Source organism: Mizuhopecten yessoensis, unplaced genomic scaffold (assembly GCF_002113885.1).
Source record: "Mizuhopecten yessoensis strain PY_sf001 unplaced genomic scaffold, ASM211388v2 scaffold7725, whole genome shotgun sequence".
Classification (NCBI taxonomy): Eukaryota; Metazoa; Mollusca; class Bivalvia; order Pectinida; family Pectinidae; genus Mizuhopecten; species Mizuhopecten yessoensis.
Genome location: NW_018407191.1, coordinates 1,145,969 through 1,218,057, shown reverse-complemented (window position 1 = coordinate 1,218,057; position 72,089 = coordinate 1,145,969). Strand labels below are relative to the sequence as shown.

At 35.0% G+C, this 72,089-nt stretch overlaps 5 protein-coding genes across 5 annotated transcripts; 2 read left to right on the top strand and 3 right to left on the bottom strand.

The window, feature by feature from the left end:
• Window positions 1-14,747: 14,747 nt before the first annotated feature.
• On the bottom strand, window positions 14,748-22,710 carry LOC110454254 (protein ABHD17B-like). The gene is made up of 2 exons (XM_021503679.1): window positions 21,865-22,710; window positions 14,748-17,101 (listed from the first exon to the last, which is right to left on the bottom strand). The coding sequence occupies exons 1-2, from the start codon at window positions 22,509-22,511 to the stop codon at window positions 16,882-16,884; spliced, it is 867 nt and encodes a 288-aa protein (XP_021359354.1). The 5' UTR covers window positions 22,512-22,710; the 3' UTR covers window positions 14,748-16,881.
• A 199-nt stretch (window positions 22,711-22,909) lies between these two features.
• LOC110454219 (uncharacterized protein C9orf85 homolog) lies at window positions 22,910-29,660 on the top strand. The gene is made up of 4 exons (XM_021503625.1): window positions 22,910-23,208; window positions 24,608-24,721; window positions 26,790-26,872; window positions 28,039-29,660. Exons 1-4 carry the CDS (start codon window positions 23,003-23,005, stop codon window positions 28,317-28,319), a joined length of 684 nt encoding a protein of 227 aa, XP_021359300.1. The 5' UTR covers window positions 22,910-23,002; the 3' UTR covers window positions 28,320-29,660.
• Window positions 29,661-32,775: 3,115 nt separating this feature from the next.
• Window positions 32,776-46,532, bottom strand: LOC110454232 (mitochondrial import inner membrane translocase subunit TIM44-like). The gene is made up of 15 exons (XM_021503640.1): window positions 46,424-46,532; window positions 45,888-45,977; window positions 44,661-44,747; window positions 44,398-44,475; window positions 42,463-42,534; window positions 41,336-41,497; window positions 40,277-40,337; window positions 39,785-39,851; window positions 39,027-39,112; window positions 38,557-38,649; window positions 37,956-38,080; window positions 36,131-36,181; window positions 35,524-35,613; window positions 34,763-34,873; window positions 32,776-34,215 (listed from the first exon to the last, which is right to left on the bottom strand). Exons 1-15 carry the CDS (start codon window positions 46,478-46,480, stop codon window positions 34,096-34,098), a joined length of 1,350 nt encoding a protein of 449 aa, XP_021359315.1. The 5' UTR covers window positions 46,481-46,532; the 3' UTR covers window positions 32,776-34,095.
• A 74-nt stretch (window positions 46,533-46,606) lies between these two features.
• LOC110454233 (methylmalonyl-CoA epimerase, mitochondrial-like) lies at window positions 46,607-55,536 on the top strand. The gene is made up of 6 exons (XM_021503641.1): window positions 46,607-46,818; window positions 49,304-49,354; window positions 51,533-51,640; window positions 52,330-52,389; window positions 53,431-53,517; window positions 54,734-55,536. Exons 1-6 carry the CDS (start codon window positions 46,774-46,776, stop codon window positions 54,884-54,886), a joined length of 504 nt encoding a protein of 167 aa, XP_021359316.1. The 5' UTR covers window positions 46,607-46,773; the 3' UTR covers window positions 54,887-55,536.
• Window positions 55,537-57,633: 2,097 nt separating this feature from the next.
• Window positions 57,634-61,712, bottom strand: LOC110454261 (heme-binding protein 2-like). Its single transcript, XM_021503687.1, has 5 exons — window positions 61,680-61,712; window positions 61,248-61,441; window positions 59,732-59,864; window positions 58,815-58,995; window positions 57,634-57,986 (listed from the first exon to the last, which is right to left on the bottom strand). The coding sequence occupies exons 2-5, from the start codon at window positions 61,425-61,427 to the stop codon at window positions 57,821-57,823; spliced, it is 660 nt and encodes a 219-aa protein (XP_021359362.1). The 5' UTR covers window positions 61,428-61,441; window positions 61,680-61,712; the 3' UTR covers window positions 57,634-57,820.
• Window positions 61,713-72,089: the final 10,377 nt, after the last annotated feature.

Here is a 72,089-nt window from a genome sequence, read left to right as displayed (position 1 = left end):
CAAATACCTTGTAAACTATTAAGATCGAAATATAAGAAGCAGATCGAGATACCACAAATACCTGGTAAACTATTAAGATCGAAATATAAGAAGCAGATCGAGATACCACAAGCACTTGGAAGAGGATTAAAATTAGAGAGTGCAAGTATATAACAGAAAAAGGCAAGTCGACATAAACGATTATAGTAATTGGACAAGCATATATATGTCGAAAACAGTTCAGGTTTTGGTTCTTAGATCCATTTGTTTGCAAAACGGAAACCTTTTTATTGAAAAAGAGACAAAGCATCTCATAGATGAGTCTGATCGAGATAGCACAATTCCTTCATAGATTTACTATAAAAGTATCACTGGCACTGCATAGATCGAGGTCGAGTAGAAATATATATTACAGAACTAAAAAAAGTTTCCGAGTTAAAGTTTTCTCAGGTCGAAATAAAACTAAAAACAATTGAAGTGACCTAGTGTCATTTAACATGAATATATATGATTCGAATAGTTGTTGTGACGCTATAAACACCATGACAGTTGTTGGAGACGACCCAGCTCTGTGATAACACATACATACGATATCATCAGCGCGTGTCATTCAGTAATTCCTCACACATGGCATGTAAATCTAGTGACAACTGAATAACCGGTCAGAGATAAATCTGTGTCACACTCGCCACCATTGTCTCTATAGACATATGAACCGGCGTTATCTCAAATTGCTCCACCCTATATGGGTAGAGTGCGTCTTAAATTAAAAGTCTACTCTCGTCCTAAAGAGTAAAATAAATTCTTGTACTGAAGAAGGAATACGTTTCGAATGATAATAATGAATTATTTATAGTATATTTCGTATTTTAGAAATTCCAGTGTATGTAAATAAGTTTGCTAGGGTAATGGAATCATGCTATTGAATTAAAGGATAATATATATATATATATATATATATATACCGAGGTTGGGTGGTACTATAGGTAATTTTATTAAAACGAACAGTTATGCAGGTCAATGCAGTGACTCTCACACTACACTAAAGTTATAATTTCATAATATTAAGCAGCTGTGTAGCAAGAGACCATGCACGTGCTCGGTCTAGTACTGGTAGTAGTGTCTCTGACATACTTAGTTCATATATAAACATTGTCTTATTGTAGAATTTGTCTAATCAAATACAGGTATACCGGATATAGAAACTGTCTCATCTAAAGCTGGTTCATACAGAAACTGTCTCATCTAATACTGGTTCACATAGAAACTGTCTCATCTAATGCTGGTTCATATAGAAACTGTCTCATCTAATGCTTCTTCATAAAGAAACTGTCTCATCTAATGCTGGTTCATATAAAAACTGTGTCATCTAATGCTGGTTCATATAGAAACTGTGTCATCTAAAGCTGGTTCATATAGAAACTGTCTCATCTAATGCTTCTTCATAAAGAAACTGCCTCATCTAAAGCTGGTTCATATAGAAACTGTCTCATCTAATGCTGGTTCATATAGAAACTGTGTCATCTAATGCTGGTTCATATAGAAACTGTGTCATCTAAAGCTGGTTCATATAGAAATTGTCTCATCTAAAGCTGGTTCATATAGAAATTGTCTCATCTAAAACTGGTTCATATAGAAACTGTCTCATCTAAAGCTGGTTCATATAGAAACTGTCTCATCTAATGCCGGTTCATACATAAACTGTCTCATCTAATGCTTGTTCATAAAGAAACTGTCTCAACTAATGCTTGTTCATAAAAAGTTTATATGGAAACTGTCTTATATAATGTTTGTTCATAAAGAAACTGCCTCATCTAATGTTGGTTAACATACATATAGTAACTGTAACATATAATGCTTGTTCACATACAAACCCGTCTGATATAATGCTGGTTCATATGGAATTTGTCTCATCTAATGCTGGTTCATACAGATATTGTCACATGCAATGCTATTTCATATAGAAACTGTCAAGTCCAATGCTGATTCATAAAGAAACTGTGTCATCTAATGTTGGTTCATATACAAATTGTCTCAATTAATGTTGGTTCATATAGAAACTGTCAAGTTCTAATGATGGTTCATATAGAACCTGTCTCATCTAATGCTGGTTCATACAGAAACTGTCTCATCTAATACTGGTTAATATAGAAACTGCCTCATCTAATGCTTGTTCAAATAGAACCTGTTTCATCTCATACTGGTTGATATACAAACTGTCACATCTAATACTGGTTCATAAAGAAACTGTCAAGTCTAATGCTGGTTCATATATAAATTCATAAAAAAAACTGTCTCATCTAATGCTGGTTCATATAGAAACTGTCTCATCTAATGCTGGTTCATACAGAAACTGTCTCATCTAATACTGGTACATATACAAACCGTCACATCTGATACTGGTTCATAAAGAAACTGTCACATCCAATACTGGTTCATAAAGAAACTGTCACATCTAAAACTGGTTCATAAAGAAACTGTCACATATAATACTGGTTCATAAAGAAACTGTCTCATCTAATACTGGTTCATATACATATCGTCACACCTAATACTGGTTCATATACAAACTGTTTCGTCTAATACTGGTTTCACATCTAATACTGGTTCATAGAGAACCTGTCTCATCTAATACTGGTTCATAAACAAACTGTCACATCTAAAACTGGTTCATAAAGAAACTGTCACATCCAATACTGGTTCATAAAGAAACTGTCAAGTCTAATGCTGGTTCATATATAAACAGTCTCATCTAATGATGGTTGATATATAAACTGTCAAGTCTAATGCTGGTTCATATTGAAACTGTCACATCTAATGCTGGATCAAATACAAACCTGTCGCATCGTATGGTTGTTCATATGGAATTTTTCTCATCTGATGCTGGTTCATACAGCTATTGCCAAATCAAAAGCTGGTTCATATATAAAATGTCTCATGTAATACTGGTTCATATACAAACTGTCAAATCTGATACTGGTTCATATACAAACAGTCACATATAATGTTTGTTCATAAAGAAACTGCCTCATCATATACAAACTGTCACATCTAATATCGGTTCATATATAAACTGTCAAGTCTAATACTGGTTCATATACAAACCGTCACATCTAATACTGGTTCATAAAGAAAGTGTCACATCTAATACTGGTTCATAAACAAACTGTCACATCTAAAACTGGTTCATAAAGAAACTGTCACATCCAATACTGGTTCATAAAGAAACTGTCAAGTCTAATGCTGGTTCATATTGAAACTGTCACATCTAATGCTGGATCAAATACAAACCTGTCGCATCGTATGGTTGTTCATATGGAATTTTTCTCATCTGATGCTGGTTCATACAGCTATTGCCAAATCAAAAGCTGGTTCATATATAAAATGTCTCATGTAATACTGGTTCATATACAAACTGTCAAATCTGATACTGGTTCATATACAAACAGTCACATCTAATACTGGTTTATATACAAACTGTCTCATCTTATACTGGTTAATAAAGAAACTGTCTCATCTAATGTTGGTTCATACTTAAACTGTCTCACCTAATGCTGGTTCATATAGTAACTGTCACATCTAATGCTGGTTTATATAGAAACTGTCAAATCTAATACTGGTTCATAAAGAAACTGCCTCATCTAATGTTGGTTTATAAAGAAACTGTCTCATCTAATATTGGTTCATATACAAACTGACTCATCTAAATCTCGTTTATATAGAAACTGTCTCATCTAATGTTTGTTCATATGGAAACTGTCTCATATAATGTTGGATCATATACAAACTGTCTCATCTAATATTGGTTCATATACAAACTGACTCATCTAAATCTCGTTTATATAGAAACTGTCTCATCTAATGTTTGTTCATATGGAAACTGTCTCATATAATGTTGGTTCATATACAAACTGTCTCATTTAATACTGGTTTATATAGTTACTGTCACATATAATGCTGGTTCATAAAGAAACTACCTCATCTAATGTTGGTTCATATACAAACTGTCTCATCTGATGCTGGTTCATACATAAACTGTCTCATCTAATGTTTGTTCATATGGAAACTGTCTCATCTAATGCTTGTTCATATATCGAAACTGTCTCATCTGATGCTTATTCATATGGAAACTGTCTTAGCTAATGCTTATTCATACAGAAACTGTCTCATCTAATACTGGTACATATACAAACTATCACATCTAATACTGGTTCATATACATATCGTCACACCTAATACTGGTTCATATACAAACTGTTTCGTCTAATACTGGTTTCACATCTAATACTGGTTCATAGAGAACCTGTCTCATCTAATACTGGTTCATAAAGTAACTGTCACATCTAATACTGGTTCATTAAGAAACTGTCACATCTAATACTGGTTCATAGAGAACCTGTCTCATCTAATACTGGTTCATAAAGTAACTGTCACATCTAATACTGGTTCATATGCAAACTGTCTCATCTGATACTGGTTCATAAAGAAACTGTCACGTCTAATACTGGTTCATAAAGAAACTGCCTCATCTAATGTTGGTTTATAAAGAAACTGTCTCATCTAATATTGGTTCATATACAAACTGACTCATCTAAATCTCGTTTATATAGAAACTGTCTCATCTAATGTTTGTTCATATGGAAACTGTCTCATCTAATGCTTGTTCATATATCGAAACTGTCTCATCTGATGCTTATTCATATGGAAACTGTCTTAGCTAATGCTTATTCATACAGAAACTGTCTCATCTAAATTTGGTTCATTTAGAATCTGTCTCCTCTAATACTGGTTCATGTCGAAACTGTCAAGTCTAATGCTGGTTCATATTGAAACTGTCACATCTAATGCTTGTTCAAATACAACCCTGTCACATGTTATGCTTGTTCATATGGAATTTTTCTCATCTGATGCTGGTTCATACAGCTATTGCCAAATCAAAAGCTGGTTCATATATAAACTGTCAAGTATAATGCTGGTTCATATTGAAACTGTCACATCTAATGCTGGATCAAATACAAACCTGTCGCATCGTATGGTTGTTCATATGGAATTTTTCTCATCTGATGCTGGTTCATACAGCTATTGCCAAATCAAAAGCTGGTTCATATATAAACTGTCAAGTATAATGCTGGTTCATATTGAAACTGTCACATCTAATTCTGGATCAAATACAAACCTGTCGCATCGTATGGTTGTTCATATGGAATTTTTCTCATCTGATGCTGGTTCATACAGCTATTGCCAAATCAAAAGCTGGTTCATATATAAACTGTCAAGTCTAATGCTGGTTCATATTGAAACTGTCTCATCTAATACTGGTTCATAAAGAAACTGTCACATATAATACTGGTTCATAAAGAAACTGTCACATCTAAAACTGGTTCATATACAAACTGTCACATCTAATGCTGGTTCATATTGAAACTGTCACATCTAATGCTTGTTCAAATACAAACCTGTCACATGTTATGCTTGTTCATATGGAATTTTTCTCATCTGATGCTGGTTCATATACAAACTGTCTCATGTAATACTGGTTCATATACAAACTGTTTCGTCTAATACTGGTTCATATACAAACCGTCTTATCAAATGTTTGTTCATAAAGAAAATGCCTCATCTAATGTTGGTTCATAAAGAAACTGTCTCATCTAATGTTGGTTCATATACAAACTGCCTCATCTAAATCTCGTTTATATAGTAACTGTCTCATCTAATGTTTGTTAGTACAGAATCTGTCACATATAATGCTGTTTCATATAGAAACTGTCTAATCTAATGCTGGTTCATACATAAACTGTCTCATCTAATGCTGGTTCATATAGAAACTGTCAAATCTGATGATGGTTTATATGGAAACTGTCTCATCTAATGTTTGTTCATATGGAAACTGTCTCATATAATGTTGGTTCATATACAAACTGTCTCATCTAATACTAGTTTATATACAAACTGTCTCATCTAATACTGGTTCATATACAAACTGTCTCCTATAATGTTGGTTTATATACTAACTGTCTCAAATAATGCTGGTTCATATATTAACTGTCACATATAATGCTGGTTCATATAGTAACTGTTCCATCTGATGCTGGTTCATTGATGGACTGTCACATCTAATGCTTGTTCATAAAGAAACTGTCTCATCTAATGCTGGTTCATAAAGAAACCGTCTCATCCAATTTTGGTTCATAAAGAAACTTTCCCATCTAATGCTGGTTCATATAGTAACTGTCACATATAATGCTGGTTAATGGATGAACTGTCTCATCTTATGTTGGTTCATATAGAAACTGTCTCATCTAATGTTGGTTCATAAAGAAACTGTCTAATCTAATGTTGGTTCATATTGAAACTGTCTTACCTAATACTGGTTCATATAGAAACTGTCTCATCTAATGTTGGTTCAAACTGAAACTGTCTCACCCAATGCTGGTTCATATAGAAACTGTCTTATCTAATGCTTGTTCATAACGAAACTGTCTCATCTGATGCTGATTCATATGGAAACTGTCTTAGCTAATGCTTGTTCATACAGAAACTGTCTCATCTAAATTTGGTTCATTTAGAATCTGTCTCCTCTAATACTGGTTCATGTCGAAACTGTCAAGTCTAATGCTGGTTCATATATAAACAGTCTCATCTAATGCTGGTTTATATACAAACTGTCTCATCTAATACTGGTTTATATACAAACTGTCTCATCTAATACTGGTTTATATACAAACTGTCTCATCTAATGCTGGTTTATATACAAACTGTCTCATCTAATACTGGTTTATATACAAACTGTCTCATCTAATGCTGGTTTATATACAAACTGTCTCATCTAATACTGGTTTATAAAGAAACTGTCTCATCTAATGTTGGTTCATATTTAAACTGTCTCACCTAATGCTGGTTCATATAGTAACTGTCACTTATAATGCTGGTTCATATAGAAACTGTATCATCTTATGATGGTTGGTATATAAACTGTGAAGTCTAATGCTGGTTCATATAGAAACTGTCTCATCTAAGTCTCGTTTATATAGTAACTGTCACATATAATGCTGGTTCATAAAGAAACTACCTCATCTAATGTTGGTTCATATACAAACTGTCTCATCTAATGCTGGTTCATATAGTAACTGTCACTTATAATGCTGGTTCATATAGAAACTGTATCATCTTATGATGGTTGGTATATAAACTGTGAAGTCTAATGCTGGTTCATATAGAAACTGTCTCATCTAATACTGGTTTATATAGTTACTGTCACATATAATGCTGGTTCATATACAAACCGTCTTATCAAATGTTTGTTCATAAAGAAACTGCCTCATCTAATGTTGGTTCATAAAGAAACTGTCTCATCTAATATTGGTTCATATACAAACTGACTCATCTAAATCTCGTTTATATAGAAACTGTCTCATCTAATGTTTGTTAGTACAGAATGGGTCACATATAATGCTGTTTCATATAGAAACTGTCTCATCTAATGCTGGTTCATACATAAACTGTCTCATCTAATGTTGGTTCATATACAAACTGTCTCATCTAATACTGGTTTATATAGTAACTGTCACATATGATGCTGGTTCATATACAAACAGTCACATATAATGTTTGTTCATAAAGAAACTGCCTCATCTAATGTTGGTTCATATACAAACTGTCACATCTAATACTGGTTCATATAGAAACAGTCACATATAACACTTGTTCACAACCAAACCCGTCTGATATAATGCTGGTTCATATGGAACTTGTCTCATCTAATGCTGGTTCATAAAGAAACTGTCTCATCTAATACTGGTTCATATACAAACTGTCTCATCTAATACTGGATCATATACAAACTGTCTCATCTAATACTGGTTCATATAGAAACTCTCACATCTAATACTGGTTCATATAGAAACTGTCACATCTAATACTGGTTCATATACAAACTGTCTCATCTAATACTGGATCATATACAAACTGTCACATCTAATACTGGTTCATAAAGAAACTGTCTCATCTAATGCTGGTTCATATACAAACTGTCTCATCTAATACTGGTTCATTAAGAAACTGTCTCATCTAATACTGGTTCATAGAGAAACTGTCTCATCTAATACTGGTTCATATACAAACTGTTACATCTAATACTGGTTCATGGATGAAATGTCACATCTAATGCTGGTTTATTAAGAAACTGTCACATCTAATGCTGGTTCCTACAGAAACTGTCTCATCTAATGCTGGTTAATGGTTTATATAAAAACCGTCTCATCTTATGCTGGTTCATATAGAAACTGTCAAGTTCCAATCCTGGTTCATTAAAAAAACTGTCAAGTCTAATGCTGGTTCATATACAAACTGTCTCATCTCATTCTGGTTTATATTGTAACTGTCACATCTAATGCTTGTCCATATGGAAACTGTCTCATCTAATGCTTGTTCATATTGAAAACGTCACATCTAATACTGGTTCATATATAACTGTGACATCTAATGCTAGTTCACATACAAACCTGTCTCATATAATACTGGTTCATTGAGAAACTGTCCAAGTCTAAGGCTGATTCATCAAGAAAACATAAAAGTGTGGCTAAATTCATCCCTTTTTATATGGAAATTACTGCTGAAACAATAATGCTTGATGGATGAACGGACTTACTGAAAATAGAATCACAAACTTTTTCTTAACGTGGATGGCAATGTAACTGTTACCGATACATCAAATCCTCCAGTGTTGTTAGCACCTCTATGATTTTATCTGTCACTTTTTGTTTGACAAAGAGTTTTCAGATATTTTCAAGTTCAAGAGACAATAGACTTTTTACTGATAGCAGAAAGATAAGGAGCCACACTGGCCAAGTGATTAAGGCGTCTGGCAATCTATGATTACGAGCCCTCCACCATCATCCTCGAATTACAGGGGCTACCGTAGGCGAGCGTAACCCCTGGAAATCGAGGATGTCCACCGTTGGGTTGTAGGTTCCAGGCCTACTTGGGGCAGTTGGTTTTCCTCCACTACAAAAATCAGACTCGTCCTTAAATGAGCATAGCTGTTAATAAGACGTAAAGCACAAATAAGAAAGAAAAGATAACAGAAAACAAACAGAGTAGACATGAAGTGAGTTTTCACTACAATTTTATTCGTTTGAAAAATATCAACACTGTTATGATAAATAAATCATTCTTATTTTATCTTCAGTAAACATACGAATATAAATAAGAATATAAAGAAAATCAAATTTATATTTTGAACCAAAACTTATACATCTTACACTGTTGACCTTGACAAGTTTTGTTCTTCAACAATCTACCAGCACTTGTCTCAACAGGATACGATCAAACCTGTTCTTACTGACACCTGAGTTGTGTGACATTCCTTACAATACTGAACTTCTCCTCATGACAACCTGAGTAGTCTGACATACTGTCTAAACTGATGCAATCATAGACCCTACATACATGGTAAGAACAGGTTTGATCATATCCAAGTATTTACAGCAGGTAAAAAACGGCCAAGTTTCTGTCTAGGTTCTTAGTATTAACACTAACAAAATAAAGGTCACCTACTTATCATTTCAAGTAAAACAATGCATATTCATGGACGCTTTGGCTTCTGTGCACTGAGGGACCTTGATTTTAGGACAACTTGATTCAGCAGAACCTTTGGTCTGGACAATTTAATTGATTTATGTTAAAGATGTAACAAATTTAACTCGACCATCTTTGGTGTCAAAAATAATTTCAGAATAACTAATTTCACAGTTCAATTAAGAAAGGCTGTCTTTAATTAAGGTGCATTCCTGACAGGAAAACATTATCGTTTAAAAAAATGTTATTCCCACTTCTCCAGGTGAGGAAATCTTATACAAACCGTTGTCCATGTGAAATATTTGAGCAAATCCAGAGCTGAACCAACAAGATCTTTTTTACTTTCCCCCTCATTTCACCAAAACTGTGTTAAATAGAACAATTGAATGACATGGTGAACAGATTGTAACAGTGAGCCTAGTACTTAGGCACTTAACACATCACATGGTGAAGGAGAGGTACACATGTACCGAAATGATAAGTAGGGTTTATAACGATGCGTCGGTTCGTGGTTACCAAATAAGGTGCTACACATGTTCTATCAGGTATAAACACACCAACTCAATACACACAAACCCACATGTGTAGAGGTCTCCTCACAATAATCCCTGGTATACACCTGTACATAATTACATCTTGTTTATTTACAAAGTGAACACAGACAAACATTATACCAGCACACACTCTTTCTACGGTAGCACAACTAGAAATATAACAAGTTGTACCTGGTCTCAAATTACAACAACTGGGTCCAGCCAATCAGGAATTGTCTTCCACAGGCTATAGAGATGTATTGTTCAACAGCTAGAAGGTAAATGTTTTGAGAAAGATCAGTCTCCGAGTATATCTTATGAATATTGCAGAAATGTGATCTTTGTTTATCACCTTTTTTGCGAAAAATTGCAGAGAAATGAAATTTTATCACATATTTTCCGATGAAATCCAAAATCAAGGAAATTTTAGCACAGCTATATATATACAAGTCATAAAATAATAAAGATTACTGATAAAAGTGTATAAAGCCTGGAATTGTGAGGACAGCTAGCAGTCATGTGGGCAAAAACAAATGCCAGACCTGGAGACAGATGCATGGTTAACAAAAGGCCAGAGTAAGCAGTATATATATCTATATCTATGCAGGTGATGATGGTGAGGCAATCAAAGAGTAATGAAAAAGGTTATCTCCCTTTGTAGCAAACAATTGAGTGAGAAACATGTTGAAATAATATGGGATATGGGCAGTGAACATTAAACAAGTGACAAAGCATGTGATGGCCTAATAGCAAGGCTGCTGTTATATACATTATATAGCTCAAAAATCACTAGATACACATGTGACACAACTTTTTCAACACACAACTGTAAGCCAATGTAAGATACACATGTAGCTATCAAGGGTTCAAATGTTACAAATGAAATTGACGCTATTTGCACCTGAAATAGGTGCATCACCTTCCAAATCTTATGATCCACTTGAGGTCAGTAGATTATGGAGCATTATTGGGCAATAAAGAAAACAAATACTGCAGATAACTTCTCAAGTATTAAACTCTAATCCTGTTACGGGCTGATGTATCTTTCCACTACAACTATACAACTATGCTGTATAAATGACTAGGGATGTGCACAGAAACACTACAAACAAATGCTCCTCCACCAAAATTCAAATAGCAGTTCATGGCCACTGCATACCGTGTGAAAAGGAAAACTACATATATGTACTTCAACCAATTCCACACAGCAGTGTGTACTTTGAAAAAGGAACACTACAAAAGTATGTTTTCAACATATCGATGTGTCAGTTCAGACACTGTGTGTTGTGTAAAGATACTGCATATTGCATGAACAGAAACACCAGAAGCATGTGTTCCCTTCAACCAAACCCACACAGCAGTTCACAGCCCCTGCCAACTGTGTGAACATAAACACTACAAGCATGCATGTCTTTCCACCAAATCCACACAGCAGTTCACAGCCCCTGCCAACTGTGTGAACATAAACACTACAAGCATGCATGTCTTTCCACCAAATCCACACAGCAGTTTACAGCCCCTGCCAACTGTGTGAACATGAACACTACAAGCATGCATGTCTTTCCACCAAATCCACACAGCAGTTTACAGCCCCTGTGTTTTGTGTCTTGTACACTTTCAAATACTTCTACATCATTCTAACAATGAAAACAAATTATGAACAAAGATGCAGATAGTATCAATCTTAAATTCTAAAGTTTTAATCTAAACAAAAACAATACAGGTACACACCAAAATTAAAAATAAACACAAAGTAACAATGTATACCTTTAAACAAGGAGAATGTGTGTTGTATATGAGACACTGGTTGGTGTGATGCACATCATGTCTCCCTAGTGCCTACACACAAACAGCAGGTATAACCACAGCCTTGTTTCTGGTATGACATCTTACGCTAGCAGCAGTATCTATGTAATGTAACTACCACTGTGCAAAGCTTGAAACACATTATGGTGAAGATTTGAACCATGCATTCTACAAAGTACAACTGAAGTCACACAAGTACCTTCAGTGTATACAATGAACTAATATGGATGTAAAAAAAAACAATTCAAAAGGCAAATGCAAAGATCATTTCATAAACTGGTATGATTTTATACATTTGTGAAGAGTGGTAGTGGGTGTACACAAACAAAGATTTTTGTCGTAAGATGTGGTAATGCAAGTATATTTAAAGCTTTGTTTATCAACAGGTCTGAACAGAAAACTAGCTCATAATTTCACTTCCTTGTTAATTTTCTATAAGCAAGATGAAAGCAATGTGACAAAAAGAACCACAACATGCAAGGCATATCTGATGGAGTTCAGTCTGGTAACATTAACATATCTTGCAACCCAACAGTTTTTAAGGTCAGAAAACATGAAGCAAGGGAAGTAACTCTTACAAAGTTTTGCAAACTATGGGAGGGTGCCAAAATTAATAAAAAAAATCTCCTGAATTACTGAAAAACTTTTGATTACACTTCACGCACTATGGCTGCCCTAATACAAACGTACAAAAATGAGATTCGTCATGATCCACCCTTTAACCAGTAATAAAACAACTGCCTGTAACGATTTCACTACATCAATGTGACCTTTAAAATTCAGATGAATATCTGCAAGACAAACCAATGACTTAATTTACAAATCTGCATCCACACTGTCCCTTTGTTTTTGGAAATACATTAATGCGAAAAAACATTTTTAAATGCTTACTTACAATGAATAGAAATATAATAGTGGTTGATCTTATAAATTTCACTTTGTTGAACTGTACATTGAACTATCAATCACCACAGATACACCAAAGTGTCTATGTATCCGTTTCTGTTGTAGCGATATATATATATATATATATATATATATACAGGTAATTACACTTACTAGACACTACAATCACTGATTGAGCAATATGTAAGCACTGACAGGCATTCTTTGTGTGAACTTTTCATTTATCCTGATTATCAAAACAAAAAACAAAAAAAAAACTAAAAAATACACTGGTTGGTTTTACCTGTGGTAGAATCATTACAAATATGTGTACAAAAAATAATTAATTAAAATGAGGAAAAAACCATTGGTCTATAAAGTAACATAAGCTTACACTTTTAAATAAGTGGACGGAGCAACCAAAACAATTTTGAGTCAACAAGTTTCTTGCGGTCGAATGAATTACATATACATTTTGGTCGAATTATGTACGATATTGGAATAGTTCATATAAGAAAGCCCTGTAGCTATACTTAGTATACCAAACTATCGACTGTTAACACACACAAACCTGGTCGTGGGAGAATCCAAACAAGATCCAGCTGTCTGAAACTACATACTTTAAACATAATGTAAATATTCCCTCCCTTCACATATTTATACACATATCATTTTTGAAAATGTTTCAAATGAATTTGTACACTTTCTACATAAGTATAAAGCTAATCAGGCCTTGATATAGATCAGTGTTAACATACCGCTTCATAGATTAATAATGTGTACATAAACATGAATCTCTTTCCATGTACTAAACTTACTTATATGTATATAAATATTTCCTAAAATATTCAAAACGAGCTATAGTTTCCTAGTTGATGTACATCATCTTTTAAAACTTGGTTAACAACGTGTATATGTAAATACTATTGCACTGATACTCAAAGCACTAGGATGATGAACTAATTTAAAGATCAGCTGCTGCTGCTGGTATAGGCATCAATGTGGAATTACACCTATTTATCTTGTAACTGTTCCTGTATGTTCATCACTTCTGGCTCAATTTTTTAGTGTTGATTTATAACATCACATCGGTTGCTTACAATACCACACAGGAGCATTCTAACATCATATCTTACACCAAATTTTCCCCTTATCGGAGAAAACTCTAGTTTCGGTAAAGAGAAAATATTTTTTCTTTGATATATGGTTTATGTATCCTTGTTATGATAATGGATAATAATGTATATCTAGTCATGTGAGTTTATCCTAGAATATAATCTACTCACTAAAGATTAGATTATCTAGATAAGATTCAGTTAACTTGACAATGAACTCCCTCTATTAGATATAAATCTTGAACAAGCATCAGTTGTCAAGAGTGTCTCTGTATAAAACCTTCTGAACTGTAAATGTCTTCAAGACATGCACTCTTCAGTATACATGCTACATGCCAACATTTTCATTCATAATCGAGACAACGCATTATGAAACATGATCTACATGTCTCTTTACACACTATATGTTACTTTTTCGAATTCATTATCCTAATTCCTGGTTTAGAGAACAATTAGAATCACAAAATAGTTTCCATACTATTCAATGAAAGTTTATAATTTCTTCTGATAAAAATTAAATTTAGAGACTTGTTTGACATGTATTTAATACTAAGTTCTGAAAACATTCCCCCCCCCCATTTTGGTTGAAATCATTCACCCCTGAAGACACATTTGAACTCTTCCAATTCAAAGGTTGGAATAGTTCATTATGAAATTTCAGTGGTGAAGGAGTTAAATGCTTTTTAATTTACCTCTTTTCGGTTGGTTGTCCAATCAAAATCAGGAAACACTAAACAGGTACTACTTAAGTGATGAAATATTAAGATCATATGGTGCAAAACATGTTTTTAACTTGATAGAGGTTTCTCTATACCTTGCAAGAGAATGACCCCCCCCCCCCCCCCCCCCCCCCAATGTGCTGAACTCTATCTGAAGTAAACTTACTGCTATTATTCACAAAACCTTCTATACCAATTTCCTGAAGTTTGAAAAGACAAAAGCGGTCCATAATTCAACCAATGACCTGGGAACCTAAAACAACAGATCAGGGATGCCTGGGCATGGCACAGGCTGCAGCCCGTTGGTACCGGTGTGTATGGGATTGGGATGTGTGCCATACCACGTTGAACAGGGATGATGAGTTTTAGTGGCTATCTCAGCATATGAATCATTTTACAACACTTGAATGACACAAATAAAAATCTTGTCGTTTAATTTTTAGCCATTAAAAATCTTTCCTCTTTGAACTATTTCCCAATCTTAATTGAACATTAAATATATACAATGTATATAGTACAGTTTAATTGTATATTCACGAAAATCTTTGATAAGCCGATGTTTTACGACTTCTCGACGATATTAAATTTACATATATATACGTCACATGCATAAAACATTCATGTCAAAGTTGTAACTGATCAAACATCCTAGCCAAAAGTTTACAAATTTTTTATAACAAAAACAAGCAATATCACATTTGAAGCATAAATGTACATTGTAATATAATCTGATGATTGTTACACAGCTAAATATTCCAAGGATGATGTCAAAATGAAATTGTATAAACATTGATATTTATCACAAATCCACTCCACTATTAATTTATCGTATTTGTACAATGTACACATATACCGTCTGTAATACTTCTCTCCCACGTAATGACCTAATTCTAGGCCAAGCCATGAATCATACTCGTGGTTCATGAGAATATACATGAGAGAATGACACATTTACACAAATCGTGGGAAATCAAGATTTTCACAGTCCATGTTTTCTTGTCCAAATGATACATTACATTGGCAAATGTACGAAGTTAAGTTTAACAAAGAGAGCTGCTTTAATATTGATGTCGACAATTACCGGTTACGAAAATATGACACCACTGTAATTGTAACAGTCATTCATTCATAAAATTAAGCTGAATAATTTATTAAACAAGGGTTTAATGTCAATTTACATATATTCCCTCCATCAAAACAGCATAATGAGGTCGTTATATTCCCTTTTATAAATAGACAATTGTCAATGCAAACAACCACATTTAAAAAGTCAACAACCTGAAACATGACATGTTCTTGCTGGTTTGAAAAAAAAAAGTACAATCAAATTCTATTAGGTGATGTTGCTGTACTGTAGGGATGCAGTATAGACTGAAATCATCTGCTAGCAATCGAGTAGAAATTATGAAAACCTTCAACAAATTGAATTAACATCACAGTAACATTTCTGTTGATTTCTTTGCCTTCTTCCTACATGTACTAGGGTTATTGTTTTTTCAGGGATTTTCATCTGTCTTTTTTCTTCTTCAAAAATAAAACAAATTCCTTATGAAATAATTGCAAAGTTTTATAATAAAATAATTGAAAACTGATTTGATTATGGTACGCTCCAAGATGTGAAAATATAAATTTAATAACTGAATGAAGATGGGTAATATATTATGTTCCCAGTACCGGCACGGAATAAGATTTGATTGCTATCCAAGTCCGTGGTACCGGGTATCATATAAACATTAAACAAAAATCAGCTTGTCAATTTGTCAAAATTGTATAATACAGAACCTTTGCTACTTCCAGGCATGCTCATGTATATACTAGGTGAATGAAGTTTGTCAAAAAATATGGTCTAGTCTATATGTTCAGATACTGGTACAGAAATTAGACTACTAAGTTAGCAATCTTCCAGCCATGCTCACGTACAGAATCACTCAATGGGAACCTACGTACGTAAATGAACACTAAGAAATCTTAAACAAGAAAAAAACATGGTACCGGTATAAAAAAAAATACACACTTGAGGTTTTATGAATATGTGGAAATACATTTAGATGTCATACATTGTAGGAACAAAACAGTTTTAATGTTACAAGAATGACAACAGACCAATTTGTATAATTAATTCTTGATATGGCTGGTTATGCTATATTTCCATTGTTGTCCATGTACCAGAGCTTACAGACATTCAACAACACAGATCCATGTGACATCAGGAACTGATGATTATATCAACTCTTCCTGAACTGGCTGCATTATGTTCTCCGTGGGTCAATTGACCGCCAATTCAACATTTATGAATTGTTTAAGTCGGTCTAAATATTGTCCGTAGAGTTCCACATCGTTGTGCCCCGCACCTTCAACCCAAAGTGGTTCCACTGCCCTGGGGCATCGCTCGTGTATGGCTAGTCCGTGAGAAAAGTCTATTACTTCATCTTCTGTTCCGTGTATAACTAGAACTGGAGACGTTATCTTTGGTACTTTGTCAATACTGAAAGCAAAAAAACATATTGGAAAAGTGAAAACATTTTTTTATTACTGTGGACATTTTCTCGTATAAATTTCATCAAAATTGAAAGCCATTATTGATAACTTCACAATTCATACTGCATAATACTTCATGCTACATCTGAAGAAAAAACATGTGTACCTATAACTCATTCACCCCTGAAGACACATTTGAACTCTTCCAATTCAAAGGTTGGAATAGTTCATTATGAAATTTCAGGGGTGAATTAGTTTATTGGCATCTTTGGCTCTTAACTAAGAAGCCTTCATCTAAATCTTCTTCTGAGAGCTGAGTCACACACATGTACAAGTTAAGTGTGTTTATAACTTTTAACTACAACTAATGAATCTACATAATAAATTACTATATTCAGGTATGTCTTGAGTAACATATTCATAAGTATATCAACGAAACTTAATCAACATTAGAACAATGACAGGCAAGTCTGAATACATAATTTTATACATTAATATGCATAATGGGTAAACCTAGAATAATACTGAAGAGCAACAGTGAAAAAGTTGTTTCATATACAATGTAACCATTAAGTTGGAGGAAGTATATATAAAATGCATATTTTAACATCATATCTACATTAATTATGCAGGTCTGAATTAATGGCAGGTGTAATATAGCCTTGAAATCACTAAACTGACAAGTCTGAGAATCAAGGGCAATGGGTTAACTGTTAAAATCATAGGTCATGTATACATATGTATATATATGCCATGCCATGCATCAGAATGACCCAAGACCGAGATACTCCAGATGTCAGACTATTTTTTTCATGCAACAATGAACCATGGCACAAGTTAACTTTATAAGATTGATCTATACTTTATTCTTCAAAATGTGCTACATGATGTATTGATATTTTTTTTAAATTTTACTTTTTTTTCAATACTTATGTACCATGAGTGGTTTATTTCTAGTTTAATATATCCTTAGATTCATAATTAAAGCTATTCAATAATTTGTATCAGTGATGATTTCAAACATTTTTAGACTACACATTTAGCAACACATATCAGTCAAACAATAACTGTTTCTTTCATATTCACACAATCATTATTTTTTTACTCCAGTTTTCAGACCTGGTGTGCTTTTTGAATATTTTCCCCAAGATATGATTATCAAGTGCTGTTTTTTATTTTGTAGAAAATGTGTACTAGTACTTATTTAAAAATAAAATAAAAGCAAAATAAGCAGATGTCCGAGATAGCACTATACACCTGTAGTGTACATCCCTCTAAGGGCTGTTGAAGTTGAATAATTATACACATGTTCTATTGTACTGTACTGTGTTTTATAATTAATTGATGACTTTCATAAAAAGAATGTGCAGTTTATTTTTCACATCTCATAATGGTTTTTACATGCTATATATATATTTGCTGTGTTAAGAATTTTTCTTTTTATAATATATATATATATATATAGATATAATATTGTAATGTAATTGTTTTGTGTTTTTTTCTGTGTCTCGATAAAGGAGTGGATTGCTCCGAAAATTTGCCAAACATCATATTGTCTACAAAGTAAGAATTACTTCCTTGCCTCATATACAATTCTAAGTAATTTGTATCCTATTAGCTACAAACACACGTTTTTAAGGATCCAGTGTTATTCGGGAAGCTAGCATTAATATAACTTCTTCGACCCATATAGACATATACATGTATTATACTTAAGATCAAAAGGAAAACAGCACTTGTATTCAATTTAAAATAATGAAATTGAAATGATATATGGACAAAATACTGAGTCTGAACCAGTGATCAAAGTTACCTACACATGCGTGCTATAACAGTGTTAATGAACAATGCAATGGCAGTTAAATTTGATACTGGCAGATATTCCATATAGTTATTATTAACTTTCTTCTTCGATTCAAACCCTGCTTTATATTGTTTTTCATGATAAACCTGCATACCCTGGTACTTTATTTGACTTTAAAGAACCCCCCTCCCCTAGTCAATAAAGTTTGACAAAAAGATGGGAAATTGCTTAAATATGAGCATCCTGGCCTCTTATCAACAAACATATGGGAGAGGGCCTAGTAAGTTGTAAGAAGTTGTGCCCGATCCCTTTGCCTGTTTATAATTTAATGTCAATAAAATATGTTGGAATGAATGAATGAACAAACATTCATCTTGACATCTGTCATCTAGGATATTGACCAGCTGCTCTTTGACAACTTTTATAGAAAACTGTTGAAATTCTGTGTGCCCATACTCTTTCATGTTGTTAAGTGGAGGGGCTTATAAGCTGACATAGATTTATTGTGAGCACCCAAACAATTCCTGGGACGTTTAATTTATACCAAAGTGGAGAGGGGCTGTTTTGTGAAAGGTGTGCTTAATTTTGGTCAAATACAGTATATGTTCCTAGCTAATATATCCACAGAAATACATCACACAATGCCATTGACACTTGACAGTAACCTTAACTACATGTATGACATCACAATAATGGGTCTAGAATTGGAAGAGAATTCAAAATTGATTATTGGAAGACCTTTCATGAAGGATTATTGATTATAATCAGCAGTCTTTCACCCCTATGTAACTCTAGACTATACCATGCATTGATCTGGATGAGTCCATTATGGTCTACAGTGGTGAACGGGTAAAGTTAGAATTTAGGATTTACACACCATAGACAATAGGTCTATATATGAGATATAGCTTTCCTACAGACCTACTGTGTAACAAGAAAGGATGACATCAATGTAAGCAATTTCACAGGGGACTTTTCATTCACTAAGTCTATAAATATCTTTGGATTAACTCATCATAGGAATTAACTTCAGACAACTCAGGGGTTGACACTTAGACTAGCCCATTAGTCCTGGACTAGAAAATCACCTTACCTATAACTGGTCCTTTGGACTTGTAAAAGATATGATTATAAAATAAGAATATTCCTTTTTAAAATTTTGAAAACTGCTTAAAATAAGATATATTGCAAGATAATTGTCAACCTTTTCCTAAAACTTCACCATATTTTATAGGAGTACGTAGTTATTTGAAGTCCCCTACAGTCAATTACTTCTGATTTTTCGTGCTGTAGATCTCAATGTTTCTTTAATCAGGAAATCTTGGACTAGTTACATTCATGAAGGACTAGTAAATAATCTATTCAACTAGTCCTGTGTGGACTTAACAAGCAAAAAAGTTAGTGTCTAACCCTGCAACTTGGTCTATGAAGTAAATGACTCCCATATATGTGAATACAATGTCGGTCTAGTGTTTTTCATGCATTTTCTATGGGTCTACCATTAAGTTTGAACAATGAATTAGAATAAACACACTTCAGCAATTACTTTGGCAAAAAAATGGTATCAGTAATCATAATGTTGAAGTATATAGTTTAATGTTTGGATATGTTATGTAATTTTGCAATCTGAAATAAACTTTATATACCAGAGGTAAGTGTTACATATATTATAAATGTGTATATGGTGACGAAACAGACAATGAGAATTGTGTCCTATCAAGATCTGCTGACCATAATATAACTGTATCATCTTTAAAAATGAATGTGACAGGGGGCAAATAAAAGGAACCTGCAACTATCTGTCTTTTTTCTACTGAAGCACATATTGAAAAGTTTCATTACGCCTGTTAATATAATTATAATTGACAAAATATACCAGTCATGATGTCAGGCTAGTATACTTCCATGTTAGTAGTCAAATTAACTGGGTTTGAGGGTGAATTAGGTTTGGTTAAATTTACATCAAACACAAGTACAACTACATGTATTAACTATGCTTTTCCTTTGACATTAGGTTTTTCCCCCACTTTTTAAACATATCCGACACCTGACTTTGAATATCTGTGTTCCAAACCACTAGATTATACAGTTTCTTCATTCCAATTTGAAGACATATTTGAACAAAATGATGTAATTAAATTGGTTCCAACATATTAACGAAAGGTACAGTATGCCCTGGACAANCACAAGACCTGGTTTTAATCTATGCAACACTCTCAAGTATGCAATATCAAGGGGTTATTGACTACAAAATTTGGGAAGGCCAGATAGAAAAATCCATGTTTGTTCAAAGTTTACTTTTCAACTTTTATATATATATAAAGTTTTTACTGGAGACTTATCGAAATTTAACATTACTTCCTTAAAAATTGCCAAAAAGGTTTTAGGGAAAGCACAAACAATTAAGGGTAGCCCAATTGTAGGTGAAAAAGTGTATGAGATATTAAACATTGGCGGATCCAGAGACCTACCTGGGGGGGGGGGCCAATTTCCAGGGTGTGCGTGTGTGTTTTCATGTGGGGAAAAATTGAGGAAAATGGCGAAAGTACATGATTTTTCAAGAAAATTCTCAGGGTGGGGGTATCCTGAAGCCCCTTAAAACCCTCTAGATCCGCCACTGATATATATGCAGAAGACAAAGTGACACATAGCCTATAGCTGATGGACAGAGTGCTAACCTAAAGTCCCATCTTGTAGTGCCAATGGGGGACTTATAATGTTTCATCAACTTATTGCCCAGTGAACATCATAGATGCCTAGCGTTCATTCTACTCTAGTCAAGCTATGGACATTTGGAGGCTTAGAAATATTGAGATGACCCCACCTTGATCTCAACATGTCTTGATCTCGGAGTGTCCACAACTGCATTAAATTCTACTTCTAAACCATTACCTATGCTACACATGCACATAAAGGGCATATAAAGTAAGCATACAATTTTTACAACCTTAATTTAAAGTGCATACCTAGGAAAAGCATCAAAGAACCATGTCCTCTTTGTATCTGGGAATGCCACTCTCATGCCGGACATCAGTGGAGAATGGAGAATAGCTGCACCAACTTCATATCTGGACGCAAGATCTACAGTAGGCACTGTGCCGATACTCTGTCCATACAAAACTACATTTTGTGGACTTATACCATATCTTGTTCGCAGAGCTTGCCATGCAGCATCAATGTCTGCATAGAGATTTTTCTCCGACGGTTTCCCCGAGCTGGCACCGTAGCCTGAATAGTCATAGCTGAAAATGTTACAGTTGATTCTGGATCCTAGTCCTATGTAGAAGCTGCTCATTTGGCCCAAATCTACTGCATTGCCGTGACTGAAGAGAAGAGTGTATTTAGCATTGGGGGAACACCTTGCAAACATGCATGGTATCCTGTTTCCCCTTGAAGTCCTTGTCATAAACACTTCAATACAGTCTAGTTCTCGCTGAGTGTACTGCCATTCAGCCCTGTCAGTAAGGTGGAGGCTATATTTTGAACCCGTTTCATCTGATATCAGTGAATATGTTGGCTCTGGAGGAAGGAAGGCCAACTTTGCTGCTATTCTTGATGGACATGGCGGACAACAAAACAAGCAACATAGCTCGCTGAACGACAGGCTGTTCATGGTGTCAAACGAAAAGCGAACTGAAATAGAATCAAAACGATGTAGCAGAAATCAAGCTACCATTCACAACAGTTCTGAGATACCAAACGCTGTCATGTGGAGGTGATTTAACTCACAATATTGACATACACTTTCCGTTCTTTCTTTCCTCTAATAATACAGCGTGACGTCACTTTGTCATATCAACCGGAAGTGACAAATTGAATTAATATCATATTATCATAACTTTGAACGTTAATAAATAATTGTAGAATTGTAAGTGATCGTGCTAAATATTCAAGTAATAATTTTCAACAACCAAATTCAATATAATTTGTTGAACAATTAATTTACCAATGTAAAATATTGTGTCCGATGCAAGCGTTTTTACGGCTTTGACTTTTAAAATTATTTTCTGCGGAAAGAATAGTGCGTGTACGCAATTTCCGGTAATATTTTGACAGACACACGCTGCATGCTGGATTGTTGTGTAGTTCTTCATCGTCTAAATAATGAGTACACAACGAGGAAACGTGAAGAAAGGAGCACAGAAGTACAAAAACAAAAATGCGTTTAAAAATGATTTGCATGACCGTACACCACAAATGGAGCTAATTAAGAAAGTTCAAGTCACAGGGGCCTGTCAACGCTGTACAGATGTGATTGAATGGAAGATCAAGTATAGAAAATTTAAGCCTTTGACTACAGCCAAAAAATGGTAATCATATGACATGTTTTTCCACAGAACGATATCTTCTTTTTTTGGAAGTTTAGTGAGTGTGGGGTGGGGTTGGTTGGTGTGTGTGTTAATACTAAGTGAGGATAACAGAAAAGGGTGATAATGTATATGCTAATTTAGCCCCAGTTTCCTCTGGCCCTGACACCAGACCAAGGGTACATTCGCATATACGGTTGAACTGATTGAACCTGTAAAGAAAACGACACAGATCTGGACCGAGGCTGATCTCAGGAAAATTCGACTCATGTAGATTGAGGGGTCCAGACGTACCTGACCGAAACTAAAATACTGACTATTGGCAGTTTGCATTATTTCTTTCTAAAACAATGTCAAGTCCCATGTAATTTTTAAGATACGTTTATACGGAATATTTCTGCGCCACACGTATTGTATCATCCGGGATACGCGAATGTAGCCTTAGACATTTTGACAGAAAGATGTTTTGTGTGGGTCCAGAGCACACTGCTATATGAAATAGCGGAATTCTCCAACACCATTTGGTGTCGGATAGTTTTGAGGTGCTGACAACAAAAATCTACTATGACACAACACATACCACACATATATCGATAAACAGATTATTTATTGATCCAAACCCGCTCTTATTATCACCAACAGCGGCTAAATTCCGTCAGTAGTGTCCTCGGTTTACAATCGTTCAAAATTTCCCACCTGACCATACAACATTTTTGTAGGTCAGGGAGTGACTAACCAACCTGGACCGGAAACAGAATATATCATTGTTGTTAAGAAGATTTCTGCACCACCTCTTTTTGTTGATTAGTCTCTACAGAAATTGCATTTTCTCAAGTGGGAAATTTTAAACAATTGTAAACCGAGAAATGTTTACACTCATTCACTTATCAACAACTCAAAGGCAAAAATATAGTTTTAAAGTCAAGATCATTCTCCTTCAAAATACCTACCTACCTACTCTAAAGTAACATTGTAAGCAGTTTAAGGAGAATAAGACCAGGTGTTCGGGAAGGGTAAGCACATTGCCATGTAAATCCTGGGAAAACCAAAGAAAGTCATGTCCTCATAGCAACAACTCTGGTAGTGACAAAAAAGGCACACTAATGAGCGTAACAAATAAATGTTGACCTGCATATAGCACAAAGGAATAGCATATATCGCAATAAAATCATGATGGCAACCAAAACTTATCGGTAGTCTTCATCAACCTCCATCTTTAGAAATGTAAATGTGGGGATCAGCAGTCAACATCTGTAACAGAAATCTCGATATTTGGAACAAGCTCTTGAAAACAGAATCAATGGACGTGACGTGTAGGGAACAAGGATGTTACAATTAAGATAGGAAAATCAAAGTTCAGACAATTCCAAATATTAACATGTTTTCATCTCTTTCTTTGCAGTACAAAATGCCTGGAAAAAACTGTAAAAAAATCCTACTTTATCATATGTGTCCCCTGTATGAAAAAACTTCAGGTCTGTGGAAAATGTGGACAGAAAAAGGAAGTAACAGAAGTGTGAGTAATGATTAGTTCATAAAATATAAAACTGATTAAAATATTTACATCTGAAATCAGCCTAGGGATTATAAATTTATCATTTATTATTTATGTATCCATGGAATGGGAAGCATTGTTATGGTGGGGGGCTCTCTATATAAGTTGACACCAGTAGAGTCAAAATCAAAAGTGTTCATATTCCTTTTTAGCTCACATGGCCCTTCGCGTACTGCAGCGTCCGGCCATCAACATTTTCTTTTGAACGACTCCTTGAAAAACTGTAGGACCTAGGGTCATGATATTTGGCCAGTAGGTACCTGGGATGAAGTGCTATACATTTTTCTTATTAAAATGACCTTGACCTACTTTCAAGGTCACAACGGTTAAATATGTGAAAAAATTCAAACAACAATATTCTTAGAACCATTTGAACTAGAGTCATGATACTTTGATATGTTATGTAAACCAGCAGTGCAAATATTTTTCTTAATTACAGTAATGAGGTCAAAGGTCAACTTAAAATGCTAGTCGGGGGTCAAATGTCAACTTTGGTTAAAAGCTTTAAAAATCTTCTCTCAAGTTCAATAAGGCCCAGGGTCATGATATTTGGCCAGTAGGTACCTGGGATGGAGTGCTATATACTTTCTTCCTTAAAATTACCTTGACCTACTTTCAAGGTCAGAGCAGTCAAATATGTAAAAACTTCAAACAACAATATCCCAAGGCCCATTTGAACTAGAGTCATGATACTTGGGTATGTTATGTAAACCAGCAGTGCTAATATTTTTTTAATAGCAGTTATGAGGTCAAAGGTCAATGTTAAGTGCAAGTTGGGGTCAAAGGTCAACATGGGTCAAAGGCTTAAACAATCTTCTCAAATTCCATAAGGCTCAGGGTCATGCTATTTGGCAATTAGGTACCTGGGATGGAGTGCTATAAAGTTTCCTCATTAAAATAACCTTGACCTACGTTTAAGGTCACAGAGGTCAAATATGTTAAAGACTTCAAACAACAATATCCCAAGAACCATTTGGACTAGAGCCATTATACTTGTGTATGTTATGTAGACCAGCAATGCAAACCTTTTTTTCTCAATTACAGTAATGAGGTCAAAGGTCAACTTTAAGTGCAAGTCCGGGTCAAATGTCAACATGGGTCAAAGGCTTAAACAATCTTCTTCTCAAATTCCATAAGGCTCAGGGTCATGAAATTTGGCCAGTAGGTACCTGGGATGAAGTGCTATAAAGTTTCTATATTTAAATGACCTTGACCTACTTTCAAGATCACATTGCTCAAATATGTTTAAAACTTCAAACAACAATATCCTAAGAACCATTTGAACTAGAAACATGATACTTGGGTATGTTATGTAGCTGTGTGAATTGATTTCTTTATTACAGTATTGAGGTCAAAGGTAAACTTTAAGTGCAAGTCGGGAGTCAAAGGTCAATATGGGTTAAAAGCTTAAAAATTAAAATTTCAAGTTTCAAATAACAATATCTTCAGAACCGTTTAAGAGATGTAAAAATGTCTTGTGTTCTAGTTACCAAATTTGGTCTTAAGTTGCCTATATGTCAGTTGCTTGTAACAAAAGAAACAGGTGAGCGATACAGGCCCTCTTGTTTGAGTTGATATATATAAATAAATACTGCTTGCACAGAGCAATACGAAGTGCCATAAAAGAACCACGTGATATCAAATTGCGCTAGGTTATGATGCCTTTTCATATCAAAACGAAACCAAAACATCCCTGCCTCTGGACTTTTTTTGCATTCCTAGATATCAATTGTATACCCTACTAGAGACGCATATGAAAAATAAAAAATTATTAGCAAAAATGGACATATACAAACAGTAATCCCTCATTATGCCGCCACCTTTTGTCCCCGTGCCAATTTTGGCGGTATAACATTACAGGGGTGGCAATGCAAGGTTTCAGTACGTCAGCAAAATGGGTTGTACATTTCTGACTGGTAAATCATTCTTGTGAAGTGCAACATACAAATTGCGGTGAATCAGAGTTTATTATTCTGCACCTACATATACTAAAAAAATCTTCAATATTTCAATATTTGTGTTTTTTCAGACCTGGACTGTCAGAGGCAGAGCAGATGTCACAGCAGAGTCAGTTGGAAGCAGAGCTAGAACATCTAACAGAAAGACAGAGAAGTGTGTATTACAAATTTTGTTTGTATATAACATGTAAGGTGACAGTACCCAAATCGGTTAACCAAACCATCAATTTATTCATTCATTGAAAATTCTTGAGGATGAATTATATTCATTTATGGTTGTATCAAAGGAAGAATATCGATGGGTGTTCTTACAAAAAAAATAGCACCCAGGGCTCATGTGAAATATTTTTAGAACGCTCTGAAGTCATCTATCAGCACTTCCGGTTTTTGCGAATGTCAGGACCCAAATCAGATCAAGGCTTGAATTTTGCAATATCTTACACTTCAAATGAATATTTTTTTTTAGCATATTAACATTTTATGATGACCTTTGGAATTAATATGAAAACAAGTATTTCTATAGGGTGAATTTATTCCTATAATCCATAACAGAATGCATAGTTGTCGCACGTGCCATTTTTCTAAAAATGTTAACAAAACACCGACATTTGAGTTTGAATTATATTTCCTAGTACTATTTGACCTTAAAAACTAACCAACTGTAGACAAAATATGGTTCATGACTATATATTCTAAAGTTATAACTAATCTGTTGACACATTTATTGATTTAAAACTATTTTTGCAAAAAGTGATACGATTTGGTACTGATCTGATTTGGGTCCTGCCTCCTTATAGTGGAACTTTGGTTATCAGGAAGACTGGATTATCATACATTTTTATCCAGGAATGTAATTAATTTTGTTCATTAATTTTGAAAAAGTGTTTTACTAACAATTTCCTATAGATATTTCTGTTTGTTTAATTAGTTAAAATTCAGATTCTTTAATGGCAGTGTTATAAATTATCACCTAACAGATGTAGATCTGATGTTAACACAGCTTTCCTTCATTGTTTAGGTAAAAGTTGAAGTTTGTGCTATGCATTTGTTTTCCTCTGAGTATTTTCGGAGTCACATTCCTTATATTTGTGTAAAAATTATATTGAAGAATTTAAATCAACTTTTAAAATTAAAAGATTTTCTGAAAGTCCTTCTTAAGTAGGGAACAAAATTGTGTTCTGCTAGAAGCAAAACCTAAAATTATGGAAATCCCTGCATTGTATAACAGAAAATCTTGATTTTTGACGTATGCTCCTGTTGTTATAAGGTCTGGGTTATTTTGTACAATTTTCATTATGTTATTGTTCTCTCTGTTTAAAGGACAATTTTTCCGGTTACAAGCCAGTGGAAAGTCGACAAGCGAGGCTTTGAAGAAACTCAGAGAGGGTAACGGGGACGATGGCTTCTGTGTCAGTGATGAAGGCAGTGATGGTGAAGATGATGATGATGATGCTGATGAGGATGAGGATGCAGATTTACTGGATGGTACAAAAACTGTGGAAAAATCATGTGATAAAGATATTGTTGACATCAGTGACATGAATAAACTTAAGATAGAGACTCAGACAAGCACAGATTGTGGAAAGTTAAAAGATAAATGATGTGATTGGAAATTGAAATATAATTTTTGGTTACTTCAGATACATCTTTTTTGATTGGAAAATTACCTACCAGGTACATATTATTGTGAAAGCATTGTACTGCCTTTAGTCAGCGTTTATAGTCATATGAATGCCAGCTGAAAATGACTTATCAGGTCTCTTGGCTCACTATTACAGTGAGTGTTTTCTCCGTTCCCCCTAAATTGTTTAGTTCTGCATAGATAACACTACCAATGTTACCCCTAGTATTTAACCTAGAAAAAAACCCACTGCTATGTACTCTTGTCAGCTACAATTTAAAAAACTTTGGGATGGCAGTGTCCTTTATTGAAATCAGGTATCTTGTTCCAAACACAGAAATCCTTTCCATGACTTTTTGTAAGAAAATTTATTCGGAGGTGGGGAATATGGATTGCTCACAGTACTAATAGCCTATATACACATGCATATATATAACATTTCTAGCAGATGATAGCCTTCAGTCAGCTGTATAATGTTACTGGGGTATTTGTATGACACATTAATTGATTATGTAAAAGTAAAAGAAATTGCTAATGAATTTTTATTCTCCCCGCGAATGGTCAAGGCAAAACATTACTGAGAATTAAAATGGAATTGTTTGTTAAATTGAAAAGAACAACGATAGTCATTCAATTTTTTTAAATACCTGTATATCTTAAGATTGTGTATATCTGACAAATAGTTTCACCTAAATTAAAAATGTAAATGTTTGTTTTTACATCAATGTCAATGGGGTGTGTTAATCAGGTACAGCAATATCATAGATTTGTCTAGGAAGTTGAAGAATGCATGACAGCAATTTTATTAGAGTTACTTCCCTTCACGATCTTTAATAACCTGTGTTTTTGACCAAGAGTCTATTAAAGGGTGAATGAAATAATGAATGTAGATAATGGAAGCTTGCTTTATGTACATACATAATGCACATATATAGAGCAAGCTTAAATGTTCTATTATTTCAATAAAGATCGCCCATGTGATGAAGACATTAAGACATAAACCCTGCTAACCGTGACATCGGTGCAACATGAAAACTAAATCAATCAACACAACTACCAGTAGGCTAAATGTCAGGAAAATGGAAAAATTGCATCAGTCTTCTACTTCACTTTGTGTTGTTCCATTCAGGAAGTCTTGTTTGAATGAGAAGATGCATCAAGTGTATGACCAATGTCAATATATATTTACTAAATATAGTAATACATTATGTAAATGAAGTAAGCATGTAGCTATGTTAAGAACATATTATTTATACAAGCTCTATTGGGAACTTATGAATATAAAGAAATATGAATGTAAAAAATAAATTACTGAAATTTCTAAACATTGTTGTCATTCTTTTTAGCCCCCCATCTGATGATGATGGGCTATTCAAATCAACATTGGTCCGTGGTCCGTCCTTAAACAATTCTTGTTATCGTTATTTGTCAAGAAGTACCAGAGGGATCATTCTCAAATTTTATATGTAGGTTCCCTGGTCCTTAGCTGTCCAGGGCAACTTTTGAGACTGATCGGATAAAAAACATGGCCGACAGGCAGCCATCTTGGATTTTGATAGCGAAAGTTTATCACTATTTCTCCGGAAGTACTTGAGGGATCTTTTTAAAATTTTATATGTAGGTTCCCCTTGGTCCTTAACTGTGCAGGGCATTTTTTGTGACTGATTGGATAAACAACATGGCCGACAGGCAGCCATCTTGGATTTTGATAGTGTAGGTTTGTTACCGCTATTTCTTCGGAAAAACTAGAGGGATCTTTCTTAAATTTTATATGTAGGTTCCCCTTGGTCTTAGCTGTGCAGGGCAATTTTAGAGACTGATCGGATAAACAACATGGCCGACAGGCAGCCATCTTGGATTTTGATAGTGAAAGTTTGTTATCGCTATTTCTCGGGAAGTACCAGAGTGATCTTTCTCAAATTTTATATGTAGGTTCCCCTTGATGTCTCGTTGTGCATGTTATATTTTGAGACTGATCATAAAAACAAAATGGATTAAAAGAAGAACTAAACAGATCTTTCTAATATTGCAATGATCGATTATATTTCTTTCACATTAAGTACTGTACTAGTAAATATGTGAAATGACAAACTCACTTTGAAGGTTGGCTTTCATACACATCAGTTTTAAGTTTAGATCAAAAGTTACCTCAAGGTGCATTTACTGTTAACATGACTCGATCAAACAGATTAGAGGAAAGAAGAGAAAAGATCGAACTGACAAAGAGAACTAATGAAGATGGTACAAATGTGGGCGCCAAGATCCCTCTGGGATCTCTTGTCTGCATACCACTGACTAATTTGGTTTAGTGTAAGTTTTAGTTGTACCTGTCCACTTAGCTGTACCAAACTGGTGGTTCCAGAACAGGCTGGGAAGTCTTACAGACCAACAAAAGATAACACTATTGTTATAAGCTTATAGAATGTTGAGTGTGACAAACCTGACAAGGATACCATAAACTACACAAATTAACACATACACCCCCCGACATCCTTGTGGGAGCTGGATTCTGACTGATAGAATGACATACATATCTACTTAATCGTCTGCAATAGTAGTGGAAGTTTAAAATACATATGTACATGATATGTGCAAATGAGTAAAGCAGGATCAGGTGTTAATAATTATGAAATAAGCTTTGTTGGGTTGACATTTTTTCCATTGTCATGTTAGATTCTGTAGCTGTGACCTTGATCTTGACCTGGTATCCTGAGTTGGTTTCAGTAATAATTATGTGGATTTTCATGAAAATTCCGTTGAAAACTAATCAGGAATGTGTGAACAAGGCAATTTTCTATAATCTTGTAGATTCTGTAGCAATGACATTGACCTTGTACACATGTATGACCTTGAGCTGGTCTTGAGAGATTGATGTCAGGAAATGTACATGATATTTGGTTGAAAACCTAGCTTACTCATGAATCTGCAGACATGCCAAATATCAAATTATCCCATCATGCAAAAGATTCTGTAGCTGTAACTCTGACCTTGACCTTCTACTGGTCTTCAGAGACTGACATCAGGGCCGCTTTTGTTAAATCGCGATCCAACAGTTGGACCCTGAGGTGTTTGCTAATGAAATATTGTCGGATCTAGTAATCTGATGGTGCTTTCAGGCGAGCCTTGACAAAGCCTTGCAGGGCCTGCTTTAACATTTGCAGGTCATAGGATTAATACTTGAAAATGTGACATTTAAAAACGAACAAACCGGTTAATCCGTATAAATGAACAGGCCCCAGGAGTAATTGTGTGAAATTTCCCATTTAGTTGAAAACTTTTAGTTTGGAACTTGCAACCAAGTCTAAAGTTCCGTTTTTCATCATCACATTAATTACGACTTTGTAGCTGTTGACTTTCACCTGAGCTCCAGAGATTGATGTTAGGAGTGCTTGTGTCGATTTTCGTAACGTAAGTCAGAAACCTGTGATCAATCTAGATGTACAATTTTCACGATTCCATAGCTGTGAACTTTACCTTGAAATATTGTCAGCCTCCCCTACATGGCCTTGTTGTGAAGGGATAATGAAGTTTCATTTTCCTAAATGAGTAATGGAAGTGTTATGTATTACCCTGTAAAGTTCTGATAAAGTGAAATATTATGTCATTAACACAGGTTTAAATAATCCGACACAAATTTAACATACTGATTTATTGCAAGCCTACATGTAATTTGGTTCAGGGAAAAATTGACAACCAGGATTTTTTTCTTCTTTGAAAATCATTAAATTCTAACGTAAGTAAATACATTTTATTTAGTTGTAGTACCACAGGTACTAGCCTCGTCCGTCAATACACCTATAATATAAGGTGTACTGACAGACGAGGCTATAGTACCTGCGGTAGTACTCAACATAAAGTAGCATTTATATGGCATACATTAAGTAAACAACAATAACTCAATGTAAAAACATTATTTGTTTATTTCTTTTAAAATCAGGCCAACATTTATAATCATTACCGGTATGTATAACGTAGACCAATAATCCTGAGGATACTTACTTCTGTCTACCTAGTTCAAATACATTCATATAGTAAATGTACATTTATTCAATTTAGAAACATTTACCGATGCGTTAATAAGTTATCTTACTTATAATGTTTGGTATAACAGACATTACGTAAGTCACTGGCATTGAAAAAAAAGTTTGCACACTTTGCAGACGATAAGAAAACTGACCATGATTCTTTTTGATAGGAACATATAGTCGATAATAATTTTATAATACTTTGCAACAATATCACAGTAAATGTATTTTTAAACCTATATCTTTTTGCTTTACTCTATCAATTTTAAATACAATTTCACACACAATTTCACAAATCATTCTTCATTTTATTACTCAGAAAAACTCAAATAGCTGGATAAAGTTTGTTTGAAAAATATTCGCTATCAACCAGTTATATGTATACTTAAACAAAGTAAACAATGTAAGGAAACAAGATTTTTTTAGTTGTTGTTGATAAAAGCTTGAATTTTAAATTCAATTTAAATCTTTTTAAAATTAAAAGTTTGAATATCTGAATAATTCCTGGAATGATTCAGAGAAAGAGGAAAAATGAAGTATGGTAAAGTATTTTATTCGTAGAATAGTCAGACAGCAAATCAAATGAGACCAAGGCTGTTTTTCATTTAAGGTTTTCCAAATGATTGGACCAGAGTTGTTCGTTTGTGAAATAATGATGGACCTAGTGGTTTTATGTCGTTTTCTGACAAGCCTTGGCAAAGACTTTGAAGGCCTGCATTGAAATCTACAGGTCTGTTAGGATTAACCTCGAAATATCACATTTAAAAAAAAAAGAAGGATACATTGATTGGTCTGCATAAACAAACAGGCTCCAGGTAAAAGAACGATGGAGTGCTCAATTTACATATTCATTTCCTTTTCGCCATCTTTGATCTATGGCTTCAAAAATATTACTTAACGTGGGGTTTAGGGGAGAAGGAAGTAGTCCCTTTCACTTGAATTTTTGTAAGACATGGAACATGCTGGGCCATTTTTGTTTATCGTGGTCCAAATGGTTAAACCGGATGGACCAGAGTTGTTCGTTTATGAAATAAGGTCAGACCTAGTAATCTGATGCTGCTTTCAGGTGAGCCTTGACAAAGCCTTACAAGGCCTGCTTAAACATTTGCAGGTTTGCTAGTAATAATACCCAAAAATGTTACATTTAAAAACAGAAAAACCGTTCGTTCCACATAAACGAACAGGCCCCTGGTAAAGCACTTGATGAACTCTCACAGAAGTTGTTTAATAACATTATCATAACTGCTTGCTACATCATCATAAATATCATTTCTCTAAACAGAAATGTTATTTTTCATACATGAACTGCCTACTGACATATCACAGACACAACTCAACTCTCTGAACACACATTTTTCATGCAAATGTAAATCATTAAACTGAATCCTATCCTATCGAAACCTACAAATGTTTAACCCTTTCACCCGTATGTAATTTTAGTAAACTCTTCCATGAATTGATCTGGTTCAGTCCATTGAGGTCTACAGTGGTAGAAGGGTTAATTGCAGTGAATAATAGTTTTGCATCTCTCTAAAAAAATCTCTGTGTATCAAGCATACTGCTGGATTAAAAATATTTTCCAGGCAAGATCTGCGATAGTCCTTGTATATAGGATATGAATATTCCTGAAGTTTCTGAATGTAAAAACATCGGTGGTCTGCTGTGTGAAGAAGTCCCAATGTCTGTTGCGTGAGGTCTTTCTAGTCTCTACAATGCCTGTAATACTTTCTTTTACAGCCACATTTCTCCGATTTGTTCCGAGACGTCCAGAAGTTTCCAGGCCGCCTTTGGACTGTACTCTTCCTGGTCTCTACACAGTGCCCACACGTATATGATCCGACTTACTGTGTCCTGAAACAGAGTCAATATTTTTAGACACAAGCAGATTTACTGAATACCGGGTAATGTTATGCAATTTTTCGCCCTTCGCCAACAAAACAAAATTTTTGCCCAGTGCTAATTTCGCCCTTCACATTTAACTACTATATATACCATGCAGATGTTAACTCATATTTCCCTCCTTTACTGATAAATTTGCCCTCATTAAGGAAGACGAAAAAAGGCGAAAATTTCCCAGTATACAGGTAGAACAGAGTTTAGGTGAATTAACATGGTGAATCCAGTACAATTTTTTTCCCTCAAAACGTAATAAATCTCAGAAAACAAATGCTTGATTTGAATTCTGTAATGGACGGGTTCATGTTATATTGAATCAATTCTATTAAATTTTCTGTAAGGCATTTCACACCTTTCATTGTTTTCTGCATCACTTAAGACAATTCAGTTAAGTTGCTTTTTAAGTACCTAAAATTACAACAATATTGTTTGAAGAAATGATTTCAAGTAGTAAAGATATTTCTGATATCAATATTTTCATTTATAATAAATTTTTACTCACTGGATGTCCTTCTACAATTTTTCCCTTCACATCCCGGATAACCCGTATTTCCTGTGAGCGGAAAGTGATAATGAGCACAGGGCCTTGCTCCATCATCTTTGCACCAACGACCTGTAAAGCCAGAGAACAAGCATGACACATACATAGGGACTCCATGATGGGAAATATATCAGCATGAAATATTTAATGACCAAGATGTCAGCTTTGATATAAACAATGAGGAAACGAGGATATTGTACTTTTGAAAAGAACAGGTTTTGAACCTTCATGTACAAATGATTTATTTTCTTCTCATTACAAACATGCATGTACTTTCTTCTATAAACCAGCATTTGCCAATTATTGGTCCGTTTGTTACCTTATTTTCTGATAGTCATGACCTGATATGACAAAGTCCTTTGTCCATTAACATCACATTCAGTGAGGGCGTTATGTAGGTTTTTTTTGTTTGTTATTTCTGAGAAATTTCTCTAATTCTACCCAAGGATCTTCACCTCATGAAAGTTTAAGTTATTAATAAAATTAAATAAATTTTTACTATACATGGTATTATTTCCTGACTGTATATGATTTCATTTTAAAAATTCTGGTGATTTTGTGAGTTAACAAAGGTTTTAATGCTTAGAGTATGAAATTCCTCAGAAACAGGAAAATTTTTTAAAACTTGTGACTTATTTAAGGAAATAATTAACGAGGGGAAATGTAAGCCGAGGTTATATTTTTAAAACTTGATAACTGTTTTACTGCAAATATATACATACCTCAATGTTATTTATATCCAGGACTTTGTGATCTAATCTAAGGCCTACTGCTTGCCTCTGTTTGGTATTATGTGCTAATGCGTTGAAAGCCTGCAACAAATATTTTTTTATTACTCATTGAAATAACAAATTAGCATTTGGACACACAAACATGTAACTAAGTCAAAGGGATGTATAAGTATAGCTTGGCCAAAGGCCACATGCGTACAGCAAGGTTGAATAGAAACTTTACACTTTTTGAACCTTATTATGTTGTTTTCCTACGGTCTGAACAAATTCAGCTACAAGGAAATCTTTTGGTTAAAGAAACAAAAACAGGAAACATTATTCTGACAAGTGTGCAAAATTATCTTTTCATCTTCTGAAAAAAAGAAGGCTTTTAAAGCCTTTTTATCTTCAATAAACATAAATATTTTTTAATTTAAACCAAAACATTCAAATTTACAGCAGTTATGTTCTCTTTCAGACAGTTTTCACCATATTCTTAAGAATTCAGTCATCATTTTCCTATTTCTTTCTCTATGTTTTAATTTCAAATGTAACACTATGTTTCTCTATAGAAAAATATGTAGCTGTTAATTTTAAATCTTTACATTCAAACACTTACCCCTTCATAACACCAATCCTTTAATATTTCAAGATCACCACTGAGAGTTGCCTGAAAGGAAAGACATATCAGCATTAGTGAAACTGTTCTGATATAAAAAACAAGCCTGATATGTCTCGCCTGTGCCCCGCTTAATGACCATCAATGCACATATCAGAGAAACTAACTTAAATGCAAAAATTTCATGTTGATGGAGATGCTAACAAAGTCAATGGACCATGAAAGGTAGGCGGTATCCAGCATTTGATGTATGGGTTGAGATGTACTACCTAAGATGCATCTATGGTCAAAGTTTTGTTTGTCCAGCACTTATACTTTATACTTAAACACAAAAACTTAATGTTGATGCCGCCTCCGGAAAAGCAACACCTAAGCCTCGCTTCCACATGGTGGTGGCGAGGCAAAAAGCAGAGGAATACAGCTCCAACACAGGGGACTTTAGAAATCAGTTAACCGTAGCTAAAATAATCATTTTAATGTGAAAGAGATAATTTCTTTCCAAAGAAGGATTTCTAAAAAAAAAACATCAGTGCAGTAACACTGAAACCGTTTAAATAAAACTGTCTCAAATTGTATAGTTATATTTTGGGGTTAAATGGTTTTGGCAATATATAAAGGGAGACATATTGAGGAATTTATTGTCCGGAAATGAGGGAAAGATACCATGACATCTGTTGGTGGTAAGTCAGGTGGCAAATGAAAAATGGGACATTATATCAAAGCTTAAGCAAAGCTATTTCCTACAGCTTACTAATTACTATAGCTTACGATTTCCTACAGCTTACTATTTCCTACAGCTTACTAATTCCTACAGCTTACTAATTCTTACAGCTTACTATTTCCAGCTTACTATTTCATACAGCTTACTAATTCCTACCACTTACTATTTCATACAGCTTAGGTCATTTTTGTTTTTGCTTGGTTCTCAGGCCCACACGCATTTCAATTTTGGGCACCGCATTGCCAATTTTATGGTGAAAGTAATGAAAAAAATTGTGAATGCGCCAGCCACCGTCTTATAAAAAAAATCTGGAAAATTGGTCCGAATGTCGTTTTTACTCGTTAGTCACCCAAGTCCCGAAAACGTTTGAATAATGATATACAGGCAAGCATTGAAACAAATATGACTTATTAATCTTGTGTACAAATGGGGCTCATTTCGCTACAAATAAGGAATGGGGGTCCATGATTCCCCCCTGGAACATTGTGGGGGGATTTTCGGATGTTTTACAAACTACAGTTGTTTGGAATAAAAAAAAAATCTCCCTCGTCTCATTTTTGTCATGTAAAATGATTTTTTTAAACCTCCCTGCCTCATCTCTTTTGATTAAAATTGGCCTGAGAACCAAGTAATTAAATTTGTTTGGCCTTACTATTTCCTACAGCTTCCTATTTCTTACAGCTTCCTATTTCCTACAGCTTCCTATTTCCTACAGCTTACTATTTCACTGTTCCTACAGCTTCCTATTTCCTACAGCTTACTATTTCACTGTTATGATAAAAGGCTTCATTGATCTAGAGAAGCATAACACTATTTGAACATTTGTATTCTCATCTTTTAACTTCAATCACTCATCTTTTGTCAGACCATACTTTTGAGCATAAACTTGTGAAGAGAAAACAGGTGGCTTAAGACACAGCTGAAAAAATATTCATAGAAATAAATTGGTTTACAGTAATCTTTTTCAACCTAAAATTTTCTTTTTGAAGAATACTTACATGTGTGCATCAAAAACAATGGTCGCAAACGTTAACACAGCCTTATGAATGTAGGCCTCAAGGGAAATAACTCTGTGTCACGTGAGTATAGCGATGGTATACTTACTTCTAAAATGTTTGGAATGAAGTCTAACTGACAGGTTTTGATGAAGTTTTCTTTATCAAATGTTGGATCTATTTTACAGATTTCTGTTAAAACTTCTGACATTTCTGTTGTTGTGAACATACCACCTGAAATGATAGAATAATATTTCAGTTCTAATAACAAATTCAGGACACATTGACAGTGCATATTATAAAAAAAGTGAAAAACAACTCTAATAAATAAGCTTGGGCCCCTCACTGACATCCCCTAGTAACTTCAGAATGTCAGAAATGCATGCTGTTGAGAAAATTTGCTGTGAACAAGGAAAAATGTCAGACATGTTTAATACCAACACATCCTACTTTGAACCAGGAGAATGGACAGACAAAATTACTGTTGAGACATCCCCTTTTCATCAAAGAAAATGTCTGGCATATTTAATGCTGAGACATCCCCTTGTAAACAAGGAGAATGTCAGACATATTGGCTCCTGAGACATTTCCTTGTAAAAAAAGAAAATATCAGACACATTTACTCCGGAGATATCCCCTTATAAACAATATATCAGACATATTTCTGTCTCCTGGTAATTCAGTGGAACCCGATCGTCCAGAATACTTACTCAGTAAACCGCTGACTTTGTCTGTAAACGTCCGGGTAACCCGTACCATCACATTATCACTCTCGTCGTATTTCATCTTCAGCTCAAACATTTCTACAAACCGCATATTACAATTCACAATTATGTCAAATCAAAACCCTAAATGATGAAAGCAAAATACATGAAGTGAAAATCAATGTAAAGCTCTTCTGCCTTTCAATATAAACAGCACTCAGTGTAGTTTTGTTTTGTTTTATCAGACCTTCCTTTATCTCTGTTCCTTAAGATATATAGGATAGCGTCATTGTCAGCCATAGTTTTTCATATGAATTTGCGGTAATTCTCTAGTAAAACCTTCTCAAGAATTGATGCTTGAGAAAGAGAAAGTAAATAAGGACAGTGTGATGTACCATGTGATGTTAATTCACATGGGAAATTATCTCCCATAATATAAATCATAGCCAGGAAGTTATTGTAGATGTAATACATACTATTTATATACTGGTTATTATCCTTGAAATTGGTCCAACTCTGGTAAAATTTGGAATCTTTATGTAGAACCATCCCAGTGTCCTCTCTGTAAAACAAGTACAGTAATTATATCGGAGGAGTTTATAGATATCAAATAACTAACAAAACTACATGCAGTGCGAATCACAATACATTCCTCACTAATGCTAACTAATCCACATGATTACTTATTAGGAAGGACTATTTTTTTCTGGTTATGTAAAAAACATGCAAATATCTTTAATAGACACAACATTACCAGATTTAGTTTTGGTCATTTTATATAAATTCATCTTTTCACTCACATGATTTAGTTGTTATTTATTCAATTTTGCTAAAAAACAATTAATGCATTTTCATTTGTATAGCACCATTATTATTTGATCAATCAGAAAATGAACATTTCAAAAACGGCACCAGTCAGAATTGTTTTTGAAGATATCATCTAATATCTATAGAGTGCAGGACAATGCATGTTATTATATAATCAAATGACAGTTAAGTATTGTTGAGAATGTCAAAGAAATTTGTCGCATTCCAGACTTTACTTATGAATTGATAAAATTAAATCCAACAGAAGAGAAAAATGTCGTAAAACAGTTGACATTGATACTACTGTAAATGTCTGTTATAGAAGCAGATGAATAACATTCAGACTTCATATCATCACTTGGTATTCAGACAAGTTAGAACTTTGTCAGGAAAGTATGATTTGATGATGTGAGAAACAACGTCTTACTCATTAGGTGCTACTTCCTCTTTCCTCTTGAAGTTAACAGAATCTTCAGATCGCATTCGAAGCACCTCTGAAAAAGCAAATCAAATCATTCTTAATACAATCTGGTAGAACATGTACTGAAAAATGTATTATTGTGATATTACGACAAGGGCTTGAAGGGGAAGAATTTTAGTAAATTTTAGTTTTCACAGAGCTAAAAGTGTTGGTATGTCTATACATACACAATGTCAGTTATGTATATTTTGGTCGAGACCATCTGTATTCAGTTCAGGATTTGATCATTGCTTTCCTTGTAACATTCTAAGGCTGTAGGAACATTATATAACTCACAGGTCTACTTCATATACACACTATTTATGTACAAAGGTGCAAATCCCATCCAATACTTTGTATAATGACAAGTATACACACAGTCTGTGTGTACAGTCCAACTGATTCTATGTAGGACATTCACAGTGTGTGTACTAACCTGTAAAGCCTGGTAAAGCCTACCTGGTTTCTTGTAGCACTGTGCTCTTGTTGTATCTATGTCTTTCAGTTCATTTTTCACAGCCTGCATCAGATCAGACAAATACATTGTATCAGCATTATGAATTTGATATTCAATATAAACATTTGATATTCAATTTAACAGACATCATTTCTATTTTCGAATACATTTATATGAAATGCATTGATTTGCATGACATTTTACTGGCAAGTTGAAACTCTAAATTTTTGCAATGCTTTTAAACTTTATGACCCAAATTTAAATCACTATATTGTCATTTCTATATTATTCATATCAACCTCTTGCTATATCTTTGCCTCATTCATATACATCTCAAAAGTTGTAAAGTATATATATTTCTATTCTGGTTGGATCATAATTAAGATGAGGTTGGTGACTTGTGATATTAACTTGGTTTATGATGTCATTTCAACTGTACCATCACAATACTCTCTACCAAATGCAGTATTTTCGCCCAACAATTTTCATATATTCTTTCTTTTTTTAATGATTTTAACACTATTTAGCATCTTCTAATATAACAATTATGGACCTTTGTCGAGGTGAATCTGTGTTTGTGTAGACCTGAAAAGGTTGATCTTGACTTCGTCTCAGTCAATATCAACTTTCTCAGGTTCATATAACTACTTATTATTTTTTCATATTATTCTCGACAAGTGATTGACCAGAAGTGAATCACGTGTCCACCGATAAAAACCGATATTGACTTGGAGTGCATGATTTTTGTTGAAGGACTGGGTGTTTCTAAAAATAGAATAATGATGTGTCTCCAAACGAACTTATCGTCCCTCTTCCGTAGCTTTTTGATGTGTTTTTGACTTTGGTCAATACCTGGATTTATCGATCCGAGAAAAGATATATTGACCTCGGACTGCATCCTCTGTTAATATATCTTTTCTCAGGTCGATAAATCCAGGTATCTACCTCAGCCAAAGGCTATAATTGAATAATATTTACCTCAACTAAAGTCCATAACTGATAAATTTGATGCAGTACATGTTTTGTTAAATTACTTTTGAACCAAAATTCCTTTTACTTACTTCTGATATAGTTTGTATAGGTTTTGACTGTCCTAATTGTTGACCTCCCTTTGTCACGCCCTTTGACAAGGTATCTGCCAAGTTACCAGCAGACTTCAGCGTTTCCTTTGTGAATTCCTTCCCCTTTTTGGCCATTTCATGTTCAGACAATTCATTGAAGGTCTACAACAACAAAACATAATACATGGTACAAAATGTTATTAAAACAATAATAATTTAGCACACTAAAAACTGAAGTAAGTTCTATTTACTTTGATAATCTAGAAAATGTTGTGAAAATACATTTATGACCTTGTTCTTGCTTACACAAAGTTTGGTATGTTTGTGTTTTACGTCCTATTAACGGCGCTGGGGCCACTTGTATTAAAAATCTCAAAGTAAGAAAAATCTCAAGCAATGTATTGTCTATGAGAAATCTTAGACTTCAGGAAATCTGAAGAGTTGAGATGTTTTATACAAGTAGGCCATGGTCATTTACGGATGAGCCAGGTTTTGGCGGTGGAGGAAAATTGGAGTAACCGGAGAATAGGCCTTGAACCCATGACCAGTACCCGCAACTGCCCCATGAAGGCTTTGAACCTGTGACCAGTGGTGGAGGGCTAGTGATCACAGACGGTCAGATGTCTTAACAAATTGGCCACCGCTGCCCTCTTATACAAAGTCTAACCAAAGTCAGTGACATGGAAGTATAGGTCACAGGGACCTACATTTATATTGTTGGTGTAGTACTCCTTACATTATATCCAATATATGAAGTTTGATTTCAGATTTCTAGTAGTACACTGTATCACCTGATAATAGTATGGAATAAAAGCTTAATCTAACCAATAACATTGCTATAACTTTGTCCATTAAGCTTTGTGTACAGTAGGGAGGCACTTGTATAATCTAATTAACATCAATAGTTGTAAACTATGATTGAGGCGGGTCTTAAAAAATACCTTCCTTTGCAATATCATAAAATTTGCTATATGTTTATTTCTAGAATAGCTTTGACACGGAAACCCCATGCATTTTTTTTACGTTTCTGTGAAACTAAGAATTTTACATCACAGAATCCTTTTATTTTATCACCTGAAGTTATGTGACAAGTTTAATATCATTTTAATCTGACCCTCACTACTTACACCACTCAGCTTTTCTTTGACGTCGTCAAACTTCTTTCCGAACTCTTCACCGGTTTCCTTCTGGATATTCATCTGAAAAAGAATCACAACCTGCATGTTAGAGAAATGTTATTCCTGAAACCTAAGTTTCATTTACACTGCGTAAATATTAATTAAAAAATATCAGTTTTACTTGAAAACATACATGTCCTGTATCTGGCATGGTTTTCTGGAATAATTTTGGGGAGGGGATTGACCCCTATAATTAAAAATGCCTTGTCAAAGAAGGGCCCGGTTTTGTAGTTAAATCCATTTCAAAATACACAGTACCACAGGTACAGTAGTATTACATATTGTGATGTGTTTATTGTACAAGTAATTTGATTTGTTATGTTTATTATATTACAAAAGTATGAAATAATCAACACATATGATAATATATAATCAACAAATATATATCACCGTAGAATATATCGATAGAATGGGAAAATGATGGAAACAAGGACAAGCAAAAGCCAGTTTTGACATACAGGCCATAACCTTCCAGTGCAAAGTAGTGAGATCACAGTACCAAATATTTAGTGAGATTTGGTCAAAAATAGTGAGATTTTTTCTCTGCATTAGTCAGAAATTAGTAAAACATTTAAAACAGAAATAACATTACATATAATGCAGTGTTATCTCATATATGTTATTCTGTAGCCTCTATTGACTTTGTTGGAATCAATAAGGGAGATTTATGGTTACTTGAAAATAATTTCAAGGAGGTTTACATGTGACATACCATCTATATATCTATCAACATTTTCAAGTAAATATATTACAATACAATTTGCTTCCATTATGATTCTACTTTGTATATAGAATTTCTTACAATTGTTATTGAAAACATGTTAAAAAATAAAACCAATATCTAAATATCAGATTTCAATAAAAAGGAAAGTTTTTCCTTTTTTGGTGTCATTAAATAGATTTCTATAGAACCACATTCAACAAAGCAAATCAAAGACAAAATTTATTATTAAGATTAAAAGAAATAAAAATATTAGAGAAAGATCCTTGCTAACCAAGGCTAGAAAACAAATATATCTAAAAACATTAGGAATATTTAATCTTCATTACCTGAAAAAAATTATAAAAAAATTATAAAAAAAAATATTTTTCATTATCCAACTATGAAGAAATTTGCCTAATTGTGTAAACATTATTTTTCATTAACATCCCGATGACGACGAGAGAATAAATTTCGGATTTCAATGTCCGGTTTCGCAGCTCTTATCAATGGCCTGGCCTGTAGTTAAAGTGGTTGGCCTGTGATTTAAGACTTTTCTGTGACCAAGGTCAGTGTGAATCTATGTAACTATTTTGTTTCTTCACTAGAATTGACCAGAATGTGTTTCTTTTTGTGAAACAGATTGAAATTTGTGAGAAATGTGTCCCACGGCGTGAGATATTTAAGTGCATTCAAGTATTGTTTATAATAATATCATTATCCTTGTTTTATTGAATAAATTTGTTTAAATGTAACTCTTGATTTCAGGGCTTTCTGTTACTGGGACATAAACTTTATGGATGGTTGAATCTGTTTTGTTTGAATGGCCTGTCAATATTTCTCAACATATTTACCCCTGGATACCAATTGTATATACTGCTGAATATGACCAGTTTCAAATGAGATATATCATGTAACATGATATAGCCCATTTGAAACTGGTCATCTTCAGTAGTATAATAGATTTATAATCATTTCAGTAAGGTTACAACATTATCTTGTAACCTTACTGAAATAATAATAAATCTATTAATAGCGGTTTGAGTACTGTTATACTTACATATTTACCCCTGGATATCAAATCGCACTGAATATGACCAGTATCAAAGAGGACATATCACAATGTAACCTTGCCGAAATACTTATTAATCTATCAATAGTGGTTTGAGTACTGTTATACTTACATATTTTGCCTTTGCCTTCTGTAATGCGTCCGATTCTTCTAATTTCTTTGTTTCTTCTCTGAATTTTTTCAAGTTTTTCTGTAAATAAACATAAATTAATGGTCACCAGGTTCAAATAATGCGATCTGTAGTTTAACAATGTGGAAAAAATATGTAATTTGAATACATATACAGTATGTACAGGAACAACAGCTCGGTTGTCATGTTCTATTGTAGTCATATAAAAAAAAAATAAAAAAAAATAACATAGTGTAATTACTTACCTTCATGTCTTGGTCTTTTTGAAAACCTTCTTTTATTTCATTCCATACATTTTGGAAAAAGTTTGGTTGGCTTGACATGTGCCGAACCTGTAACAGATACACATTTTATCGAATAAAAAAAATATGTTTCAAAGTTATTATAAAACCAATAATCACTCTTTTATCTCCTCCGCAAATAACCACTAAAGCAAAGTTAACATTTTTGACATTTTTACCTTTGTTGATTTTACACTAAAAGATACATAATACTGTTTACATATATAAATAATCAATCTCTGTTTAAATAATGTGATGATAAAACCCCACCTAATGTCAAAACTGTATTAAAAGATCTAGACCACCCATGGAAATAAAAAGGCGATCTCTTAACACAAGTGGTCTTTTAATAAAGGTTTCAACTTACAATTAAATCTCTACAGCAGGGAACATCAAATATGGTATTTTAACACAGGTGGTCTCTTAATGTAGGTGGCTGTATCAGTATGTTTGACTGTATCAATAATATTTTGGTAACCATACCCCCAATGGCTTTAGTAGGTACTGCTACTGGAATCATGTGATTCACATGCATGTTGACTTCCCTTTTAGTTATCGTAGTTGTCAACCTCTGAAACCTCTAATGACAGAGATATCCCTCATTCAACATTTCCAATGAGGGAAAAAGTGTGTGAAACGCAACTGAAACTACTTTGCTCAATTTTTCTTCCCCTTTTTATGTATCAAATTAACTACGAAAAACAGTCATTTGATTCAGACACACCTGTCATGATCATTACAAACACCCTGTAGTAACTATGAGATCATTTGACCACAGGATGTAGATTTTGATGGGAGTTTGGACGGAGAGTAATGATCTATTTAAACACTTTGTAGAAAATACTCTGCAAAACAAATTATGCAACATTTTGGAATAACAAATTTACCTGACCTTAAAAACTTGAAACAAAATGTGGCGACCTACTGTTTTTAATACTATAAATTTTGTTCTATGGATGCAGTTATATTTTTTTTACCTTGTTATAAAACATCTGCAGCGGGTATAAAAATCTTACTCTTATGGAAACTTTAAGTTTTTACTGATTATAACATGTTGTTTAGCACTTAAATAATAAAACTGATTGATTGATAGTTATGTAAACAAAGTCTTTCTCATACTCCATGAAGTACAATTTTGACATCTGTGTGTTGTATTGTACGAAAGTAATTCCTAATTGCCTTCCTAATCACCTGCTGTTGATGTAGTCGACTGTCCAGGTATCCTGCCCTTGTTATTGGTTGGCTCTCTGATGAGGCTATACATGACTGACATTTGATAAGCTGAAATATCAAGAGGAGATAAGTGCATACATGATTACACAAATATATATACATAAACAAATATATATATGGACCACCTTTGAAACAATCGAACCCATACAATCATGGATAGTTACCCTGCTACCCATCCCCCCATGCAAATCATGCATCCGCCCCTGAACTTGAAGATGAGTAGGTGGCTGAATCGGATAAAGAAGGCGACTTTAGCACATTTCTGTACCATTATTGCTTGTTTTAAAGATTTTTTTTATGCATGATTTAGCAAGTTACCATTAAATTTACGCTGTCTTATCTAAGCAGGTCATACATAACCTTCTGTGGATCATGGCAACCTTGTCATTTTCATGTTGTATTCAGAACGACAGCAACATGGAAATCAGTAATTCACAACGGAAGCATCGAAAGCTAAACAAGTTCTGTGACAAACAAGGTAAACAAATGTGTACCTGTTGAATTGCAGCCTTTTGTCGGGTCCCGGCTCGAAATGCTACCTGAAAAGCCATTTTATGCTGCAACACATGTGTGAAATCAGCTTCCGGGAGTTGACTTCCGGTTGGAGTTTAGGTGCATTCGATTAGTTCACTTGGTTGATAGTTTAAAGAAAAGAGTTCAAAAGACAGGAATCCTTTAAAAGTGGTGTTCTGTATCATTTTATTCCACATGGCAGAAATTAATAACAAACACAAAGAACTTATATTTTAGGCGAAGTTTATGCTTAGTGTAGTCGACGCATGCGCATTCTGTTTGTTACTGTAAGGTCAAAAATAATCTGCTTTACAATAGTTTCACCGGTACCATGACCTTCTTACTAAAACACATATCAAGACGAGCCATTTCCCTGGTAAGACAGACAAAAGATGAGCAGACGATTGTTTCGATACGTCGATTGCTTGCAAGTTATACATTAGCTTTATCTATTTTGACGTTTCTACTTTCACTTTAACTTATTTTGTGTTAGTGAGTTGATTGGTTACTTTCGCTTCTTGTAAATGTAAATATTTGTGTCTAACACTGTTAAAGAAAATAATCGACATGGCATTGTGATAACGACTGATTCTTCCATATTTATTGTATTGACCCAGCCAATAAATAGCAACGACTGACCCTCCTTTTTCTAAGTCTTCGCCCCAAGGACAACACTATTAACAACGTAGATTTGGGCACATGATCTCATTTCAAATGTATGAAATACACATATGCTATACTGATATGGGTATGTGTGTTGTGACCCATATCATATGTGTAATCCAGACATTTGTAACGAGATCCTGCGATTTGGGTATATCCTTGCTAAATTAAATTGCGACACCAAATGCTAGAAACCAGGGTTGGCAAGACCGCCAATAAATTGTAACAGGCAGGTGCGTAGCTACCATGTAAGCCAATAAGCCCGGGCTTGCACATGATTTTGACAAGTATAGGTTTTCATGACGTTTTTTTTCTTGCTGATACTATAAAGTGGAGTTTAAGTTTTGAATATATAGTATACATATGTAATTCCTCAGGTATGATACATTGTTAATAGTTAGTGGGGCAACCTCGCTTCTCGAAATGCCCAACAAATAACAGGAGCAAGTGTAAGGAACCAGTTACAAAGCACAAACAGAAGACGAAACTGTGTTGGAGACTGAGTAAAGGTGACAGTGGGGGTAACCTCGCTTCCCAATTAACTCGGATCAGATTATTAGAAAGACAAACCCAATTGCATGTTCACTAATGCAGAAGTATCAAATGCATTTATCAAGATTAGGTAAAAACCAGACAATGTATGTACGGAGGGTGTACAAAGCAATACCGACGGTTAATCTTCAGAATTACACTGGATCCACGTAAATAGGTATATAGATATACAAAACATAGGAGTTTTTTCTTGCTGATGAAAACAAGAAAACAGACATCAGGACGTGCTAAATGGCTCCTGAGATGTTCTAATAAACAACATTTTCCTCGGGGAGACCCCCCAGACCCCACTTAAAGGGGGGGGGGAAGACCCCTTTCCATACTCTCCTCCTGCTCGTGCTTTCGGGGGGGGGGGGGGGGGCTGCCTTTGGCAACCCCATATCGGGCTTACACATGGTAAAGGGGCTAGCTACGCGCCTGACAGGAGAAAGAGAAATGTAACGGCCAGACCAGGGTTTGAACCCAGGACCCTTTGAACTCTAGACGGACGCTCTACTAACTGTGCTACCTGATCGTCGATGATCAACCCATTTCAGTTTCGCCACACCTATTTTGATTACAAAAGACATCAGATAAAATTGTTCTTTAATAAACAACTGTTGCTTTTTTGTTACATTTATTGAAAAATAAAACTATGCATCTAATTGTATGATATATTTTTATTCAAACTGAAATCTTAGAAAGATAGCTCAATACAACTTTAAACTATATGTGGATATTGCTATATAGGTCTCTACAGCTATGTAGCTCAATCAGTGTTGTGTACTGGATCTGATTGGATTCATTAAAATGTTAAGGTTACGACTAGCCCACTAAATGATGGTATGGTCAGCAAAAATTTCAACCCCATGGTAAGTCATATTTCAAGTCAAAAGACCCTAATTAAACATTGGTGTTGAGATACGTAAATTGAATATATGGAACATGAACTCATTTTAAATAATACTTTTGTAATGAAACTGTATGCTTACAAAATTAAACCCTTTCTAAAGTTACCTAGGTCATGCAGAGCTTGATAAATGATTAGCTGTTGAGAGTAATACTGGCCTAGCTCTAAGATTAGTCAAAACCACAATTATTATAAAATGTCTTGTTGATGTATTTTAATAGTATTTACATGTTAATTCCAGAGATGTGTGACCTAGATTAATAATGAATTATATATTTACCATATTTTACCGCAAAAAAGCCCCCTCTCGCTTATAAGCCCCCTCCCCACTTTGGTAAATGTCCTGGGAACATTTTTTTCTCCATCTCCAAAAAAAATCATTTTATCATTTTATAACATTAAATGTTGATTTGTTTTCCTGACTTAATGGTCTTAACCTTAAGTTTAATGCATCCGAATTGCACATCTCAATATTAATGTTTAATTATGATATCTTCAATAAGATCAATCAGTTTGGAAATATGTGATATCAAAGTATTACTTTATACACAATGTACATATTAAACGTGTTGCAACGTTTCAAGACCGACTGGTCCCTTTGTCAAGCTATGACTGAATACTTAGATATCAATGTTTAATTGGGTTCTTAAACATGACTTATCACTGGGTTGAAATTAACGTGGCCATTATACAACCATCTTTTTGGGCTTGCTGAACCTTGATTAACAGAATTAAACAAAAAGATTTTTTTCTGTAGGTAAAAGCACAAGACAGGCTGTTACACACAGGAAGGGCAGTATGTGCTGGAGTAAGTATGTCACTTAATGATTCTTTTTTTTTATGGGTAAACCCATCAAAGTGACAGAAGGTGCAAATCGAGTGGTTAATTGAGATTAACTTTTGCTAGCACCTTTGTTGATTTTTAATGGGTGATGTGGTAAATGATCAAAAGGAAGAATGGTGGTAAAAAGGATGTTGTCAGTGTAGATGTTATTGGTTCATTCTCAGACATATTTTGTAGCTTGGTTCTTAGTTAATCACTTAGTCCTCTTCACTCTGTATAAGGCCTTAACCACAGCTCTCCAGTAGGCTCAACCTGTAGCCAGGACCTTGGCTTCGTCCAGGACATCCTAGTCTTCTGGAGATCACAAGTTCTCCAGATAGCAGTCACTGGGCGACCTGTCTCTCTGGAGGACTGTGGGTTCTGGATCAGTGATTTGACTGGTCTCGACCTTTGAACCAATCCACCACCATTTCCTCTGGTTGGTAGAGACAGTGATTGGGACATGCAGTCCTCTGCCAGAACTCATGGATTGAAATTTTGTCTGGCCATCAGATGTGGAAGGTCTGTGTTGGAGACAGGCTTTGATGAACAATTGAAGTTTGTGGTTTTGGCATTTGGTTCCATTTTTTGTGTGTGAGATGATATTTGTTTCAGTTCCTTTGTGATTTTATTATTTTTCTGATTTAAACTTTCTTTCCTAGGATCTTTCATCCTGAATACTCAATGGGGTTCCACTCACTTTCCCTCCCTGCACCTCCCTGGATATGTTGTAGCAAAATTGAAGGCATGTGACTAACTTTTTGATTGGTCTCGGGTAAAAAAAACCTGACCAATTGCTATAGACGGATACCTGTCCATTGAAGATTACAGAGAAGCAACACCTGACTTCAAAGTCAGTCAAATTAACCTTTCCACGTCTGTCCGCAAGATTCTTTTGATGTACATCAGGAGAACAAACTTATTTTCTTGTATCATCCACAAGGTGGCGCACACTGAGCCTTCAATTTTGGTATGACACATTCCAGTGGTGCAGAGAGCAAAAGTGAGCATATCTTCTGGAGTATTGATCGATGAGGATTAGGATGGTTGTAAGGGCTTGTTGTTGATCCACATATCTTCTTTTATTCTCAAATTAGAACATTTTTCAGTTAACTGATGTTAAAACAGCTCACCATCATTTGTTGGTGTTCAACCTCTTTCAAATTGTCCCATCCTCTGACTGGTTTGCCCAGCCTTGTGATATTGTAGTGTTATTGATTCCATGAAAACTGTGTCGGAATCTACTAGTCCGAAAAATGATCAACATCTGTTGATTGGTCAAGGGTAGGTGATCTGGAATAGTTCTAGTGTGTTGTTATGATCTTTTTGGGAGTTGAGGTCTTGTTCAAATAGATCCATGGCCACAGGACTAGACCACACCCGAGAATCTTGTGGTCAATTTTAGAAGGTTCTAGTTTATGGCTACAGAAATGGGTCACATTCAAGAACCTGGTGTAATTTTGGCAAAGTTGTGGCTCGAAAGTTCTAAGAGGATACATTCTAAAGAAAAAAATCATCAAAAAAATGTCATTTTTGCTTACGAAAATAACTTTTTGTATCTGAACCCCCTCAGAAATTGAAAATCTGGGTACTTATGTTAGATATGATATCTCTTGTCACCTACAGGAAGGACAGTGTGTGTATAGATAGACATCATGTAGAATGTCACCTTTTCTATAGGTGTATCTGTCTTATGTAACCATGGTAACCTGATGTACATGTATAGCTATAGGTTATAATTGTTGTATCTTTTATAGAATCTTCCCTTACCTTGAGGGCATGATAGTAAAAATCTCAACCCAAGGGGTGATATTCTCAAATGTCTAACTTGAGGCTTCCTATCTGTTAACTAAAGAAAGAAATCTGCTAAAAGAAAAATAATTGTCAAAATGATTGTAAATTTTAAATGAATTGACCTGCAAAAACAATAAATTTTAAATGAATTGACCTGCAAAAACAAGAATTACTGATATTGAAAATGTAGTGATGGTTCATAATATGTTCAATTAATTTTGGATTCTGGACCAGTTTCAATTTGGGGGTACTTTTATATTAAAGTATGCGGTCAAATTTTGAACATCATGTTTCAATTGAAGATTACATAATCTGTAACAATTTCTAGAAATGCATGTTTAAATCAAAATATCATTGCATACATGACAGAACTGGAAGATTGGTAAGATAAACCATGTGGCTGTAGCTGTTCCTGACATGGGCAAGGCCACCTCTCTGTTCAGGGACGTCCTTGGAGCCGAAGTCAGCGACAAACATGTAAGTTGTTCCCAATAGACCAAATAATCATGCTTCCTATCACATTTTAAAACAGCTGATGAACATCAACCATATTTGCCAAATTTGTTGGAGTGATTGATTTTTTTTGAAATTTCAATGTCTTTTCGTGTTATCAACGGAATATATACTAAACATGCTTAAATAAAAAAAAAAAAGGAAGAAGCTGCAAAGGTGGAAGGTCATTGGTCAAGGACAGTGTCCAATGTTGCTTTCCAATTTTTGTATGGATCAATTTCTCACTATGTGTTGAATAAATTGTTACCAAAGTTAAAACACTTTCTGTTTCTATTAACCATTACCTTCTAAACAAACAATGTTAATGCAGATATCTGCTCTCAGGGATTTACGGAATCACAAGAAAGAAGCATAAACACTTTGAATGCTGAAAGTCTAAGGACACGGTCACAAGGTCATTTGGATAAAGCTTTTTAAACATCACGTTCTCGCTACATAACAAATTGAATGTTAATAACCTTGCAAAAAACGAAAAAAAAAGAGAAAAAAAAACCTGTTATATAAAAAAATGTTTCCAACATTCACCAACTCAGAATAACAGGTTCTGCCATAGAAAGCCTATGATCAGTATGTTCCATCAGAAATGGGTATTTATGTATATTTTGTGTGAGTTGGTTATTATATATGTTTTATATCTAATTTGATTCTTACAGCCTCAACCTGACCATGGCGTATACACTGTGTTTATTGAACTTGGAGATACAAAATTAGAGGTTCGTACATTATACATATATCTTCTCCAGGTAAAGAAAACTATTTTGTCTTGTCATGGAAGTCTTCATGATATATAAACATTGTACATGTACATCATATTTCATTACATAGTAACAAACATTGTATTACATAGTTACAAACATTGTATTACATAGTTACAAACATTGTATTACATAGTAACAAACATTGTATTACATAGTAACAAACATTGTATTACATAGTTACAAACATTGTATTACATAGTTACAAACATTGTATATACAAACAACATAAAACTTCATGATTTATGAAATTTTCTTGACTTGGAATCGCTCAATACTAAATTGCTCAGCTGAATATTTCAATCACCGTATACCATATTAAATTTGTGGCAATTGACTTTTTGTGAAGAATATAGTCAGTCATCCTTTCTGATTCAGCGCAACAAATGTAGGGTTTATATATTGTGTATATTTTTCAGGCCATGTATAAAAAACCACATTTAATTTAAGTGTCTTAATACAGTATTCACCTCATGCATCAGACAATACAGTAAACACATTTCTGATGATCCTTCCCTAACTGTAAGAAAATTCAGGTTTTCTATTTACCAGTCAAAATTCCCCTGTCTGCTTGGATTCAGCTCTGGATGTAATTTTGTGTCCCACTATAGCATCTGGAAAGCAAGGCCATATTTATTTTATCCCTAAGTAGCCGCAGCGGTCAAGTGATTAAGGCGTCTGACATTCTGCTACCACTAGCCCTCCACCACTGGGTCGTGCGATCGAGTCCTACATGGGGCAGTCACCAGGTACTGGTCGTTTTTCTCTGGGACCTCCGGCAAAACCAAACCTGGCACGTCCTTAATATGACCATAGCTGTTAATAGGATGTAAAACACAAACCAACCTTCGTAGCCTGTTATCTGAGGCGAATTTTTGAGATAATGTTAATGTAGGATGAGCATTTCCCACAGTTATTGTACTTTCCATGTCCTGTGTTCTGTACCAGGACATCAGCTTAATGACTATCACACAATCTTCCTTTGTGGTTTCTACCTAGTTACTGAATCCGATGGGAGAGAACAGCCCTATACAGAACTTCTTGGACAAGAACAAAAATGGAGGAATGCATCATATCTGTATTGAGGTAAATCATACTCTATTTTAGTGAAAAACATAAGTAAACTTAAAGGGTGATAAGGACATGGTGTCAGTTTCATTTAATTAAATCAAACTGAATAAGTAGTCCCCACTGTACTCCTATAACACAAGAGGCCGTCAAAATAAGCCTTTACTTTGACTAAATCATATTTGAACTATAATGGTATATTGATTTTGGTGATTTTGTGGTGTTATTCTCATAAAAATGAATTCAGAAAATACAAAAACATGAGATATTTGTTACAAGTTAATTTCTTGATTTTTGGACTACCGACCAGTGTTAAATTTTGATTTTAAATGATGAGTTTAGAGACATACAGGTAATACAGGCAGATCTTTGTATTTTGAGAATTTTTTTGGCGGAAATTTGAGGCCTTTATTTGAGTAAAAAGAAGGCAATAAAAAGGCCGTAAAAAAGCCTAGAATTTTATAGTAAAATTCCTGTATGAACCCTGGTCTGTGTATGCATCACTTTGTCTGGGGTATATTTCCTTTTATAGTTTACTCTGCCACAAGCAAATGCCAGGTTTCATATGTTGGTACATGTACCTGTCTTAAAAGCAGGGTTTCACATGCTCAAATGTTGACTTCTGTCTGACTATATTAAGGTTTATTGCCCTTTGTCCATTAAACTGATGTTTGTCTTGATCAGGGGATGTCTTTTTCCCTTATATTTCGTCTTTGCGTATTGCAGAGTTATCTTCTCTTGTGAGCAGGTAATGATTGTTACGTCATTGTATTGGTTTGTGTGAGAAAATAATGTCATTTTCTCAAAAATTGATGACGTTACTCTCACAAACAAATGACATAACAATCAATACCTGCTCATAAGAGAAGACAACTCTGCAATATGCAAAGACGGAATACTGTTACATTGGATTTTTACTTCGCAATATTTTAATGCTTTGGAAGTTTTGCTCATACCATGTTTTTGGCATCAGATGATATTTATGAAAAATATTTAAAACACCTATTTGATTAAAAACAGATATTTTGTTCCATTCTGATACTCCAGCTTCTTGAATGTAGAGTATCGGAGTGGAATAAAAGCTCTGGATTTAATCAGATCGCAAAACATCAAAATTTCCACACAAAATTGTCTTCACATTTGCTATAAGAAGATCATTAAAAATACCAAAACTTCAACCTTGAATTATATGTTAAAGATTATTTCTTAATATTTTTTTTTTTAAATTTGAAAGGTGGACAACATAACGGAGGCTATGAAAGACTTGAAGGAAAAAGGCATTAGACTATTGAGCGCAGAAGCAAAGATAGGAGCACATGGTAAACCTGTTGTGTTTCTGCACCCAAAGGACTGTAATGGTGTTTTGGTGGAGCTTGAGGAGGCCTAATTAAAAAATCTGCTTACCATTCTCAACAAATTCTTTATTCAGTGTTTGATGTCAAGTCTTTGCCGAAGTGTGATTTTTATTGAATCTACATCAATTTCGTAGAACACTGTATAAATACACTGGGGTTGTGTTATTATGAATTCTGGTATCTTTTGAATACCAGGTTACAATGAATCTGAAAATGTTGTTATTGGTCCCAGCTTTGGAATAGGACTGGGGTTTATATTATGTTTACAATTAAGAAAGACATCCTCTGGCAAACAATATCTATGTGAGCATCTCAGGTTTGTTTAAATTGTACAATAGTTGACCTAAGCTGTCTATATGATGTTAAATAAAATAAAACCAAACCAATTGGTGAAGAAAAGCTTTGGAACAAGGACTATGCTTGAGATTATATGTGAAACAGAATAAAAAGATGTAAAATGAAGTTAAAATAGAGATAAAAGGATACATGTAATGGAAAGAAATCAGATGTAAGAGAGAGAAACAAAATGGAAGGTGTGAGGAATACAGAATGTGTGAGGGAGAGAGAAAATTTACCTGTTTTTGAGTACCATGGTATGTGTATATTTTGTTATGCAGTGTAATGTATTGTGTGTTTACAGACTTCAAATATACTTCAATAAAATCTGCAGTGCATCATATAAAGTAAATTGTATTTGTATTCTTTTCACTATATCAGCTTTAATTCAATTAAAAGAATAATGATTTATTTTGTAAAACCCCTATACTGTTGTCAGTGTAAGAATTCTTAGATGTAAAATAACAAGAACTGACTACTGCAATGACCAATCGGGAACCGTCGGCACTTCCTTACGATTACGGAAAGTGCCGACGGTTCCCGATTGCTTCCATGACCTGAGGTGAGATTTTCATGGAGCGCAAAACCATCTCTAGGATGATAGACCAGTGAAGAACTTCGGAAAGAAACAGTAACAGTGGCAGTAAGTAGAGGGAAAATGTGGACCACTAGGGACATTGAGATGATAACCATTCATCCGACACAACGTTGTTTGGGATAATCACTTCGGAGTACCAGATGCAAAGACCGGGCGGGCAACCATTAGGCACAGCAAAGATGATGAGAGGGAGCTAGCTCGAGAGGTGAAAGCCCGCAGAGGGAGGACGTGGAGAGAAGAATCTGTAAAGGCAACGGTATATTGAATGGTGACTTGGTGTGCACATGGACAACCAGAAAGTTCGGGCTAGGGTGTAGTGCAGTGTCGGAGGTCGCAGTGACACCCTTGCGATCAGAAATCGAGTTGTAGCCAAAAAGCCTAAGCAGATGGTGATGACGGGTTTACTGTACCCTGGGAGGTGGAGGGAAAAATAATGAACTATCAAGACCCGACTGCAAAAAGAGCAGAGGGTACAGAGCCTAGTGCATGTTAGTTTAAGCGAGCTGCAAATAGTTTGCAAGTGAGTCCGTTAGAGCTAGGAACACTAGTACTGACATAGAGGAGGGAGATGTAGAGAAGTGTACGCCGAGAAGCAGGAACAGCATTCGGTCGCTGTGGAGGATTCAGAAGAGTTATATAGCAGGGGCCAGCCAGTTCCTGTCCTGTTAGTCACAGGCAGATTATCCAGAGGATATAATAGAAGCACGAACACATCTAGTGAAATGTTTGCATTGATATTGCAAGTGTTAATATGTACATCTATATCATATCCTTAATGATGCGATTTGGGCAACATGTCATTATTGGAAAGATATAAAGCGCTTTACATATTTTTCGAATTTCACAAACACTTATTAACTTGTCATAAATTCCAAGTTAGTACATAGTCCTACACAACGGTGAGCCCACCGTTGAAAGTACTACTTTTGTAGTGTGTAATCCGTCGCGTAGATGTTTGTTTTAAACAATTTTATTCAATATTAATTCTAGCTGATTTTCGATATTATTTTTCAATATGTAAAAGATGATGAAATAATTAAGTTTTTCACAGAAGTTCTGAACCTTCCCTGTGATAAGAATAATTAAAAGTAATTTCATTTTACGTAAACAACATGCTTTAATGTTAACAGAGCAACCTTTTTGTTTGGCTTTTCTGAACGCAGTCATCTGTCACATTATATATTGTAACGGCAATATCCTTTATATAAAATGAGATTACACGTCCAAGCATAATATTACACCTATTATAATTCCGAACCATCGACTCCGCTAATAAAGTTCTCAAACAATTTGCTGCGTTGCTGGTGTTGTTCCTCTCATTTCTTCCTTTCTTCTGCCAAATTGTTTCTAGACTTGCCGGTTACAAAATATACTTCATATGGGATTGGTTGGCATGTGTAGATATATTTATCCGTTTTAATAATCCGATAGGTATTCAAACATTGCAATCGTTGACTCTAATGGCTTAACACGTTTATGAGATTACGCCAAGGTGATATCTTCGGTCCCTCTATATGTCTGATGTTGCACAAAATTGTAAGTGCAATTTGATATCGCAAATTCAAAGAGCGGTTTGAAGAATTTTGTAACCAATTTTTGCTTAAAGGAGAACGATAGACCTGTTTGGTGATAGAGTAAGTGGACATTACAGAACACCATATATCTGGAATATAGGTTATATACCAAATATAATTTGTCAAATGATAAATTCTTGAACAAAGACATACGAGGAGGAGACGGATTTACATAAGTACTATGTACTTGTTTCTGGATCCTTTTCTGTATTTATAACCATGTACTATTGTAATTAAACATCAATAAAAAATAAAGTTTAAACTAAAGACATACGAGAGTTTTTTTTTATTTACAAAAAAGCGCTTACGTCATCAATGACTCATCATGTTATATTACTTACAATATTTACGCTGTACAATATTTACAATTGTTTTTGAGATCATCATGGCTTTGAGACAATATACAAGTATGAAGCACGTGTATTGGAACATACAAATAACGGTGCTATACACAATAATTATTCGACAATCCAGACTTCGTTGTGTCTGTGAATGAGGTTAAATGGACTGTCATATCCGGCGGTGAATGTATATCCAGAATTGGAGGACGTGGTCTTTAGCTCCGCCCTCAAGGCATTAAGAGCGTCTGTGTCCTTACTTTGGCTGGCATATCCGCTGTAGGAGCTATATGAAAAATGAATTTGATGTAAATATGCTATAAACATCTTCATTATCGTTAAAATTAACACGAAAATATACTACAATGTAGATATCGCGATGCTTAACTAAGATTAACTAAGAAAACTCCATGTATAACTTGAGGAAGGGTCCAGTTAGCGTATAGCTCTGTTACATGTACATGTATATACCCTTTATAAAACAGTTCTTATTTTGCTAGATTCCCGTTTTCCCCCCGGAATTTATTGTTGACCATACCATGTCTGTTCCCTCCGCTTCACCTTTATGATATTATCTAGACCTGATCTCGGGAAATCAGAAACTTGCTACTTTCATCATGTTTGATTTAAAGCTGATAATGTTTAAAGGCCGAATGTTGTATCCATCGTTTAGTCATTAGTTGAAACTTAGATTTTCAATGAAAAACAACTCTAAGTAGTTTTCGATGACAATACACTCCTAAGTGATTTTCAAGGATACAACACTCCTGAAATAGCTACAATTATATATATATATATATATACAGAATGATATCCATCATTAATCAACTATTGCAAAATAAATCACATCACAGGATTCGGTTTCTGGAAACATTTAACTACACATTTTTCTTCAGTGTTAAGTTTCCCCACAGGGAAAACATCGTTTAACTTAGGTATATTTTGAAATTTAGGTTAGAAACGTAACAGAAAATTGGGCCTAATATTTCACAATACCAAAGTATAAGTTTCATATAATTACTAGAACGTACTACCCATAAGCCATTGATTCTATAGAACCGCCATTCGTGGTTGCCTCGTTTTGTTCTATGTAAGTGTAGTAATCATTACTTACCCGACATACACTACCATTGAGGGAAGAGTGACGAGGTAGACCGAAGGGTCGGTTGGCGCTGGGGTAGAGACGCGCATGTCATGTGGTACCATGAAGTACATGATGTGTGTAGAAGCTGCACCGGGGGTAGCTCCAGGGGTTTCGTGTTTTAACACTGGCGCCGTCATGGGAACCTTTTGGTCTGAAGAATATATTGTTACACTCTTTTACGCAAATTCAAAATTATCTACATTTACGACATATTCTAATGCAACGTAATAACAACTAAATGCAAATTAATAACCAATATATGGCATCCTAATATAAAAGAGAAACAACACGCTATTTGAGAGCGTTCCTTATATAAACATAAATGTATAGTTTGGAGTGAAACATGCTGATCATTGTCATTATAAGTCATTTCTTGCTCCGACAAAAACACAGCTAGTTTATGATTGTTTTTTTTTTTTACATAATGTTTGTTAATAACAACTAATTTGTCTATTTCAAGCATTGCTCGGATATTAGAACATATGTGATAACCTCAAAAACAACTCCAGCTGAAGCGATATTTTTAAAATTGCTACTTTTGATTGGTCGAATAATGACGATTTAGTAATTAATGACTGAGCAATTGCTGCATTTTTTTGTCAAAAATAAGTAAAAAACAACAAACTTTGCATATAGAAATTGTTGTTTTGTTTGTAAATGAAATAATAAAGAAAAAACAAGATTTAGTCCTAAAAAACCTGCTTGCACTGTTTTCCGATAAACCTTAAGCTTGATGAAATGTGTTCTCAACATTTGTGAGATATATACGGTATAAATAACAAGAACAAAAATATTGTTAATTCCTAAATTGAAAACAAAGTCTTCATAAGGATTAATCATGTAATGGACAATTAACAGAAATATGTCAACGACATTAAGATACTTACGCATTGAGTTTTCCCCGGAGATGTACTTGAAGAGTTTGTTAAACATTTGCGAATTTTGACTTGAACCGTAGTTATTTGTTGTAACATTGGTAGCCACCCACTTAGAATCCTCATATCTCCTTTTCTCGTAACCCTGCATAAAACATAGAGGAGGGTATTTGTTTGTTTGTTTGTATTTTACGTCCCATTAACAGCTATGGTCATTTAAGGACGTGCCAGGTTTCGGTGTTGGAGGACAGCCGGAGTTCCCGGAGAAAAAGCCCCCGACCTGCCCCACGTAGGTATCGAACCCGCGACCCAGTGGTGGTGGAGGGCTAGTGGTAGCAGACGGTCAGATAGAGGAGGGTAAATGTTATGTCTAATTACATGGGCTGTATAACATACTCGCTGAGATACATAGCAAACTAACTCAAATAATAGAAACGATATAGAATATTTCGTATAAGCTGTAGTTCGGTAAGACAATTAGCACTCAAAAATAATAAATTACATTATATTTAATACCGAAAGTGTTCGAATGTTGTGTTTTAAAGAGAGAAAATGATCTTTATGTTGGCAGTATCAAATACACCTGGCTGTCCCCAAGGTAAAATGGATTTCCATAGACTAGTCCTTTCTGATACCTTATAAATATGAAACGATACATGAATGAAATAGACCTTTCTGATACCTTATATTTACATTTGCCCCCGCGCCGTCCCATTACAACAGTGTTAGAGGGCAAGTGTAATTATATAGGCTATAATTACAACTGCTCGACTATAATTACAACTGCCTGTTTCAGGCGTAGGAATATGTAAACAAACAAAATGGCCGCCTGAAATGTATTTTGAGGCAGGGCAAATGGTTTTTGTAGGAATATGTCTTAAAAAAGAAAAATATGTAAATATAAAAAATACCTGGTTGTCTGGATGTAATTATTGTTGATATAATTACAAGTGGCCTCTGGCAAATCTACCATAAATTCCTAGCGGGGTTTTATGGGATTTGCCAGAGGCCACTTGTAATTATATCAACAATAATTACATTGTTTAAATAAATATGAAACGTCCCGGGAGTGATCTGATTTTATCTAGAAATTTGGAATTTGAGAGGATTTCTAACAGTGCAATTTTATATAAACTATCACAACAGCCGGTAAAAGGTAAAGTCATACTTAACAGTACACTAGTATGTAGTGAACATACGTAAAAATAAATAAATAAAAAGATAAATTAATAAATGCACATCATTAATGCGAAAAGACAAAAATCTAAGCTCAAATGCGATAGAAACAGAAAACGATAGCAACTGAAGAGACACCAAAACGAAACAGAAAACAACATGCACCGTCATAAAGAAAATACATGAAATAACAACAGATCATAATAATCAGCTCTAGTTAACGACGATAGTCTCACATGTAGAAAAACCTAGACAAATTAAAAGGACACACATATATCCTGAAAATCGTGATGCTTCGTATTTATAATATCGTTGTATAAAGTTATCATATACAAATTATATCGTTACTTACAGGTGGAGTCATCATAGGTTCATAAGCTGGGCAGTCGAGATCGTGACAGAACCAGTGTTTGTTCGTCATGTTCAGAAGTCCAGGAGGATCTGTCGGAACCCCAAATAGTAAGTCGAGGAACCCTGCCGCGTCAGCCCCCGCCAGTAGTGTCACGAAGCAGGCGAATAACATAGTCTTCATCTCTATCAAATACACTGTGAAAGTAAGCAGTCGTGATTAACACCACAGAAAGGTAAGAGGTTGATTCGAATACTTTGGAGATACATGCTTACCCGAATATTTTTTTGCGATTCACAAACAAAATTAGATCTTGATGAATATCATAAAGATAGTTTAAGCTATCCATAAAAAAGTAAGAGAAATAACATTTCAAAATAGCACAACAAAACAATTTCTTTGTAACAAAGCTAGCTTAGCTACCATTATTCTTACCTGGGAAAGCTGATTCTGTAACGGTGAAGAGGTTTCAAGTGATTCCCAAATGAACTATTTTCTTGCTTTTATATACCGTTGGTAAAATTCTGTTATGAAACAAACTATACCCGATCTCTGGAGGCATAGTTAGCTTAACGTTCTAGAATAAGAAAATGACATTCCTTTGATTTAAGAGAATCGAAAAATTACACCCCCTATCATACTCTTCTTCACTCATTTAGCTTTAATTATAAAAAGCCTCACACCGTGTAATAAAACATAACAGCATAAACAAAGTATTTTAATAAGGTAGAATTAGTGAAAGTAAAATCAAGCTGACCTAGCTTATAGTTTATGCCACAGGTCGGTGACATTACACGGTTGTCCCCATAAGAAAATTGTATAAGCTTCTGCCGAATGGATTGCCATGTGTTCGTACACGTGCTCGCAGAACGTTATCTTGAACTAGCAAGGTTGTGTAATAATACAAAATATCTGGACTGTGAAGAAATATTTCAAAACTCATCAAGTGAAACATGTAAAATATGCTTTGATGACTTTCGCTTAAGATAGCTTACGTTTTCTTTAGAGAAAATATTTTTGTGCATACAATTTTGCATATTCCATGTGATGTATTATATCTTGGTATATAACTTTGTTGGATAATAGTGAAAAAAACCCCAATATGTCTGAAGAATGTTGATAATTTTCCATTCAGGTTTATTGCAATGTCAGGTTCAGGCAGTAAATAAATTGAGTTTTTGTGATGGGGTATAACCGAATGTCGTTTGGAATAGGATACGTATTTTCGATTGCATAACCGGTTGGTTTTATATTTCTTTATAGAACGAATATCTGTAATGCATTTAACATTTGAATTGTTGAATAAAATTTTATTTGTTCATCAAAATGTTTTCACGACTAGAATTAGATTCATTATATCTGTAGATTGTTAGTCGCGTACTAGTCGTGGGAAGTAATGTGTCGGGTAGCAGTAGCCTAAAGGGTACATGTAATACTTGGAGGAATTATAGTCTCATAGGTATGTACCAAGTATTAATGATGACAGGTTTACAGATGATGGCTGTAGGCAATAATGTAACATATATACTGGAAAACGTATTTAACGGGGTGCATCCCATATTCATGGGGTCGGGAATTGGCCATGAGAAGGGACAGGTCAATTTGGACCCAGGTTCAGAGAGACAGAGTATGGGATCGAGTGTGGCCATGGTTTGGCACAGGCCTAGTTACTTAGCTCGAAGTCAGAGACACAACGTGAAGTATTACCATACGTAGATGAGATGTTGTAACCACCTGTACATGTACCTGTAATGAGATGTTGCAACCACCTGTACATGTACCTGTAATGAGATGTTATAACCACCTGTACATGTACCTGTAATGAGATGTTGTAACCACCTGTACATGTACCTGTAATGAGATGTTATAACCACCTGTACATGTACCTGTAATGAGATGTAATCACCACCTGTACATGTACCTGTAATGAGATGTTGTAACCACCTGTACATGTACCTGTAATGAGATGTTGTAACCACCTGTACATGTACCTGTAATGAGATGTTATAACCACCTGTACATGTACCTGTAATGAGATGTTATAACCACCTGTACATGTACCTGTAATGAGATGTTGTAACCACCTGTACATGTACCTGTAATGAGATGTTATAACCACCTGTACATGTACCTGTAATGAGATGTTGTAACCACCTGTACATGTACCTGTAATGAGATGTTGTAACCACCTGTACATGTACCTGTAATGAGATGTTGTAACCACCTGTACATGTACCTGTAATGAGATGTTATAACCACCTGTACATGTACCTGTAATGAGATGTTATAACCACTTGTACATGTACCTGTAATGAGATGTTGTTACCACCTGTACCTGTACCTGTAATGAGATGTTGTAACCACCTGTACATGTACCTGTAATGAGATTGTTGATGCACGTCTATAAATAAACACTACTGTTATCAACTGTTACGTGTGTTTACGGCTGCTGTGTTACACTATAAATGTTATTAAAATGAAAAGATTCAGTTTTATGCACTGTATGGTCGATTACGAGAAATTCGTATCGATAGTCGGCTCAATTAAGGTCCAATTACTAAACTAATTCGATTCTCAGTCCATCACGTGACTGCCTTCACAATGTTTATAATTTGAGTAAACATTGGACAGTGACACGTGTACGTGTCCGGTCAAGTGCTTACACACGTGTTCTTCTTATATTTAGGTCATGCAGGATACTCAATGGTAAAACTAAAAACATTCAGGAAACTGGGAAAAATAGCTTTGTTCAACTCGAAGGATGAGGGCTATTTTTCTGTTGGTAATGACAATCTACATTAAATCAATGTCATTGATCATATCCTGGAACAGATGCACGCTTGGTAAGAGTTGTCTCGCTTGTTCAAGTATGAAACTACTGTAAAATAATCACTAGAAAATATTATAAGTACTAAGTAAGGAAGTACCTGAATAGAATTGAGTAGATCGATGCAGAATTTCAAACAAAGTTAACATTTACTATACTATGTAGCAATCTCGTCCATTAAGAAGGATAAACGTACCACACACAACCACCCAAAATTTTGAAAATCCAAATGGTCTAAACTACTGTTAAAACAAAGGGGCAGTAAAACCCCATCACTACGAAATAAAAAAGTTACTAGGGGTATTGAATAAAAAATATATTTGTGAAATGGTTAACATGACTTAAGGAAAGGCTTTCAATTTTAACCAGCTGATGAGATGATAACTCCATTAATTTTGTGAATATTAGAGTAGACTGTAAGTTATTATGAATACTGTAAAGAGAAGAGTTAGAATAATTAAAAGTTTTGGACCGAATATAGATGGCTGTAATTATTTTGATTTGGCAAAAACCGATTTACAAAAAAATAAATAAATAGTTATGACTGTACTCATCGGAATAAGGTAAAACCTTAAAACCCATGATTTCGAAAGTAGACCCCTCCCATAGCTTAAGAATATACCATATACCAACGGTTAACTTACAACCTGTCTGGACGGGATTTTGAAGTGAATTAAAACGAAATTAGATTGTTTTATAATGCCATACTAGCCGTATATTACGTATCTTTTTTTAAAGCATTACATATACAACAAAAATATGTGTAGATGATACTTCAAATACCTAAATTTAATGGGAACCAATTTCAAAAATCACAGAAATACTAGGAAATAAACACAAAAAACAAACACTTTTTAGTCATATGACCACTTCTTCCATTTATGATTACTTAGTGGTTCTAAAATCAAAAGAATGCACGTTCGTATCTTATTTGTTACGAAACGTTTGGTTTGGTTTTATTTTGTCTAGCGTCCTATTAACAGCTAAGGTCATTTAAAGACGTGCCTCAATGTGTGTTGTGCATGCGTGCATGTGTGTATGTGTGCCGGAGACAGGGTATGTTGTTGTGCTTGTCTCCTTGTGGTAAGGCGAAGCTGATGCCGACTTTATATTGCTATCTCACTGAAATACCATGCCGAAGACACCAAGCACAGCATTCCGCCCGGTCACATTATACTGACAACGGTTGTGCTGAACGTTAAGCAGGGAATAGCAACTACCATTTTGAAGGACTTCGGTATGTCCCGGCCTGGGGACAGAAACCATTGCCTTCCTCACCTTGGCGAACGCTCAACATTAACGCCAGAAGTGAGGTATTGCCAAGCAAGGCGCTAGGAAATAAAAGGTAATTAGAAGTAGAAAGAAAGAAAAAGTTCCCAAATGTTGCAATAGGTACAGCAGATTTATTTTGGCCGTTTTTGTGTCCCTAAGTAGAGGGCACAAAAGAAAATCCCAAATTCTGCAGGGGTTCCCAACATTTGTCGCTTCTGTCGATACATTCAGTGGGTAACAACAGGTGTATTCTTTTCTCGATCCCCGACCTGCAGTGGATGTTACGAAACGTATGAAGCAATAAAACATAAGGAGAATGTGTCTGTAAAACCCTCATAACGTTACACCTTTCTGTTTGATACAACAGAAACTTTTCTCTTCAACCAGTATTTCACGTGAACCGTGCCGGAATAAATCCCAGCTTCAATTGTAACCATAGTCCACTATCAGAGTCAGCGACAAGATTACATCATCTAACCATAGTCCACCATCAGAGTCAGCCACAAGGTTACATCCAACCATAGTCCACCATCAAAGTCAGCCACAAGGTCACACATAGTCCACCATCAAAGTCAGCCACAAGGTTACATCTAACCATAGTCCACCACCAGAGTCAGCCACAAGGTCACCTCTAACCATAGTCTGCCATCAGAGTCAGCCACAAGGTTACATCTACCCATAGTCCACCATCAGAGTCAGCCACAAATTACATCATCTAACCATAATCCACCATCAGAGTCAGCCACAATGTTACATCTAACCATAGTCCACCATCAGAGTCAACCTCAAGATTACATCTAACCATAGTCCACCACCATAGTCAGCCACAAGATTACATCTAAACATAGTCCCCCATCAGAGTCAGCCACAAATTACATCATCTAACCATAGTCCACCATCAGAGTCAACCACAAAATTACATCTAACCATAGTACTCCACCAGAGTCAGCCACAAGATTACATCTAGACATAGTCCACCATCAGAGTCAGCCACAAATTACATCATCTAACCATAGTCCACCATCAGAGTCAACCACAAAATTACATCTAACCATAGTCCACCACCAGAGTCAGCCACAAGGTCACCTCTAACCTAGTCTACCATCAGAGTCAGCCACAAGGTCACCTTTAACCATAGTCTACCATCAGAGCCAGCCACAAGGTTACATCTAACCATAGTCCACCGTCAGAGTCAGCCACAAGGTCACATCTAACCCTAGTCTACCATCAGAGTTAGCCACAAGATTACATCGTCCCATACTCCACCACCAGAGTCAGCCACAAGGTCACCTCTAACCTAGTCTACCATCAGAGTCAGCCACAAGGTTACATCCAACCATAGTCCACCGTCAAAGTCAGCCACAAGGGTACATCCAACCATAGTCCACCATCAGAGTCAACTACAAGATTACATCCAACCATAGTCCACCATCAGAGTCTACTACAAGATTACATCTAACCATAGTCCACCACCATAGTCAGCCACAAGATTACATCTAAACATAGTCCCCCATCAGAGTCAGCCACAAATTACATCATCTAACCATAGTCCACCATCAGAGTCAACCACAAAATTACATCTAACCATAGTACTCCACCAGAGTCAGCCACAAGATTACATCTAACCATAGTCCCCCACCAGAGTCAGCCACAAGATTACATCTAACCATAGTCCACCACCATAGTCAGCCACAAGATTACATCTAAACATAGTCCCCCATCAGAGTCAGCCACAAATTACATCATCTAACCATAGTCCACCATCAGAGTCAGCCACAAGGTCACCTTTAACCATAGTCTACCATCAGAGTCAGCCACAAGGTTACATCTAACCATAGTCCACCATCAGAGTCAGCCGCAAGGTCACCTTTAACCATAGTCTACCATCAGAGCCAGCCACAAGGTCACCTTTAACCATAGTCTACCATCAGAGTTAGCCACAAGATTACATCCTACCATACTCCACCACCAGAGTCAGCCACAAGGTCACCCCTAACCATAGTCTACCATCAGAGTTAACCACAAGATTACATCGTACCATACTCCACCATCAGAGTCAGACACAAGATTACATCATACCATACTCCACCACCAGAGTCAGCCACAAGGTCACCTCTAACCATTGTCTACCATCAGAGTCAGCCACAGGGTTACATCTAACCATAGTCTAGTCCACCATCAGAGTTAGCCACAAGGTTACATCTAAACATAGTCCACCATCAGAGTCAGCCACAAGATTACATCATACCATACTCCACCATCAGAGTTAGCCACAAGATTACATCATACCATACTCCACCATCAGAGTTAGCCACAAGGTTACATCTAACCATACTCCACCATCAGAGTCAGCCACAAGGTCACATCTAACCATAGTCTACCATCAGAGTTAGCCACAAGGTTACATCGTACCATACTCCACCATCAGAGTCAGTCAAATTGTTGCGTGGAATAAAAACTAGAACTGATGCTACGAATGTCCAGTGGTACAATTTGGTTTGGTTTGTTTGTGTTTTACGTTTTAACAGCTATGGCCATTTAAGGACGTGCAAGGTTTTTGTGTAGGAGGAAAGCCGGTTTTCATGGAGAAAAAACACCGACCTACGGCAAGTGCCTTGCGACTGCCCCACGTGGGCCGTGAACCCGCGACCTAGTGGTGGAGGGCTAGTGGTAACAGAATGTCAGACGATATAACCACTTGGCCACCACGACCCCCGTCCAGTGGTACAACAATGAATACATACTGTATTGCAATTCGCTTATTTGAATCCGCGAACGAATTTATAACAAGGAAATGCAATTAGTTGTAAAGTGAGGTCTGAGTGAATATTGTTTTGTGCTTAAGCCATCCGTGAAAATTATATTCAAAACATTTTGTCACAAAATATTAATGATTAACTATACTTATCATTTTTAAATGCAAAAAAAGTACATGTTACACGTAGAACAGTAATAATCATGATTAATTAATAAGAATAATCAATGCTATAGCCAGCATTATCGCCTTTATAGGTTTATTATATAAACGTGCTCAATACTAATGTATCACATCGAAAATTGTTGTTAATATGACATTACTTTGATGTATTGCTCCATATAGTTTTACGGTTTTGTACTATGCGTGCATCGGAGCCATTCTCAAATGACAGCGTGCTAGTTCATTCTAGCAACATTTCATCTCCAGGGCGCTTTGTAATTATTTCTATATCACCTCAAATAACCTGACTTTGGGAGATTAAATAATATCGATGCCTTCGTAATCGTCTTGCTACTGGGCGATAAATCTTGCCTTACTCTGGCTAGGTTGGTATATTCGCGTGGTAGTGGCCACTTACTCGAGCAGTCTCTGTCATCAACACCGCTCTTAAAACTAATGTCTGCGCGTGCTTTGGCGCTACATGACTAATAGATAGTATTGAAGATTATCTTGTATAGATTACTAATTTGATTTTTTGAAAATCAAATTATGGTCTAGATGATAACGTATGGCGTCTGTTGCATTCATAAGGCTTTCCTGCCTGTTTTTGTTGCCTCTTTATAACATTTGTTGTTTCCTGTGTAGTTTATGAATTGATTATTTACACTATGTTTCGTTTCCTGTCGTGTATTCGTTTGTATACTTACCATATTTGTTGTACACTAATTTGTTTCCTGACAGTGTTCTTACAATGTTTGTTGTTTCCTACCACGTGTTTGTGTTGTTAACTTACATGTTTGTTGTTTCCTACCACGTGTTTGTGTTTTTTACTTACAATGTTTGTTGTTTCCTACCACGTGTTTGTGTTGTTCACTTACAATGTTTGTTGTTTCCTACTACGTGTTTGTGTTGTTTACTTACAATGTTTATTGTTTCCTACCACGTGTTAGTGTTGTTTACTTACCATGTTTGTTGTTTCCTACCACGTGTTTGTGTTGTTTACTTACAATGGTTGTTGTTTCCTACCACGTGTTTGTGTTGTTTACTTACAATGGTTGTTGTTTCCTACCACGTGTTTATGTTGTTTACTTACAATGTTTGTTGTTTCCTACCACGTTTTAGTGTTGTTTACTTACAATGGTTGTTGTTTCCTATCACGTGTTTGTGTTGTTTACTTACTATGTTTGTTGTTTCCTACCACGTGTTTGTGTTGTTTACTTAAATGTTTGTTGTTTCCTACCACGTGTTTGTGTTGTTTACTTACCATGTTTGTTGTTTCCTACCACGTGTTAGTGTTGTTTATTTACAATGGTTGTTGTTTCCTACCACGTGTTTATGTTGTTTACTTACAATGTTTGTTGTTTCCTATCACGTGTTTGTGTTGTTTACTTACTATGTTTGTTGTTTCCTACCACGTGTTTGTGTTGTTTACTTATAATGGTTGTTGTTTCCTACCACGTGTTTGTGTTGTTTACTTATAATGGTTGTTGTTTCCTACCACGTGTTTGTGTTGTTAACTTACATGTTTGTTGTTTCCTACCACGTGTTTGTGTTGTTTATTTACAATGTTTGTTGTTTCCTACCACGTGTTTGTTTTGTTTACTTTCAATGTTTGTTTTTTCTTACCATATGTTACTGTTTATTGAACTATTCATCAACTGATGAGTCCTTAAATGACGATATGGCGAGTCCTAACAGGACGATGTGACGAGTCCTAAAAGGACGATATGACGAGTCCTAAAAGGACGATATAACCAATGGTGCCATGGAAAAATATGTTTTCGGCTTTCTACACTGACTTCTTAAATTTTGAAATAGCTGCTTCTTCACATCATATTTCTGGTGATTATTTATGTTTCAAACTGACAATGTTTGTTGTTTGGTGTCATGTTTTTAGTCGCTCGATGTTAATGGTTGTCGTTCCTATTGTTTGTACTGATACTGTTTTGTTATCTGTGGGTGATTTCCATTGATAGTTTAATTTAAATTTGTAGTTACGAGATTTCTGACCTTTGATGTTTACTAGGTTTATTGAAAATATGTGTTGTTTAGTATCAATGCTTGTGTTTTCTGACATGTGTATGTATATCTGCGCATGGTTATTGTTTACTGATAATATTTGCTACAATATGTCACGTGTGTAAAATGTCGTGTGTCCTCTGATTCTTGTCCTTAACCGACAACACTGTTTCTCTCTTATACCGTTATGCAATTTACCGACGATGTTGGATGGTTTTATTCACCTCTGTGTGTTCGTTTTGTATGCCAGCATTTAATGCTTAATGCCAATTGCTTTTATTTGTAGCAATTGACATTCTCCAGTGCCAAATGTTCATATTGAATTGTGAGAAGGAAAACGTCTAAATTCGCACTTTTAACTTTGAACAAACGAATGGCACATTCTACGACTGAAATTTCGCCAGACTGTCACTGACAGTAGCTAAGTGTCTGTGTGTATACCAGGCATCGCATTCCTGACAGATATTCTCAGAGGACACACAAACGAGACCGGAAGCTGGCACCTGTCAGATCAGCTGTGTTCTCGGCCAGAGATGAGTATACAGACAATCTGCGAGAGGATGACAAACTTAATGTCTGTCGTGTTGTCGATCACTTTTCTACCACGGGTGATTTTGACACAATTAAATTGAGTTACCAACACCCGATGTTGTGTGTGAAACATTACAAATGTATTTATGGGGATATAAACACTGTGTTAAATATGGAGACGTGACATACAACTGTCATTATGTTGTAACAGGGATTTTTTTCTTTTCAACTAATTAGTCTTTGTGTTGTTCACTTAACTATTCACTGTTTTCCTGTCATGTCGGGCTTGTTGTTAACTGTTTATAATTATCGGTTACAGTTGTAAAGTTGCAAGGTTATTAAGGGTTTTATAGGTACTTTTATAAATTTGCTATATGTCTTCACATATTTTGAAACACATTAGACATGTATTTTCATGTCTTTTCTTTAGTACATCTAATGAGTAATAAAAGAATGAAAAAACAACATATGATACAGTAAAAAAGTATGTTTTTGACTTTCTGCATTTTCTGGTATCTCGTGTTCGAGTCCTACGTGAGGCAGTCGGCAGGTAATGGCCGCTGGTAGGTGGGTTTTCTCTGGGAACTCCGGCTTTCCTCCACCACCAAAACCTGGCACGTCCTTAAATGACCATAGCTGTTAATAGGACGTAAAACATAAACAAACCAAACCAAATGACTGACTAAATTTTGAAATAGCAGTTCTTTTATCATATTTGCTAACTGACAATGTTTGTTGTTTCCTGGCATGCGTTTTTCTTTTCAGCTAATTAGGCAATTACATCTCCAGCATACACGCAGGCACAACATATAGGAAGATATTAGCCAGGTGGCATATGACTAGTAGTTAGAGCTTGATAAGACAGCTCCTCCGCATTCCTCAAAAACTGTATTGATTAATGTATATGCTAATTGTATATGCTAGTTTTATTAATTGTATATCTTTCCACTACAAAGCGCTTTAGAGTGACTCATTTTAGCTAGATCTAGATAGGGCGCTATATCAAATGTTGTATATTATATTATTAGAATGTTAGCATAGTAAACCAGAAATACCGGGTCAGATTTGTTTTGGAAACATTGTCATTGGAAGGCATACACTTAAACATAGGGACTCTGAAAATAATGAAATGCTAGGTAGAATGTCATTTCAGCTCATAAGGTAGAATGTTAAGACTAATGAATCAGAGGTCCCGATTCTTAGTCGATACACTTGTTCTTTCAATTTTTGAGGTGTTCAATAATTCGTTCTTACTATTCGGCTGTAGATAAATGTATCA

Bases quoted from the DNA above. Each gene is read 5' to 3' on its own strand.
- LOC110454233 (XM_021503641.1), top strand. From the start codon at position 46,774: ATGACCTTCTTACTAAAACACATATCAAGACGAGCCATTTCCCTG. The intron at 46,819-49,303 runs GTAAGACAGACA...TTTTTTCTGTAG, and splicing joins CAAGACGAGCCATTTCCCTG to GTAAAAGCACAAGACAGGCT. The intron at 51,641-52,329 runs GTAAGTTGTTCC...TGATTCTTACAG, and splicing joins CCGAAGTCAGCGACAAACAT to CCTCAACCTGACCATGGCGT.
- LOC110454254 (XM_021503679.1), bottom strand. From the start codon at position 22,511: ATGAACAGCCTGTCGTTCAGCGAGCTATGTTGCTTGTTTTGTTGTCCG. The intron at 17,102-21,864 runs GTATGCACTTTA...TTTTGCTTTCAG, and splicing joins TTCTTTGATGCTTTTCCTAG to TATTGACAAAGTACCAAAGA.
- LOC110454232 (XM_021503640.1), bottom strand. From the start codon at position 46,480: ATGGCTTTTCAGGTAGCATTTCGAGCCGGGACCCGACAAAAGGCTGCA. The intron at 44,476-44,660 runs GTAAGTAATTAC...GTTTATTTACAG, and splicing joins AAAAAGACCAAGACATGAAG to AAAAACTTGAAAAAATTCAG. The intron at 41,498-42,462 runs GTAAGTAGTGAG...TTGTTGTTGTAG, and splicing joins TCAAAGAAAAGCTGAGTGGT to ACCTTCAATGAATTGTCTGA.
- LOC110454261 (XM_021503687.1), bottom strand. From the start codon at position 61,427: ATGAAGACTATGTTATTCGCCTGCTTCGTGACACTACTGGCGGGGGCT. The intron at 58,996-59,731 runs GTAAGTATCTTA...TATATTCTTCAG, and splicing joins CTCCGGGGAAAACTCAATGC to ACCAAAAGGTTCCCATGACG. The intron at 57,987-58,814 runs GTAAGTAATGAT...TTTTTCATATAG, and splicing joins TCAATGGTAGTGTATGTCGG to CTCCTACAGCGGATATGCCA.
- LOC110454219 (XM_021503625.1), top strand. From the start codon at position 23,003: ATGAGTACACAACGAGGAAACGTGAAGAAAGGAGCACAGAAGTACAAA. The intron at 24,722-26,789 runs GTGAGTAATGAT...GTGTTTTTTCAG, and splicing joins AAAAAGGAAGTAACAGAAGT to ACCTGGACTGTCAGAGGCAG. The intron at 26,873-28,038 runs GTGTGTATTACA...CTCTGTTTAAAG, and splicing joins TCTAACAGAAAGACAGAGAA to GACAATTTTTCCGGTTACAA.